Source organism: Pinus tabuliformis, chromosome 6 (genome assembly GCF_031772625.1).
Source record: "Pinus tabuliformis cultivar Carrire ecotype Pingquan chromosome 6, CPIR1, whole genome shotgun sequence".
NCBI classification, from domain to species: domain Eukaryota; kingdom Viridiplantae; phylum Streptophyta; class Pinopsida; order Pinales; family Pinaceae; genus Pinus; species Pinus tabuliformis.
The window spans coordinates 1021709177-1021781265 of NC_142292.1; positions in this window are offsets into that span (position 1 = coordinate 1021709177).

A 72089-nucleotide genomic window follows, 5' to 3' on the forward strand; every position below is an offset into this window, starting at 1 on the left:
TAGATTTTCATGAAATTCTCCCAAATTCGTAATAAATCAGAAAATTATGCTATTTTACCTCAAGTTTGACCTCCAAAAGAAAAGTGTGGAATGACATATATGTACTGGCAGTTGTTGAAGCTGATGTAGGCAGAGTTGGTGCTGAAAGTGATGCAAAAGGTGGAATCCAGGCAAGCACATCATGTCTGAACAATTGTTCACATTCGCGAGTTGCTCGAGCCTCTTCTGTTAGTTGCAATAGTGTGGTCATGCTGCGAATAGAGTTTCCTCCCCATACTTGTTGTTCTCCTGTAAACAAATCATTATTTTGCATACAATGTTCTTGAATCCACAGTGTTAGTTTTGAATAGCAACAGATAAGATGTATTCAAAAAATTTCAATCAGGAAAACTTTTGTATAGATGCAATACTAATATTTTGTCAAATCAACAAGTTATGGCAGAGTGCATGTTATCTCATAATGCATACATTCCCCCCTCCAATTGGAAAAGGAATTCAATGACCATAAAGTGTATGAGAGGTGTTATGCTGACGACAAGGCAAAGGAATGAACAATATAACAGTAAATGAAGGAGAGTACACATATCAATGATAGAACAGTGAGAGCTATGGTTATAATGAGAGCCGAGTGTATAAAGATAGTTATGAATAAGAGATAGGATGCTTTGGATTGATGATAGTTTATGCAAAACAAAAAAGGACAACAATATGATAAAAATATGCTTTGTTGATGGTATTCTAGCTGAAAATGATGCGATTGATCTGAAAACAATTTCTCATGCATAAAGGTTCAAAATAGGGAAAAAATTAAGGAAATAACTTCTCTGATAAAAAGAAAGAATAAGAAAAGGGTATTATAGTAATAATTGACGATAAGATATAACTTCAATACCATAAGCAGAGCCTCTGCTGCCAGCAGGCGTCCATAGCCTCGACAGGGTTTCTTTTTAACCCATATGAGCCAGGATCCTCAATTTATAAATGGAGAGTTCCGATGTTGTTCTATAGAAGAGATCAGTGTGTTGGCGTGGTAACCAGATAACCACACTGTCATTCACTGGGATGTAGCAAAAGTGATCAGGCCGGCTCGTGATGAAACTTCCTGTTCCAAGGATAATTTGGCTATCCAATGGATCATAACCTTGGTGTGGTGGCCATAATGGGAATGTCACTCTGTTACAGCCTTATGAACATGGTAGATTGGCTCGTAATGAGACCCCCTATCCTCCATCTGCGAACAAAATTTTGTTGTTATTACACATTTTTATGATAAAAAGAGGGAGGCTCAGTACTCCTTAAGAGCAGGGATGGTGGAAGAAGTTGAACATGTCAATAGAAAAAAATATACCCATAATCTCATTTATTATAGTTAGAGAAGATTATAACTAGGAAGTGTGGAACCAGCATGGTATTAAGATGATCAATCAGTATCATGTACAGTAGAAAACAATGCAGTAAAGTAGTATATAAATAATTGTGTCCATTTTGAAAATAAGCTATTATCAAGGAGCTGTCCTGTTAAAGATCATAACATGAATGATATTAACTCGCTTCAATAGAATCCATAATTCTCGTCCTCATAAAAATAGTGTACTTCATGCCATAAAAGGGAATCAGTAAAATGTGGTTGAGATGAACTAGGAATAATCCTACAAGAGGAAAGAAGGGTTGTTCTCGAAAATACTCCCAAAGTGTTGCTCTTTTGAAAGAACAGCAAAAACACTCAAAAAGTGGTGTTCTGTATAGGGAACAGCAAAGGAAATGCGCACCAGAAAGCAAAAATATACATAAAAAAGTGTGAAAACGCAAATGTCGTTCCTTTGGAAAAAGGAACAGCAAAAACTAAAAGTGTCGTTTCTTTAGAAAAGGAACAACAAAAATGAAAAGCGTCGTTGTTAAAAACGCAAGTGTCGTTCCTTTGGAAAAGGAACAGCAAAAATGAACAATGTCGTTCCTTTGGAAAAGGAACAGCAAAAACGCAAGTGCCGTTCCTTTGGAAAAGGAACAGCAAAAATGAAAACTGTCGTTCTTTTGGAAAAGGAACAACAAACACGCAAGTGTCATTCCTTTGGAAAAGGAACAGCAAAAATGAAAAGTGTCGTTCCTTTGAAAAAGGAACAGCAAAAATGAAAAGTGTCGTTCCTTTAGAAAAGGAACAGCAAAATGAAAGTGAAAAAGGAACGGCTGACACAAAAGGTGTTGTTCTTTTGAAAAAGGAACAGCAAAACGAAAATGCTATCCCTTTGGAAAAGGAACAACAGAAACAACAAAAGTGCACACAAATGTTGTCCCTTCAGAAAAGGAACAACAAAATGCACAAGCATAAAATGCAAGCACGCAAAGAATGAATTCGTTGTTCACTGTATTGATGCTGAGGATGGGTTACAGTTTGAATGAAGCAACACCTGAAACACAAAATATAAGAGAGATCAGAAAAGAAACAACATTTTATTTAAAAATAGTATGTAAATAACTAAATTAAGTTACAACAGCTATGATATTATGTAAAAAAATGATCTCTTCGAAAAATGTTTTGGCAGCAAAGACATGACATGAATCTTCAAATGGAAATCAATTCTTCATTTCTTCTATTATGAATCCGTTGGGTAATGAGTTGGATGAAATTCCTTTGTTTCATTAAAATTTCTTTCAAGAATCACTCATCCATAAATTGACCTTCTTTATTTTTCCAGGACCTGCAAAAAATGATTATCTACCTGCAATAAAACATTAAATCATGGAGAAAGAGAGGTGCACAGGCTCCCGTAATCCAAGAATTATGCAAAAAACTAACAAGTAGTTACTCTGTAGAACAAATCCACGGAGAGAATAACAAAGTAAAATTTATTTGTTACCTGCAGGAGAGCAGTGGCCAATCATGCTAACCTGCAGTGTTTTAATCACAACTTCTTTGTTTTTCGTCCAAATTGAGTGATTCCAAAGAAAAATGAGAGCTAATTCAAAGTTTAATCTCAAATAGCAACAAGTTTTAAAAATTCAATGATATGACATGTCAATTTCAGTTAGAACAACCTGCATAACAGAGTCATTTTCGATTACCCAGCTTAGACCAACAGTTGATATATCAAGCATAAATTTTTCGTTTGATGTCAGATTCAAATGATTTAAATTGGAAATGAAATTAGATTCATTTATTTATTTCCAATAGAAACAAGTTTTGAAGACAAGAAGAATTGATAGGTCAAATACTCTAAGGAACAACTGGAAAGACATAGTTTTAAGGGTGCTAATTTACGATAGACAGTCAGTATTTTGATCATAACTTCCCCATACGATATCTAAAATGAGTGATTCCAATTGCGCTGTAAACTATATTCATAGGGGAATCTACCATAGAAACAGGTTTTAAAAATTCATTCATTTATGCCTCCACAAACTGACTGTCCCAACTCTGTTCCTGAGCTGCCCACTAGACACCCTGTCAATGTTTTGGTTCTAACATTTTCGTTTCAAATCCAAATTGATTGATTCAAATTGGGTTGGAAAGTAGACATCAAGGGCTACTTAGCATAGAAATAGGTTTTAAAAATATTGTCATTTGGTCCCTCAAAACATGACTGTCCCGACTACTTTTTCAACAACATCATCAAGCCTGCAAGCCAAAAAAATGATATTCAAGCAATTTTTCATATTGATGATAAAAATAAATATAAGTGTTTGTAGAATTGTTATTTGAAATAAAATTCATCTACATTCACAAATAAATTGAAATATTTATCACCGATGTTGATTTCGATAGCGTGTTGCAACAAAGAAACAACTAGTTTTACATAAAAAAAACAAAATGCATTTATTTATTTCCTTTTTTATTTTATTTTCTACACTAACCTATTTTGATTTAAAAAATGAATATGACTACGTATATGAATACTTCCAGTGGAGCCATTCTCGAAATAAGGCTTCATGTATGCACATACCCAAATTTGAAAATTGCATATTAATGAATATTAGGGTATGAGAAGCCAACTTCCCTTGAAAATATGGTATCAAAAATTGTTGAAGCATAGAGTGATGTTGGAAAAAAATGATGGAGTGAAACCAATCTTCAATGTATGCGTTACTTTTTTGATTTCCCATAGCCATCATACCATGAAGTTCTTGAGCTTTTAAATTGGCTTGTTGATGCAAACTAAAAGAAACCTCATTTTCTTCCATAGCTTCTACAATTTTTGAATTTGAAACATTCTGAATCTCATTGTAATTTTTCTCTAATGGCGCATGTGAGATAGAATGGGTGGGAAGGGTGTGTAAATTTTGCAGTCCAACATTGTAAGCATGTTGTGCTGATTTATTGTGGTGAGGTTGTGGAATGGGTTGAGCAGGAAATTGTGTATGGAATGGAGCATTTTGATGATGTGGTTGATTGGATTGTATGAATGGTTTTGATGGGCAAGCAAGATGTTGTGGAAAAGCTAGTAAAGAATATGGAGAATATGTTTGTGCTACAAGATGAGGGAGAGTCGTCATGCAATCATAAGGTGAATCATGCCAGACTTGTAGACAAGATTGGTGGTTATATTGAAATTGACATGGTTGCCCTAACACATTAGTATTCCTTAATGGATTGTGCAAGTAAGAGAATGAAGAGGAAGTGTTTTGAACCATACTTATTGACCTTGTTGCAGCTTCCCCATCTCTTTGATATGCCACTTCCAAATTAGATAAGGAAGAACAACCATATATGGTATGCTCCTTTCGGTCATGAGTGAAAAACACTTCATCAAATTCTTGATTTTTATGAACCTGCAGAACATCCAATTTTGTATTTAGAGAGTTAATAAAATTAACTTTAAAATTTTCAAATAAAGCATTGATTTTAGCTCTTATATCTCCTATTCTTGTAGCAGATTTGGAAAACAAAGAACAAACATCTCTAGGATTCTTACCAGCCTTGGAGATTCCTATTGAATACCTTATGCACAACTCACAAACATCATCATATGATAACTGAAAAACATCACCTTTTCCTATCAAATTTAAGAGTTCTAAAAATTCATCTTTGATTCCTTTGAGTAGGAGTGTTTTTAAGATCTCTTTTTCCAAATGCTTATGTTTTGATTTTTGAAGGTTGTAATGAAATCGATCTACATAGTCCTCCAAACTTTCATCTTCCCCTTGTATCATACTGAAAATATCTTCATTGGATTTGCAATAGTCTTGGTACTTCTTCAAGAATATGTTCTTCATGTCCTCCCATGTTTGGATGCAATTCCCACCTAGGCTCATGAACCATCGAAGAGCTGCTCCTTTAAGAGTAAGAGGAAACACTTTCAATCTTTGATCGTTAGTGTAATAATCATATCCTCTACAAAGTATTTCGAACTCGAATAAGAATGTATCTGGATCTTCATTTGTCAAGCCATGAAAATTTGGTAGAGAAGGTGGGGGAATTATGTGCATTTGTGTCACTCCTCCTAGATCTTTGATAGGAAATTCAAAAGTAGAAATGAGAGTCATTTCTTACCATAATAAAAGATTTTCTTCATGTGTTTCTTTAAGACTCCTTCTTCAAATGTTCCTGCCAATCAGTTAGTGAAATGGGTGGTGCTTACATCACCACTTTGAGTGAAATCATGAGATTTGTTTTTCAAAGTTTCTATATTTATTTATTTTATTTTTTAATTTTTTTTAATCATTCACACAAAAATTCAAACATTTATTTCTACCCTAAGTTCTTTAACAATTCTGTTGGAAAGCGGGCAGGGGAGCAGGGCTTCTACATGCTCTGTACGCAGGTTCTTACCTTCCGTTTTTAATACCCAACTCTTTCCTAACAGGCACTCATCAAATACACACTACTCTTTAAAAATGGCTACACTCTCCCCGACAACGGCGCCAAAATGTCGAACGATAAAAAGGGTCTTTTTAACTCCTAATTACCTTCACATTAATTGTCAACCCAGGGACGACTTTTTATTTCAAGAGTGTACTCAGTCTGAGGCGGCTATTTACTCAAGAGTAATGTTTTGCAGTATAGTGCTTAAAATCCAAAAGTAAATGAAAGCTTGAAATAAAATCTAATTAAAACAACAAGAAACTCAAATGCTCTGTAATTAAATCATTCACTCAAACAACCATCAATCGAGGATACAGTAGCAATAACTCATTCCTCTAGAGATTGATACAATTGAAAAGGCACTCAAAAGAAAGATCATCAAACTGGGAACTAGACAGCATATGTCAATGTTCACTACAGTCTCAGACCTTCTGCACACCAAAGCAAAGATAATGCGAATAACAAGAAATGGAACAACAGCTAGGAAATGTAACGACAACTAATTCTTATAAACAACACCACCTTAATCTACAAAAATAAATGCAACAATCATGTCCTACAGAAATCAGATAGCAATCTTTACTCTAAGAATAAATCAGACAGCAAATGGAAATAGAATGGAAACTAATTAGAAATGAAATATAGAACAGCAATTAAGATCAAATATAAATGTACAGTTAACCAAAATACACATGGCACACCATGATCAGGTAATCCAATTATCAGTCTTAGTTATAAAGAATACGACTGTATTTTGTAATGGAACAGCAACGTCAATAGATTCAACAATCGCAAAGAAATATAATCTCTAAGATGAATTCAGTAATACCAATTAAAGAGTGTTACAACATGGTTACGTTGTAATTGAATAGCAATAACATTCTGTAAGGATCAGCAACGTTATATCAATGATTAAAAGAACAGCAATGCGTTACCAAGTCAAGATGAATCAATACAACATTCCTGTCATAGAGAACGATATTACTCAATTGAACATAAATCAAATATAACAGAACCGTGATGTAAAATAATAGAACATACCAGATTACCGAATAAAGCTGATAAGAAAAACCATGCATAAACCAAAAAGATAATATACAGCAGTAGCACAATCCACTAGAGGCTGGGCCCTTAGCTGCCAGCGGATGCTGCTGGGCTACTTCAGATGAAAGGAATGAACAGCAACTCCCAAATCATATATTAATCATCAAATTGTAAAATCATTACAACAGCAAAAGCTTGAGAATTACAACATGCAACAATCTCCTTTTTCTCCTATTTTTTCCTATCATGAATAATCCATCATCATTCTTGAATCTCTAATTCTGAATCCTTAATTCTCCATCTTCATTTTTCCATCATTTTTCCATCTTCATTTTTCCATCCCCCTCTCTGATCTCTGTTTTCATTTAAATAGAGAGAGATCAGAGAGAAGTTACAATAAATATAAGTACAACATGATTTCTATTACAAAATTGGATTGTTTCCAACCAATTGATCAACAAGAGCAAGGTGAATTTGGCTTTGCAGCTGAGATTTGGAGGACGACCGTGTTAGCACTTGAAATTTCACCTCAGGCTGAAGAAGGCAAACCTCAAAGCTACATCAAACCATTCAGCCTCGTAGCTAGCCCTACGGGGCAGGAGAAGGCTCTCTCCGGTCAATCTCGGTAGATTTTCAATAGGATGAGATGACTAACAAGGTAACACTGATATTAGGCTAGTAAACTGATTATAAAGGTTGATTTGGGGGTTTTTGGGGTTTTTGGTGGCAAATTGAGGAGCTGCAATTTAGGGTGCGGGGATTGGACACAGTTTCTGCAGGGGGGTCTTTGGGGCGAGGTAAGAGCCTGTATTGATGTCTTTAGCTGAAGTGGATGATTAGGAAAGAAAGAGGAGGAGCTAAAGAGAGCAAACAATGACTTTGAATTCTCTTTAGACAGCAGAAAACATAGAAATTAAACAAATTTAAAAGTAGAGCATGGCAAGCATGAATTCTAACTTTATCACTTCATTTGTTTAATATGCAGCAGTATAGAAAGGAAATGAATCACATAACAAAGCTTACAATAACATGAAGAAACACACCATCAACACCTGAGTCCACAAGAATCCCAAAGATGACTGCAAAACCCTGGTCTTCCTTAGCCAAAAATTGCAGAGATACAAGTGAAATATACAATGATAGCTTCTCCCTCAAGAGTCCAACCATGAAAATGAGCAAGAAAGTACATAATATAAATGATCTAACCTCTTTCCCTGCCTCCATGGGTCGAGCTCACTATCCTAGGAGCTGTCTGAACAACTTCTAAACTAAGCACTACAAAATAGGCAGTCAAAACAACTTGCCTCTATAAACTTGGAAACCCGTTCATACAGTCAATTTTTACTCTTTACATGAGAGAAACTTCTAGAAGAGTTAAACAAGAGTAAAAGTATCCAAAAAGTGTCATAATTATAGTCAAGAGGACCACCATCGACGTCAGAAAGTCAAACTGGAGCTAAACTGCAATTTCTGAGCTGAACTGGTCAAATCTGGCAAAGTTCCCTCAACGGGTCGCGCACTTTGGAGCCCTGTTTGGAGGCCTTCCCGGTGTCATAATGAGGTGCAGGATAGCTCGTTGGAAAGGTCCCTGAGTCTACTTTCCAACCCAATTGGAATTTTTTGATTTGGAGGTCCTTTTCCCAGTCAAAAGTCAATTCTCCCAAGACTACTTCTGCAGCTCAAAAAAGGGGCAGAAAGTCAAAATTTGGCTGTATTTTGACCTTTTGGAGGCCCAAAACTCCATGAAAACTCAATTCCATCCATAGGCATGTGTAAATTTTCATGAAAAATCCAAAAATGTTGAGTTTTTGCAAAACGGAGCTACGATGACAAAGGGTCTCACCGGGGGTGAGACCCGTTGAGAAGCCAAAACCTGTAAATTTCCCAAAAATACCAAAATTACCCAAAATTCTCCAAAATTTTTGGGATTTGTGCTGTAGATGATGATAGTGAGTGTCGTGATCCTTGAGGGATGCCTCAGCCAAGATACGGAGTGGATTTGGCCTTTTTTTCCGTTTTAGTGCCTCGGTCAACCTCCTTTGGAACATTTTCATTTTTGCCTTGCAAACATGCATCCTCGCCCAATAGTGATTCTTCATGTTCCTTAGCAGCTTTTTCTCTTGGTTGGCCTTAGCCAACAGCCTCTCCAAGTGAGCATTCTCCTGAATGAGCAATGACTCCCAGTCAGCAGGCAATGGATCACCGGGCCTCCTACGGTTTAGGACTCGGTCACTACGAATCCTCCAAAGCTCATCAAGTGCCTTCTCCTCCTCTAGCTGTGTGTTCCGCTGCTCTAGATAAGTGATGGTCCATTGGGCACCCTCGAGTCTCCGCTGCAAAACATCATTCTCGGCCCTGAGATGCTGAATGATCTCCTTTGCCTCTTGGCTAGGAGAACTGGCCTCGAGATCAATCACCGGATCCTCATGAATCATGGGCTCTTTGCCCCTCTGCAATACCTGTGCTGGTGAAGAAAGCGAGGCCCCTTCCACCTGATGTGGAGATAACACTCGCTGATCTGAAGATGAAGGCGAGACCCCTTCCACCTGCTGTGGAGATAGTACTCGCCTAGCTGCTGCAAATAAGGCCCTTGGGCCTTTCTGATAGGTGACCAAAGGAGTGGAGCTGACATGTCGGGTGATGGGAGCATCAGGCTGCTGAGATGGTCCTCCCTCCTCATGAATTGCCTCCTGATGTGGCTGAGGTGGCACTGTGAAAAACTCACGGGAGATGAACTCCTCCCATGAGATGCCCTGCTAAGTCAATTGATGTGAGACTATGAGCTGAATCAAACCATAATGGCAAAGGCTCCTGTACTGCTGAGCCAGGGTCTTCCTCTGCAACATGGGCACCATCCTCTGAATGTTATGAAACAAGAAGACCGGGAGGTTCATCATCCTCACCCGGGTGAAATGCATCAACAGGCGAATGTGATATGAATACACCTGTGAAAATCTGCCCTCACAGGTAAAGTAATGCATGATAAGTCTCATGAGGGGAGCATACTCGCTCCGGAGAAATCTGAATGGTAAAACACCCGTCAACAGTCTCACAAATGATGGCCGGACATAGGGCTCAAAGTGAACAAAATCAAGTAATCTGCGCTTAGGCCACACCTCACCCACATTTGGTATCCCTGTAGCCTCTGAGATCACCTCAGGTGTCAATATGAAGTTCACCCCTGCAAGAGTGACATGTCCATCATGGAGGTGTAAGACAAACAAGCGGGCCAACTCTCTATGATGTTGAATCTGAGAGATTCTCTCACAAAAATGGTAGCAAGACATGTACCGGAAGCAATTCACTGCCAAAGGACAAGCCTGTAATTCTGCCAAAGAAGTAGGCTCTTCCCGCTTATGATGTCTTCCCTTACCTCCTCTACGAGGCCTCCTCTGTTCCTCAACCTCTGTAGATGATGAACGGTCATCACTTTGCTCATAAGTTTCAGTTTCTGACATGGTTTTGGAGCAAAGTGGACAAAATGAACTGATGTCTCTGCCTGCAAAAGGTGCTGAAATCTATGCTGTTTCAAGGGAAACCAAACATGAGGGAAATGTTAGGGGAGGGAACTTCTTAACAAGGAATGGGAATACATGAAAATAACAGGGAATTTCAAGGGAAATTTTACAAATGATCATGCTTATAGGAACATGTATTTGAATTTAGGAAATCATTTGCAAAGATGTTTGTATATGGGACAAAAAACATGTGTGATAGTAAACATGGAAGGAGCATACATGTATCAATAGGGACATAGGGAAACCATACACCAAATTTACTTATAGGAGTTCATGTGTATCATAAGGCAAATTTTTTGATAAGGAGTACATGTACATTGTTTTAACATAGAGGGAAGGTTTTCATGTACAAGGGGATGTCAGGGGCATGTAGGGGTTATGTACATGACTTTAGATATACAGCAACATTTATTTTCACATGACTCTTTTCTTTATTTGCAAATGTATCTTTTCTTTTTGCCTTTATTTTTGCATGTGTATGGTAGAGGGAATTAGGGTTTTGTGTGCTTGGGAGAGGGGTAGGGTTTATAGATTAGGGATGGGAGAAAAGTTTACATTTTATGTACAAATAATATGGGACAGAGATGAAAGCATGACTGTGAATGAAAGGGGAAAAAAGGGAGGGAACCAAATGGGACAAAATCACTTGAAACAGTCACAAAACCCTAGCATTTTACAAACATTAACAAGCAGCCATTTATGTCCTTTCATTCGCATAATGTGAGGTTAAAATCATAGCATACAACCTTACATTCACCACACAATCTTGAAAACCATGCATAAGAGCCTACCTCGACCGATTGAGAAGATTTGAAGGGAGATGAAGAAGTTTGTTTGGAGTTTGATTGCAAACAGATGAACGGGTCGCGCAGGCTCCCCAACGGGTCGCGCACCGCCCAACGGGTCGCGCCCGTTGAAATTTTGAACTGCTGGAGTGCCCTGGACGGGTCGCGCACCTGCTAACTGCCCGAAATCACTGTGTTTTTGCCTCTTTCGCCTATCACTCTCTCACAACCTCTCTTGCAAGCTTTGAAATGCACAATGAGAGTGTTTAGAGGGAATATGACCTTTTATAATCTTCATTTGAAAAAATTTATCCATAAACCCACTTTATAAAGTCTATTTTGACACTTTTCTTTAAAACACTGATTTTTAGTTTCCTTTATCCTGAAGTTGACTTTTTGAGTGCTTTGACTTGATTCTTTTTGCAGGTAGATCATCTGAAGGACTGTGGCAAGGGGACCAGGGTTATTGCTGCCTTTTTGAAATCTTTTTGGAAATTTATTCTTTTTACAAAAAATTATCATGACCTTGGCTTTAAAAATAGAGTTTTTAAATCCAAGGTTAGAAATGAATTGTATATGATGGAAATATAAAAGGAACATGTTTACCATCCTCCCTCTGGCTTGCTGGGGACTCAAGGATTTTCAGAGACATGACCTTGCAGAGACAAATGACCAAAACCCTAGACCTAGAATTTTGACATTAAGACACATCAAGACAAGCTTGAAAAACTCAATGACTGATATGACCTGATCCAGCAAAGCCAAGAGGGGTATGAATTGACCATCTCCTGCATCAGGGTTATGGCATGCCTAACGGGATGCAAACTTTGACACTGATGAGACACCTACTAATGCAAATGCAAAGAGCTTTGATCACTGATGGAGGGCTTTCAAGACCGACACTAACAGGCCGCAACAACAAATCTGAGAAAATCGTGCTCAAAGAACCCTACATTTCTCTTAGTACAAGCCGAATTTGGGCAAACCATTCTTTAATAAAGTTAGTTGGGTCCATTCTAGACAAAACCCATGTTCCGGATTTTCCAAATTCTTCTTCATTTACTCAGAATCTCAACCGCAAAACTGTCACTTCTTATTCCAGCGAATTTCTGAGTTGGCACCTTTAATGATCGAATCTTCAATCTGGAAATTATCTTGGAGGCTAAAAATGGTGAATAATGTTACAACCAATTTATTAAAACTATCATTGATAAAATCATGCATAATCATCAATTTATTAGAAATAAAGGAGAATAAATAATATTTTTACATAAGAACATAAATCATTGTAAAATAGAATTATATGATAAATTATGATAAATGACGTGATGAAGAATGGTATAAATGGGTGGAATAAGCATTCAAAAGTGATAATAATAATGGCATATTAACGGCCCAACACCTTGCCTCTGCAATGACAAAATAAGATATGAAATGCGATAGAAGTTCATGATGAACCTCCTATAATAACCTAATAGCCCCATGAATGATATTATCTCATCCACATTACTATGAACTGCCCATTCCATGATAGCTCTTGTCTTCTCTGGATCCACTACTATCCCTTCCTTAGAAGCAACATGTCCCAAGTAATGTAAATTTGTCTAAAAGGAACTGCATTTACTAAGATTGGCATACAATTTATGCTCTCTCAGTAATATCAACATTGTTGCTAAGTGCTCGACATGCTCTTCCTCATTTTTAGAATATATGAAGATTTCATCAAAGAATACAATAACAAACTTGTCAAGATAAGGATGCAATAAACTATTCATCAAGCACATAAAGGTAGCTGGAGAATTAGTCAAACCAAATTGAACTACAACAAACTCATAATGCACCTACCTGGTCCGGAAAGCAGTCTTGTAGATGTCCTCTTCTTTAATGTGTACCTGATGATATCTAGATCTCATATCAATCTTTAAGAACATTGTTTCTCCCTTAAATTGGTCAAACAGGTCATGAATCCTCGGCAACAGATAATTGTTCTTGATGTTCATCTTGTTCAACTTCCTATAATCAATTAATAGCTTGAGAGTGTCATCCTCTTCCTCACAAACAACATCGGTGCACCACAAGGTGATACACTTGGCCTAATGTATCCCTTGTCAAGCATTTGCTTCAACTGCAACTTCAACTCTACTAACTCTAGTGTGCTCATCCTGTATGGTGCCTTCAATGTTGATGTTGCCCGTGGTACCAACTCAATAGAAAAATTCATTTCCCTATGAGGTGGAAACTTTGAAATCTCTACTGAGAACACATCTTGGAACTGATGTAAGATCAGGTACCATCTTAATACCTCTGTAGCCTCAACATCCTTACCTTTGTCACTAAAAATATGCACTACAAGCAACACACACCCTTTCCTACAACTGCGCTTCACCTACATAGTTGTCACCATTCTAACTTATGTTGCCTTCTTCTTACCCTACAAAACTCTTCATTCCCCATTGTCATCCAAACACTCAATAGCTTTGTCATAACAATCCACCTTGTTCCTATGAAGATACAACCAGTCCATACCCAAAATCATACTATATGATCCCAATGACAATACATTCAAATGTGCTGAGGTAAGCATACCATTCAACTCGAATGAAAAATGTCTTGCATAATGATGAACTCTCTTCTTTGTACCTATATCCAACTGCACTAACCAAGATTCTACATGCACTTATTTATTCAAACCACATTTATCCACCAAGAAAAGTATTAACATAACTATAATTAGATCTAAGTTCAATCAAAATAGAAACAACTTGATGACAAAGCTTACTGTCCATCTCAATAATATATGCCTGCTGATCTTCCTTCCTATTATCCAACGAGGTATAGATACAAAGAATGATCTTCTCAACATCCCCAATTGTCGGCACCTCCTGTGCATTGTATATCTAAGACCTACCACCCTGATTCTGCAGACAATACCTCTTAAGATTCTCCTTACCACATTTCCAACACTGCAACCATCCTATACCATCACCCTTATTTTGTTGCCCTCTAGGCTATGACCCATGTCCCTATCTAACTATGTTTAACTTCTTATTAGGTGCGACATTTTCATTCTCTTTTGCATCCTAAAGCCTTTTCCTCCTATTGTAGGTACTAAAAAACCCTCCAAAATTTTGTCTCACTCAATTTTGAAGCCTTCCTTGGTCTTGCATATTGTTGTCACAAACACTAAAACTCATTTCATGTACATTCTTGAAGTGCTTTTCTCCCCTTTGAAACTTGGCTTAAATGTCGTCTTTCAGCATGATTGGTTGTCGCACAATGTGTAGAATCTTGTTCTTGTGGTTTCAAGGGTCTATCTTTATGTATATTATTTGTTCTAACTATGTAAACATCTGTCGCACTCATTCACAAAGTTTTGAGCATTGTAGCACAAGTGTCATCACGGTCATCCCAAAGAGTATCTTAAGTGTCGCCCTCGTTGAACTGGTCGTAAAGTGGTCACACAAATGGAAATGTATTATTCATGTGTCCTAAGTGATCTATGTTGTTGTGTCTTTAAGTATTCTAAGTGTGAGATCACAGTCAAAGCCTTATCATTGTTCACATCAGTCTAGCCGGTCTTACACTTAGCCATTTCCGAGAAGGATTCCCGACTAAGAAACTTGGCTTCACCCAACCTCCCTGAATTGCTCCCTGCACAATTCCAGTCCTCTAGCTGAGACCTTTCCTCTTAACACTATGCAATGTTCAGTTCCTACCTCCTAGGACTTCTGCACTACGCAGTTTCTATACTCAAGCTCCTGCCTTGACCTCTAGAATTAAGAAATCATTCCTCCCAACCCAGCTTTCACCAAACGCTACACAATCACAATCCTCAAGCTCATCCCTTGAGCCTCTAAACTATGCAATTACGAAGTAGCCCTACCTTCCTTTTCTCCCAAACTTGCCCAATGTGTTCTCTTAGTGTACATCCCCTCAGCCTGTCCCACTAGCTCTCAGAACTGCACAATTTTTTCCCTCAGTCCTGCCTGAACAGTGCACTACATAGTCTTAGATCTCAAGCCTCACCTATGGCTATTGGAATTATGCATTGCACAGTCACTAACCCCTCTCCCCTAACCTTTTACCTGGTTTCATCTCATTAATAGATCAAAATGCACTCTCTTAGACTAGGGGGTTTTGAGACTAATGTCATCTCGTCATGAGTGAATTGAAAATGCAAGTACTCTATCACACCATGGAAAGATGATGAAGAAGGAGATGAAGGAGGGAAGCTTGATCAAAGACACACTTATCGCTGAATACACAAGATAATCAATCAAGAAAATCAAAAGGGACATCAGTTTGCGATCACAACTAAAGACTTAAGACCATTCAAGATTCCTTATCACCAAGTCATATGAATGTTAAAAGAAGAGCATTCTCAAGTAGACACTCAGCACACAACAGTAGCAGTGGCTTGACACTACCACATCATCAAGCAGTCCATGTCAACAGTGTCAAGTCATGTCATGGCATGAGTTGCTATATACCAAATCGTCATTATGGATGATGTAAATGGCATTCAGAATGTATTGTAAAGTGGAAGTCCAAAGGACACACATGGAATATGAAGAGTCATGTAAGTTGAAAAGTCATAGGAATTCAAACAGTCATGAGGGTAGTCAAAGAGTCGCAAGGAAGGGAAAGCATCACTTCTTGGTTATATATACTCCCTCATTGTATGTGCAAAGGAATTTTCACCTTGGCTCCTGTCGCAAGGAATTAGAGAGACAAATAAGTACTTTTAAGGAGCAAAGAGTGCCTCGAATGCTCCACTATTGGAGCTAGTGATGTTCATTATATACATGTGTCTTGGAACTCTTACTTAATAAGAGAAGCCTTTAAGGTTGGAATGTTCTTCACACATGGATTATGGATATTTGTAAGAATATTTTGTGAATGTTCGCAATTCATGTTTGCTTTCATCTATGCTAACGTAGTTGAACTATATTGGTTATTTTGGAACTTATCATATTGAGAATGTGCTTTAATTACTATTATCAATGTCGCATCCTCATAGACTATTCCACTGGATATTAGAAAGATCTTCCTCGTTATATTTTTGTCAATGATTGTCGCATCTCTATGGATTATTCTACTTGATGTCGCATGTATATTTCTTATTCATGTGTGTCTCTAATAGGGTGGTACTACTACCTCTCTCTTAGACGCTCACTTCTCCTCCCCTTTGCGGTGAAATAAATTTGACACACATACAATCAAACACTCAACGAGCTCATCCCCATTTCTTTTCGAAGGCGCATGCGCACTCCTCTCTCTTACTGACAGTTAGAGCCAAGGCATAGATTTAAGATATATTCCAACCTGGCCAATATTTCGAATGGGGCTCCTACTCCAATTGGTGTGAGTTCTAATTGGGATTTCACATCAGGGAGACCCCTTGGTTGATGGATTTCCAGAACCGTCAACACTGGTGCTATTAGGAGGGCCAAATGGAAAGCTGATCCCATTGAATCTGGTTTGAATCTCTTATCTAAAATGGCTCATAATCAAATATTACTCCCATGGTGTTTCTATAATTTTTCCCTTTATCAATTGCCAATCCCCGATGAGCCTCTTTATCACTAGTACCAGTTAAATTTTGATAGTGAGGATGGAACATCCATAACCAAGCACATTTTTTATATTCTTAAATTTTGTGAATCCTACGAAATCAATGATGAAGAGTTTGCGTGTGTGATTTTCTTCCTCACCCTTGAATTTCGTGTTAATTTATCGTGCCATACCTTTCCACTTGCTTCCATCCATTCCCTTCATCATTTCCTTAGGGAGATTCATCAAGCCTCTGATAGGTATAATTACTGAAATGTTTGTAAAAGAATCAATATCTTAATAATGAAGCCTAATGAATCAGTTGAGGATTTTTCTGGTCGATTCCTTCACAATTGCTGTGAAATTTCTGCAGAAGACATGAATCAGGATTTCTTGAAACAAGATTTTTTGCATTTGGTTCTTATCTCTTTACAAGGTGAACCCGAACCCCTTGATTTTCCTAGTTCCCTAACTCTTGTCAACCATGAGATACCTCCAATTCTAGAGGAGGAATTTACTTCTCCTTCTGTTGTTTATCCTCTTCGTTTTCCAATTCTGATGAAGGTGCCTCTGTGAGATGGTAATAAAGTTGAAAAATCTGAAAATAAAATTCCTAATCCATCTTCTCATTCTCCTTTTGTTTCTCATGACTCAGATTCAATGAAGGAAATCCCATAATGGCTCATGAAGCCCATGGGGAAGACTAACTTCCCCATTCTGCAACATGATGTTATCATAGATAACTCTAGCCTCCAATCTTATATAGATTTATGTGATCCTCTATCATCTACATGCCATGACTCTTTGTACTATGATCCACTCGATCAATCTGCTCCACTAGCTAGTCTTTCACACTTTATTTTCACCTTGTTGGTTCAAACTGAAATCAGGGACAAGGCAATCACTTTTCACATCAATAGGAGCAGGAAGGTGAAGATTCTTTCAATATTTCTTCTCTTTTCAAAAGCCCTCCCTATGAAGATGATGTGCTTCCATTCTTGGATGGTTTTCAATCCACTAATCTCGGTAGTGAATCAAATGTAAGAAATTCTTTCGATCAATATGTAGCCTCGAGAAATAATCATTCAAATGATGATGAGTTTGTTGATGTATGTGATCACAATTGACCAGGTGCATCAACTGATCTTTTGGTTTCTCATGAAGATTTTACTTTAGAATTAGAATCTGATTCGGTGAAAGAAGATGTGCTTATTGAAACTTCCTCTTCATCTCATTATCCCTTGTGTTCTACCATATTTGATGCATCTACTTGCGACATAGATACTCCATACTTGTTAATTTATTCATCCAATGAGTTATCTTCTCAATTAACACAAGGCAGTGAGATTATCCATGATGCAAATGAAAAAAATCGAATCATTGAGTAATATTTCCACCCCTCATGATCGCTTCTCTTGCATGAAGACAACTCTTCAAATCATCTTGCTCATGAAATTTCCTCGATTCATTCATCTTCAAATTTGCGATCAGAAGAACCTTTCGACTTGAGTAATATGGTTGTTGAAGTTGAAAAATCCGGTGAAATCAGTGACAAAGATGGCTGCCATCTGGTGAGCAGTGGATTTATTGAAACTAGTGGAAGGAGCTATCCTCAAACCACACATGATCTGGTTCAATCTTCAAAATGTTATTTTACACTTCTAGAAAGTTATGGGACCTGATAGTGAGTCGAGGCACTTCAACTTTCGTTGATGGTTATGTTAGGATTTCGCGACTCTGGTATGCCCCTCGAACTAAGCCAGATCTAGCTTCTCCCACACAACCCTTCTCTCTGCATGGTTTCACTCAATGTAAATTTCTTTTTGAAAAATGTTTGGTTTTCGATTATGATCTTTTAAATTTTCAAGATTTTACTTCTGACCAGATTCAAGAATCTTTTTCAGTTTATTCATTGTCATGCAAATCTCTCACATCAAACTCAGGTTTGGAATGTGTATCTCTCATAATGTCATGAATTGTGAAGTTGATCATTCCAAATACTATCTTTGGCCAAAGGAATCATGCCTATCAGATTCATCTCTTAATAGTCAGCTGCCATTTTTTCTTGCGAATGTTATATTGCAAATCTTCCCCTTCATCGCACCTAAAATACTCTTAGAGTAATAATGAACACATGAGTTATCACATGAATCAAGTTATTCTCCATTCACCATGTCTTGAATGGTATCATATATTTTTGGTGTTGAAATCCCTTTTAAATTCTTTTCATGATTACGATGCTTGCACAGTTTATGACTAGTTACAGGAAAACGATTTGTCACATTTGGCTTGCAAGGAACTCAGTTTGATTGATCAGAGCATTCGTAGAACTATTCAAATTGATTTATCTTCATTTATTACAAAATTGGAAACAAATGCTTTAATCAACTCATTTAATCATTATTCTATCTTGTATGAATGTCATTCATGTTATCATTTTCCCACCAGTATATCCAATGTCAGTTGTTTTACATCCTTCGATCTTCATCATTCAACATATCACTATTCAGATTTTTATCGAGTGGTTCAGGAACTTCAGTCTACTAATGGTTATGTTAGGTCCTCACTCTCTTGACATGACTACTAAATATGATCAAATGTATTTTCCCTCACAAGATTCTTGTTATAATCCTATGCCTCTAATTGAAAATCCATTTTTTCAAATATTTCGGGGTTTTCAAGAGGATCGGCATGAATTTTATGATACAACCACTGAATTGTGGGAGAAATCTTACTCGGCAAGCTCCATTGCGATAAACAATTTTCATCCTTTTCTCATGCTTGCTAAGTAAGAGGACATATAAGAAGGTGCATTCACAAGAATTCTTCGATATTTGTCTGATTCTATTTTCCGTCGGGGAGGTAAGAATGTGAATTGGATGAAAGTAGTGGTTGTGACACATCTTTCTGCCCATAGGAAAGACCTTCAAATTTCTTTGCAACTTATTCAAGTTTTTATCTTTTCTGTTACACATTACTTTATATCTTTTTTAATTGTTTGTATCTTTGTGGATGCAGGTCAGGAAGGATTACGGTGTCTACATTGGAAATTCCATTATACGTGACCTCGACCTTCTAGTTGTTAGGTTAGGATTAGGATTAGTTGCATCTTAGTTTTCCTTCTCTTGCATCGATCCCTTGTTGTTCACTTTAGTCTCTCTTGTCTTCTCTTGTGTTATGCTTTGGCTTAGTTTCTTTTTCTTGGCTTCTAATTTTGTTTCCTTAAGGTGTGTTATATTTCCTTTCATTTTGTTTCTTTTGTTTTTCTTTCTTGATGATTGTCTCCTTTTGTTTTCATCATGTCAATAACTGTTGTTCCTGGACCTATTTTAGCTTCTTAGTATGTGTGTGGATGAATTCTAAAGAGTCTTGTGACACTTCAACATTTGGCTAACCTTTAGCCCACCTTCCTTGTGTCGATTATATCTTTTGGTCAATGAAGATCCCACAGAAAATAAGATTCATTCTTAAGGAGATTTTTTGTCCAACCATGAACCTATGTCTACTCAAGAAACATTATGCCTACAGTCGGTTTTGTGTTTCATTATTTTCATGCTTATCCAATCATTAGAAGAGGAAAAGGGGAAAAATATAAAGGAGAAAAACTAAATCAGAGGGCTTTGTATGCTTCTCTGAAGGACCAACCTCTTCTTCTCTCAATAATTCATGATCCCTCTTCTGCCCAAAAATGAATAAGTGTTGATGCACGGTCCTCTTTAAAATAAATAAATAAAGGCGAAATAAGAGAAAGGCTTCCTATGGAGAGAGGTGAAGCAAGAAAATCCGTCGGGGTACTGTTCAGGCTCATTGGCAATGAAGCAATGCTTGCGTTTCTACGTGACTCCACCAAGGTGCTTTCCAGGCCTACTCGCAGTGGAGCAACACCAGAGATGAAAAATTATACTATGAAAATATTAAGCTTGTGAGCTACACTACCCTTCCCAACTCAAAACATTATGATATTGTTGAATATTATGTTGTGTTCAACCGAGAAGGCATAAAGGGGACTGTGTCTATTCATGGGGTAAGTGGGAATACCAAAGTAATTTGTACAAAGAATCAATACTCCCTAAAGTACCAAGGCCCTGTATAGAAGAAGTTAACCAAGGTAGAAAAGTTGGAATTCTACCAATGTGTCTCCAAGTATTGTAGCTGCTACAACACCCTCCAAAATTTTGTCTTACACACAATTTCGAAGCCTTCCTTGGTCTTGCATATTGTTTTCACAAACACCAAAACTCATTTCATGTACTTTATTGAAGTGCTTTTCTCCCCTTTTCAAGTTGGGTTAACTGTCGTCTTTTGGCATGATTGAATGTTGCAAAATGTGTAGAAGCATGTTTTGATGGTTTCAATGGTCTATCTTTGTGTATATGATTTTTTCTAACTATGTAAACATTTTTCACACCCATTCACAAAATTTTGAGCCTTGTCGCACAAGTGTCGTCATGCTCGTCCCAAATTCTATCTTAAGTGTTGCACTTGTCGTAACTGGTCATAAAATGGTCACACGGAGGGAAATATATTGTTCATGTGTCCTAGGTGATCTATATTGTTGTGTCATCAAGTATTCTAAGTGTGAGATCACAGTTGAAGCCTTATCATTGTTCACATCAATCTAACCAGTCTTACACTTAGCCATTTTCGAGAAGGATTACCGGCTAAGCAACTTGGCTTCACCCAACCTCCTTGAACTGCACACTGCGTAGTTCTAGTCCTCTAGTTGATACCTTACCCTTAACGTGGCGCAATGTGTAGTTCCTACCTCCCAGGATTGTTGCAATGCACAGTTTGTGTGCTCAAGCTCCGACCTTGACCTCCAGAATTGTGCAATCATTCCTCCCATCCCGACCTTAATTGCACACTGTGCAATCATAATCCTCAATATCATCCCCTGAGCCTTTCAACTATGCAATTGTGTACTATCCATGCCGCCCTTGTCTTCCAAAACTACGCAATGTGTCCTCTGAGTGTTCATCCTCTTAGCCTGTCCCACTACCTCTCAGAACTGCACAATTTTCTTCGTTAGTCCTACTTGAACTACGCATTGCGCAATCTCAGAGCTCAAGCCTCACCCCTGGCTGTTGGAACTACGCACTACCCATTCACTGAGCCCTCTCTCCCAATCTTTCACCTGGTTTCTTCTCAGTAATAGATCAAAATGCACTATCTTAGACTAGGGAGTTTTTAGATTGACGTCATCTCATCATGAGTGAATTGTAGATGCAGGTACTCTATCACACCATGGAAAGATGATGAAGGAGGGAAGCTTGCTGAATGACACACTTTTATTTGAATACATAGCTAGTCAATCAAGAGAAGAAAAAGGGATATCAATTTGCAATCACAACTCAAGACTTAATACCATTCAAGATTCCTTATAACCAAGTCATAAAGAGGTGAAAAGAATAGCATTCTCAAGCAGACAATCAGCACATAGAAACAACAATGGCTTGACACTGCCACATCATCAAGCAGTCCATGTTAGCAGTTTCATGTCACGTCATGTCATGAGTTTTTATATGCCACATCATCTTTGTGGATCATGTAAATGGTATTCAAAATGTATTGTAAAGTGGAAGTCCAAAGGACACACATGGAATATAAAAAGTCATGTAAGTTGAAAAGTCATAAGAAGTCAAATGGTCATGAGGGTAGTCAAAGGGTCACAAGGAATGGAAAGCATCACCCCTTGTTTATATATACTCCCTCATTGTATGAGCAAATGACTTTTCACCTTGGCTCCTCCCACAAGCCATTAGAGAGACAAATCGGTTTTTTTGAGGAGCAAGGTGTGGCTCCAACGCTCCACTATTGGAGCTAGTGATGTTCATTGTATACATGTGTCTTGGAAATTTTACTTAAAAACATAAGCCTTCAAGGCCAACACGTTCTTCATGCATGGATTATGGATATTTGTAAGACTATTATGTGAATGCTTGTAATTCATTTTTGCTTTCATTTGTGCTAAAGTAGTTGAACTATTTTGGTTATTTTGGTTCTTATCGTATTGAGAATGTGTTGTAATTGTTATTATCGTTGTCACATCCTCGTGGAATATTCCAGTGGATATTAGACATATATTCTCGTATATTGGTTTCAATGACCGTCAAATCTTCGTGGAATATTCCGCTTGATGTTGCATGAACCCTTCTTATTCATGTGTGTCTCTACTAGGGTGGTACTACTACCTCTCTCTTAGAGACTCACTTCTCCTCCCCTTCACAGTGAAAGAATTTTGAAACACATATGATCAAACACTCACGAGGCACACCCACCTTGCTTTTCGAAGGCACATGTGCACTCCTCTCTCTTGCTGACAGTTGAACCAAGGCATATCTTTAAGATATATGGAAACTGTTTCGATATTCTGAATGGGGATCCCACTCCAAATGGTGTGAGGTCCAATTGGGAATTCACATCGGGGAGACCCCTTGGTTGATTGATTTCTATCACTGTCAACACCTCTTCAACTGCCATTTACCTTTAGCTTTGTCTTTCCCTTTCCAAACTTGCTACAATTTTGTCTTACACTTTAATTATTCATAACAATGCTTCAATTTCCAAATAACTTCCTCAAGTGATTGAGGCTCATCATACTCAATCCAATCTCTAAATCCTAATGGCAGTCCACTGACAAATATCTGAATTTTGGCCTTCCCATCCTTAAGATATGATACATACCACAATAACTCCAGGAACTTAGTCGTGTACTCCTTATTTGTGATTGATCCCATATTTAGCTCATATAATTCCTTGGCTTTGTTGTCAAAGTACCTATCCGACAAATATTTCTTCCTAGAAATTCTACTGAATTCATGCCAAGTCAACTCTTCCATCTTAATGTCTCTAACCTGTTTCACATCTTCCCACCAAATATCTTCCTTCCCTTTGAGGTTGAACATAGTTATTATGGCCTTCATTTTCTCTATGTACTCATGCAACTCAAAGAACTTATTCATCCCAAGTAGCCATTCCTTTGTATCCTTCGGCTTCTTCAAATCCCCATCAAAGGTAGGTGGATTTTCTCTGTTGAACTCATATGGAAAATATCCCCTATCACTCCTCTTATAAGGATGATAATGATGACGATCATAGTTCTGATTAGAACCATATCTATAATATAACTTGTGTCCATCACCTCTCCTATCCAGAGTGTCCAAGAACCTACCATCTTTGATCGTTTCATCCTATTTGACCTGTTCCCACCATGATATCTACTACCATATGCCCCATTTTTCTTATTCTCCTATCCATGGCTGATTCGAAGCAGTCCCTGTCTCTATAATTCTGACAAACTATGAAGGATTACTGCATTGACTCTGCTTTTTTCTCATGTGCCTGCATGATTTTGTCATTATCTTCTTTTCAACTTCTTATTTATTCCTTCAAGCTTCTCAATGTATTTTCTAAGTCAAAAGAGTGTCAAACACCATGTTTTTCATCTAGTCCATAGGGAGAATCTCATGAACTGTAGTCTACCATCTTTCTAATTATCTTTAAGCTTCTTCCTACAAGTATAGCATGTCAGCTAAACCAAAAAATAAACATAATCAACATACCTAAGTATAGTTCGAGGAGGATATCTAATCTGCAAGATCAACCAAATTAGCACAATACATGTATAAACATAATCATATCAGCATTCAATCATATTTTCAACTATTATCCAATCATCAATTCATGACCATACCAACCACATACCATGACCTCATGCATGACAACTACAATCATAACAATGTATTCATAACAATATATAAGCACTCACATGCATATCCAATGCACCATTGACATACACTCATGACGACAACATCCAAAACCAACACCATCCACTTTCACATGGTGAAATCACTGTAACCATGACCACACCATGCATACCCAACAAGAATATGGATGACAAGCATAAAATACAGACATGCAAACGACATGAATGCATGACCAGCACACACCACACATCCAATCCAATGGGTGAACCATGCTCTGATACCACTCTCTAATACCCTCCTCCCACATTTACCCAAGTTAATCGGCCCGTAAGGGTAAACATGTGACGAGAGGCTACTATGATGTGATTCAACTCTCCCATGTATTGTTAAGGAAGTGGAACTGAAAACACACAACCAATTTGACCTTCTACACAAGCTACATAACCTTCAAGATCCAACCAACCCTTCTAGGTGACCATCCCCTGAGACAACTTGATATTTGACTACCCTATAGCCTTATTTGATCCCATGATATGAGAATGCATGCATCTAGGATCATCCTATTGCTCCTAGAGCAAGGGCATGTCAGCGACTGGGGACTTTTTCAGCTAGTTCTGAGCCAACAACCCCTGATTCTATGCCACTTTTACAGGGCTAGGTCTCAGGCCACTTCCCATAACTTCATGAAACTTCTAAAATGAAAAATAAAATCAAAACAATGATACTAATGAAAATACTTAAACTGAACCCTATTAGCCATGATAGGAATTTTTTCCAACATGTCACAAATATGAAATCTACAGGTCATATTAATATATCTGAGCATAGGGGTCTCATACTTATCTAAGAATCACTAAGAAGCATTGATGCATTATCACAATGGTTGCATTATCATATATTAGGTCATATATTCATTGTAAATTCATTTACTACTCGAAACATGGTGAGAGCCATACATCATTAATGTCATAATATATACTCATAACCATCATATAACCAATAGAAATAACAAGGGTATAAGCCATCGGAAATGCAATTGGGAAATTTTACTGCAGGTGCCCAGAAACAGAGGAATATGCCAGAACCACCTATGCACGCATCTGTGTGGAAATGGATTTCAGCGCCGGATTCCGAGCTGAAATAAACCTAACAAGTAAAGACTATTTGTGGAACCAGAAGCTTGATTATGAAAGTGTCCTCTTCAGATGTCGATCGTGCTTTGAGACGGGGCATCTAGCCAAAAATTGCCCAAAAGCCTCTGAGAAAAATTTTGCTAGAAAAAACCACCACAGATCTACATGGTGGGAAGGAGCACAAAAAGAACACTACACTGTCATCAAAGAAGAATATTCTAGAGAAAACTCTGAGTCACAAGAAATCAAGGAAGAAGGAAACAACTCTCAAAGCAAGCAAGGAGAAAGCCTGCCCCAACAAATCAACATTTATGAGGATTTGAATACCGCAGAAAATAAATCTTCATTTAACAGCAAAGCAGATCTCCTAAACCAAACTTCTCCGACTATAGATCGTGAAGCTAAGACACCAATGTCCCAAGAACCAGAAGAGATGAAGGAGATGCAAGACAAAGGAAGTTGGAAGACCGTAGAGAAAAGAAAGAAAGCTACAACACCAATCTCGCCAAGAAAGACGAGCAGCCAGACAAGTAAAAATTAAGAAAATTGTAGGTCCGATAGACCAATTTGGTCTCAGTGGACGTTAACCATCATCATCATCATCAAAAACCATAAAACCCACATATGAACCAGTACATTTACACATGAAATACGAAAGAGAAGAATCTCTTATTAACGAATGCATAAGACAACTAGGTATGGTACTTCCACGAACCTCCCAACCATAGATTGGTTGAACCAAATATTTCTTTCATCCAGTCACCCCCATACCATATTCCAAGCATGAATGTGGGACTTATAACCAAAATCAACCACGACTTCCCATGGCTACACCACCTCACCCTCATCAATAAAACTAGGCTTTACCGCAATCCCCACCAGATCACTAGGCTCTAAATAAGCATGGATGCCACCAAATTTCTCCACCTACACCACGAGGAATTTTCCTGTCTCCTAGTCTCTAGACTTTACCATACATCTCTCCATACAATGTTCGAGGATCCCTAGGCCTGATCAAGACTCCACCTTCCAGGATTTACCATATCTCCCACCATTCACTGACCGAGGATTCCTAGGACTGATCGAGGACCCACACCTCTAGGCTTTACCGTATGTCCTACCATTCATCGGTCAAGGATTCCTAGGCCCACTGAGGCACACATTGTCCATATTTACCGAAATTCGAGTCTGGTTACGGTATTACTAGGCCATGTGTTCTTTCTTTCGGAGACCACCTCACTCATTTTCGAAACCATCCAGAAATCCAACTCAAACAAATACAAGAGACTCCATCACACCTTGGCTATCTGGAAATGGAAAGGCAAGGCTGAGTAACACTGTCACACTTGGAAAATCCCATGCCAATGATATAAATAGAACCAAATAAACACATTCATGTACCATGCATGCCAAATCTAGCAAGGAAATCACACATGCAAATCGATACCTACAAATAATCTCGTTTTAACTTCTTGATCCTGCTCTTCCTTGCTTGATATTTGCTTTCCTTTTACTTCTTGTTCCTTCCTTTTCTTTCCTTGATAGTGCTCCAAGAATTCTCTAAGTGCCCAGGAGTGTGTGAGAGAGAGCTCCAAAACTGAATTGACAAAAAGGTTACAAACTGATCCTTAGAAGCCCTTTTATTAATGAGGCCTCTATTTTCCTTCATTTTCCTCCTCACATGCAACCTATGACATTTCACCTTCCTTTTTTCCTAATTTACATTATTTTCATAAATAAAATTCCAATTATTGTCTCATGACTTTCCAAATCCTTTGTCATTGCCTTTGCCAATTTCCTTAGCCATAATAAACTAAATGAACACCCACACTGGGATGTCTTTTCCCAACATTTTTCTTGGAATACGTGTCCCATGACTGTGGTTATTTTTTTCCTTTCGTAACTTTCTTTAAAAGGAATTTTCACCAGGGTTGTTACAAAATGAATTTCAAGAACCTATGTGGAAAAGTTGCGGGACCTGATTTGGTGAATCCATCCAAGTATAGATAGTTGATTGGGGTTTTGATGTTTCTTTTGAATATTTATCCAAACATATGCTTTTCAATGAACACCTTGAGTCAATTTATGACTAAGTCCCTCCATTCACATTGGGTTTTTGTCGAACACATTCTAAGATATTTGCATGGGACCATTATCCTTGGTTTGAGATATATTTCCAGAAATGTCAGAATTTAGGGGTATGTCGATGTTGACTGGGCAGGAAACATTGTTGATAGGAAGAGAAATTCAGGATGTTTTTTTAACCTTGGATCCACCATTATATCTGGATGATTGGGAAACATAAGTCTATAGCTTTGAGTACAGCCGAGGAAAAATATATTACTACTAGCATGGCTAGTTGTGAAGCAATTTGTTTGATAAAGCTCTTTGGAGAGATTTATTAACAAGTCTTGGATGCTATGGTGATATATTGTGACATCAAAAGTGGGATCTAATTAGAAAAGAATCTCATATTTCATGAAAAGTCTGGGCTTACAGAGATCAGGTATCATTACATTCAAAAAATGGTGCAGAGAGGAGTCGTGAGACTCCATCACATATTGACAGACGAGCAAATTGCATATATTCTCACCAAGGATTTTCCAAAAGGAAAGTTCATGGTATTTAGAGACTAGCTTGGTATGATGGACATGACTGCTCCAGATAAGGGTCTTCAATGATTTAGAACACTGATAATAGCTCTTTCCCCTTGGTAGAGCTCTTTAGGTGGGAATGGAGCATTGAGGGCTTTGGGGTTGAGGGAACTTTTGATAATAGGTCTGTGTAATCCCTACTCTTGTAGTAGGTTGGGTATCTCACTTATTGTCACCCATAGGGTCTGCGTGATCCTTGCCCTTTATGACAAGTTGGGTATCTACCCCTATCTTGGTCTAGTAGAGTATACCCCAGTTGGAATCATACCCACAAGCTGGGCTTGTTGGGATTCTCCCTCCCCATATAGCCAATGGATTGAGGAGGCTTGGGGCATGTGTCCTTACCTTTGGTAAGTCAGGTATATCACCCAAGCTCGAATTATGATGTAGGTGTTGTACCACATGACTCTTAAGGATCATTGTTGGGAAGATCGTTACGAAATAGGATGGATGTGATCCTTACCTCTTATTGCAAGTGGTATCTCGCTCATTGATTCCATAATGGGATTGTTGTGATCCTTTCTTGGTAAGTTGTATCTCACTTATTGTTTGATATAGGGTGATATTTGTAGTTCCCCTATGATTCTTCTTCTTTAGATTCGATAATGTTCCAGTAGATAGAGTTCAGTCAAAATGAGACGTGATTTGATGACAAGATATTTGTGTTGATCACATGATGGAGTTGGAATTTATCCCTAGCTGAGAGGGAGTGTTAATTTGGTAACTCAATGACAAATTCCAATTATTGGACTAGATTCCTCTTTCCGAGAGGACCAAAATCGACCTTTGGAACACTAAATTTGGATAAGGAAAAGTGTTTTTTTGAAGTCAAGCCACAAGTAACAAAATTGTCAAGGTCGGCTTAAGGAAAAATTTCCCCTCCAAAGTTGCATATAAATAAAAGTGACCTCAAGCTCATTTGGACATCATCACAACTCAAAATCTCTTCTTCCTTAGTTCATACAATCTGAAATTTCAGAGTCTCTCTTCACACGTGAGAGTAGGAAGAAGGTCAATTTTAGGAGGATGAAAATATGAAGTTCATCTACACTTTGACCAACGTTGAACTTCCTGTTTTGGGCTAAATTTGAGTTCAATTTCTTGGGCATATATCTATTTGGGAAGGCCACATTATTTGGCACATAAATTGAGGCATTTGGAGCAGATTGACTTATGTTGACCATAGGGATAAATTACAGACTTTGACCTCAAAAAATATCTCTCCTTTGAACGAGCTTGACTGTACATTCTTGGATTGTTTTGAGTTGACTTTGGCCAACATTTGAGGCCAAGTTTGTGGGTTTTTGACTAATCTCTTGAAAGAAATATTTGAATATTTACTTAGGACTAGTTAGGGCATGTTGCCTGCTATTGAATTTTCATAATTTCAGTGATCCAGATTTAAATAGGAATGCAACAAATTACAAAGATAACCATAAACATAGAGATGCAATGGAAATAATACTTCATTTCATTAATGTAAAATACTGAAATATGCTTACAAACAGAAATGGAAATAAACCAGCTAGAGCGATGGTAGCTTATCTCTGAGAAGAGATATGGCGGCTACATGCCTCTGAACTGCCTTACAATGAGACTCAAGGGCCTTTTTATTATTGAAAAATAAGAGAAAACCCTAAACAACCAAAACCCTAGTCTGGGTAGATGTAACACCAAGAATTTATGGGCCCTGTTGGGGTGAGTTGGACAGCCAACTTCCCGGGGTCACGACTTGGTATATTTCCAAAAAATAGCTGGCGGTATATTTCTAAAAAAACGTCATTTAGGGCATCAAAATGGCTCGAGAAGTTTAGGACCCGAAAAAATGCTAAAAATAGTAAATTGTGCTACAATTAAGGAAACTAAAAAACTGAATGAAGCAATGGTGGGGGTCCAAGTGGAATTGGCGGTTGGCCACCAATATCCACCTGGATCATTCCTCCCCCTTAGGAAGCAATGGTCCCCATTGCATTGAGCTCCTTCATGAGATGAGGAAACTTCTGCTGAACTTGGTCCCTGGTGAGCCACTTTCCCTGGTGAAGGAGTTGGCCTGCTTTGACAACTAGGTACAATTGGATATTCTGCTAGCAAGTGTGCTTGATCTGTGTGTCCATGATCCAATCAGTTGTAGCTTGTTCCATGCAATCTGGATTTAACTCTGTGGATGTGAGTTGTTCTGCAATGTTGGATGTGTCTAGTAATGGTGGAAAGTATGGCCGAAGGCGGTCCACATTGAACACTGGGTGTAGGCCAAGGAATGGGGGAATGCTGAGCTCAAATGCATTGTCTCCCACAGCCTTGGTAATGGTGTAAGGACCATATCAGAGTGGTCTGAGTTTCCGATAGGCTCCAGTAAGGCGTTCCTTTTGCAAATGCAACCAGACTTTGTCACCCACCTGAAACTTGTGTGGCACCCAATGTTGATCATGTCGCTGCTTGTACTTGGCATTTGATTTCTGGAGAATGTCATGGAACTGCTGGCGAATATGTTGGATGTGCTCAATGAAGTTGTTTGCCTTATCTGTTTCGGACTAAACATGAGTTGAATCTGCGTGAGTAGCTGCAAACGGCATGGCTACATCAATGGGACATAGTTGCTGGAATCCCAAGCCCACATGAAAAGGGATGTGGCCAGTTGAGTTGTGGAGAGCCCGGTTGTAGTTGTGCTGAACATAGGGGAGGCTCTCATCCCATGTGCGTGGATGCTTTGAGTTGTACATGCACAAAATGTGTACGATCATCCTGTTGACAACCTCTGTCTGGTCATCAGTTTGAGGATGGAAGGCAGTGGACTTAGTGAGTTTGGTGTCCAGCATCGACTAGTGACTTGACCAAAATGCACTGAGGAACCTGCTATCCTGATTTGAGATGATAAACTGTGGGATCCCAAAGTGTACCCACACTCATTCAAAGAAGATTTTAGTAGTGGCTTTTGTTGTGATATTCTTCTTGCAGGCTGCCATAATGGCCATCTTCGAGAACCTGTTGATGACCACAAAAACACAATCGTTTCCATGCTTAGTGGAAGGAAGGCCTGACATGTAATCCATGGAGATGGATTCCCAAGGTCGACTAGGGGTAGGAAGCGGGGTATAGAGGCCTTGCTTCTTGATGGTCGGTTTGGCAATGGTGCAGGTAGTGCATGATCTAATGTACTTCCCGACATCTTGTCGAAGATTCGTCCAATAGAAATACTTCTGCAGTACTTCCAACATTTTCTCGACCCTGAAATGCCCATCAGCCTGACTGTAGTGTGCTTCCCAAATCATCTTGGCACGCTCGCTTGAAGGAACAAAAAGGTGACCTAGGTGGCATAAGAGGGCATCCTGGAGGTGAAAATCTGGAACATGCTGACCCTCCAAGAGTGTCTGGTATGTGTGGTTGAATTCTGGGTCGCTTTTGTAGAGAAGTGGCCAATTAGAAGTCTCGTGCCCACAAGAGTTGAGCATGGTGGTTAACGCCATGATCGGTGGTCGACTGAGGCAATCTGTAACATTATTGGTGTTGCCCATCTTATACTTGATATTCAAATGGAACTGTGCAGGTATGTGGACAAGTTCTTATGGTGATCATTCTACAATTTCCCTTGGGTCTGCATTAACTGCAGGGGTCGGTGGTCTGTGTGGATGACCGTTACCTTCCCCAAAATGTAATACTTCCATTTTTAGTAGGCCTGCACAATGGAATACATATCTTTGTCATAAGTGGGATACTTCCGGACTGTGTCTGAAAGTATCTCACTATGATATGCCACTGGATGCCCCTGTTGAGTAAGGACTGCCCCAATAGCATTAGTCAGAGGCATCTGTCTCGACTTCAAATGGTTGTTGCAAGTCTGGTAATGTGAGCACGGGTGTTGAGCAGAGGCGATCTTTCAACTCTAAGAATGCCTTCTGTTGAGATTCAGGCCAAAAGAATTTTACTTTCACTCCTCCCTTGGTGACTTCACTCAAGGGCTAAGTGATATGAGAAAATCCCAACATGAACCTACGATAGAAGTTGGCAAGACCTAGAAAGCTATGAAGCTCTGTTAGAGTGGTTGGAGATGGCCAATCCCGAATGACTTGGATCTTGGCTGGATCCACATGCACCCCCTGTTCATCAATAATGTATCCCAGATATTGAACCTGGGTCATGCCAAAAGTGCATTTATCCAAATTGGAAAATAACTTATGTTGCCGCAGTGTTTGGAGAACCTGTCGGATGTGGTGGAGGTGCTATTCCCAACTCTAGCTAAAGATCAGGATGTCATCCAAGTATACCACTACAAATGTGTTGGTGAATGGCCACAAGATGTCATCCATTAGCCTCATGAAGGTGCAGGATCATTCGTCAATCCGAAATGCATAACCAATCATTCGAAAAGACCTTCCTTGGCTTTGAAGGTAGTGGTCTACACATCGGAGGGTTCAATTGGTACTTGGTGATATCCTGACTTCAAATCGATCTTGCTGAAATATTTTCCCCCATTCAATTGGTCCAGGAGGTCATCAATCCATGGGATTGGATACCTATTACATACAGTGATCTTGTTCAGCGCCCGATAGTCAATACAGAGTCTCCAAGTCCCATCCTTCTTTTGTACCAACGCGATCGGGCTCCCACAGTGTGATCTCGGACGGATGTGACCTTTCTGCAGCAGCTCCTGAATTTGCCTCTTGATTTCATCGTTCTCCAGAATGGAGCGGCGATAGATTGGTCCATTTGATAGCGGCGCATCTGGGGTCATATCGATGGATTGCTTGACTTGACATTGCAGATCAACCCTTGCGAGGGAGGTGAAGATGTCCTCATACTCCTCCATGACCTTGTCCATCTGTAGTTGTCATGCGGAGGGGCCCTGTCTAGCGGTCGTGGCCACTGTCTTCTTCTTTCTTTGAGGGCGTATCATCAGGAAAATGAATTTCCCTATTTTGGAAATGAGCTTACTACATTGTTTTGCAATAACCAAAGAGATGGCGGTAGGCAGTGCTACCTTTGGTATCCTGTAAAACTTATTTCCCAAAGTAACAATAATAGCACAGGACCTTGATTCATACCTAGCATGTCGCTTCCACAAGTATGGTTGTCCTAATAATACATCACAAACTTCAAGGGGAGAAATGTCACACAATACCTCATTCGTGAAGGGCTTGATGTTGTATGGAAGGCGACACTGTTGTCTCACACAAAGATCCCGTCCTTGGTGAAGCCACCCGATGGTGTACGGTTGTGGATGTGTTGTGGTCGGTAAGCCAGCCACTTCACGACCTCTACCGAAATGAGGTTCTTTTGGCTCCCACTGTCGACAATGAAATAAAGCGGGGAGCCCTTTACCCACATCCGAGAGTGGAAGAGATGCTCCTCCTCCTTTGGATCTTCGGGTTCCTCCTTCTAGATCTTTGTGGTGGCAAGGGTGGCGTTGGGCTCTGCATCGATAATCTGCTTCCCTTTGTCATTCCCCTTGCCAGGTTCTGACTCAGAGTCAGAACATGCATTTAATTCTAAAACCTTTAGCTCGATCACCAGTGACTGCTTGGCCCGAACTCACACCACTTTCTCGTGTCCTTTTTCAGCATCATGGCGTTGTTCTCTGCTTGCAGCTCTAGCGAGCTGTATTGGGCCACCTTGCCTTGGCTTTGTCCTTTGTTCTACAGTTTGGGGGCACCTCTCCCTTGCTTCAGATTCACAAATCCAAAGTCTCTCTTCTTCTGTTTAAACTTTTGCTCGACCTTGACAGCATATTGGTATGTCGTGCCGAGCGAGGAGATGTTCAGGAATTCTATTTCTTCCTGGATGTACTTTTGCAGGAAGCTACGGTATTTGAGTATCAAATTCTCCCCTGAATCCTTGATACCCAACTTTGTGTGAAGGGTATGGAAAATATTGGTAAACTCCGGCATGTCTTAGTCCCTTCCCTACCACAACGTGGTCCACTTTATGTATTGATCCTCATAGCTTCTGACAGGGTAGTACTGCTCCTTGATGGCATCCCAGAATTAATTCCAAGTGGGTGCGACTGAAAATAGTGAGCCTGTACTTTCATCCTTCTGCTCGCAGTAGGTTTCCACCAGTCCTTGACATGGGGAGCTGCTTTGAGAAGAGCGAAAATAATCTTTTCCCGACTGGAAAAATCATGAACATAAAAATAACCCTCTAGCAGATTTAACCATTTAGCGACGGCATCTGCATCTATCTGACCCTCGAATATGGGGATTTCAAAATTAACTTGTACCTTAAACGGTGTGGAATTTCCAAAGTAGTTGTTGGAAGCGGATGCGTCGCCCCTGGGTAGCCGCTGAAGGATCTGGGCAAATTTGTCCATCATCGCGTTCCTTTGTCGCTTAAGGGCTTCTTCGAGCAAGATTTCGATAGGTCTCCTACCCCCTAGTCTTTCTTTTCATCCGCCATGGGAGGCCATCGGGATTTGCGAGGCAGGTCTTGCAAAGGTTCGACCAGTTCAAGCCCTAACTCCTTATATCCCAACCTCATTGGGGACATGCAAAGAAAAACAGAGAGAAGAGCAGACCGCTCTAATACCACTGATCCAGATTTAAACAAGAACACAACAAATTATAGAGATAACCATAAACAGAGAGATGCAGCGGAAATAATACTTCGTTTCATTAATGTAAAATACTGAAATATGCTTACAAACAAAAATGGAAATAAACCAGCTAGGGCGATGGTAGCTTATCTCTGAGAAGAGATGTGGCGGCTACATGCCTATGAACTACCTTACAATGAGGCTCAAGGACCTTTGTATTATTGAAAAATAAGAGCAAACCCTAAAAAACCAAAACTCTAACCCGAGGAGATGTAACACCAAGAGTTTATGGGCCCTGTTGGGGTGAGTTGGACAGCCAACTTCCCGGGGTCACGATTTGGTCATATTATCTCTATTTGACATGCATGATAACCCGTTGGAAAGATCTCTCGGAGGACTACAACGAAAAAATGATTTTAGACAAAAAATTGATAGCGGTAGATTTCTAAAAAAAAGTCGTTTAGGGCCTAAAAACGGCTCCAGAAGTTTAGGACCCAAAAAACTGCTAAAAATAGTAAATTGTGCTACAATTAAGAAAATTGAAAAACTGAAAGAAGCAATGGTGGGGGTCCAAGTGGAATTGGCGAGTGGCCACCAATAACCACCTGAATCATTCAGACCTTGACCGTTGACCATATTTGACTACTTATTCATCATTGACATATTGGATCTTGGCTGGTTGATTTGTTTAGATAAGTCAAAGCTTTGACTTTGACTCTTGTTTATTGATTTCGCTCATTGTACTCTCTGCTAAACATTTTAATATAATCTAATCGAAGAAGAATTTTCAAATGGTTTTCCCCCTTGTGGGATTTTCCCTGGCCTTTGACCAAATTAGTGTCTCTTGTTGACACTCTTGATTGTCTCTTATTGTCATTGCATTTACTGTTCTATCTTCAATTATTGTTGATTATTAAAAGAAGTAATTTTTATTGAAAATATTGCTTATTGAAAAATTGGATTGGGCTAAAGAAATTGACATAACATAGAACAATGGAAAAATTAACATATCTAACCTAGGAGGGATGAAATCCAAAGTCTAAAAGAAGATGGAAAATGTATTTCTAGCTCAATGTTTCAAAAGGTTTTGACATGTCAAGATTAATCAACATTCCCAAGGTCTTAGCTGATGTTAGAGAATAAACCATTTCATGAGTCAGAACTATGAGGTTGAGGTTTTGAGGGTTTTGATGACCCTCAACATAACCAACTTTCTTAGGGAAAGTGAGAAGGGGAATTAAGGGTTTGAGGTAAGAAGAATTTTTTTTTGGTGATTATTTATAAATGACATTACAAAGAGCTATAGATATGAATTTACTAGGAAATATTACTTTATCTTCTTTAAGAATGAGGGTGATGAAGGTAACATTTAGAGTTAGTGGAAATTTTGAAATTTTTTGAGACTCTTCAACTAGGGCCCATCTTTAATTCTTGATAGTGGACCAATAATGGTGAAAAAGATATGTGGTGAATTCATTAGGACCTATGGATTTTCTAGTAGACATTTCCATAATTGTTGGATCGACTTCTACACGTGTGATGAAAATTATCTATGGGGTTCTAAGTATTCATCTTCCTATTAGTCTCAATTATGGACCTATGGGTTATGGCCCAACTTTGTTTAGCTTTGTCAGAGTTTAAACGAATTCATCAACTTCAAGCCACATTAAATGTCGACTCACTCCTCCAGCCTGATGGAATTTAAATGGTTCAAGGAATTGTTGTTTCTTGTCTACGTCAACCTCTCATTATTCAAGGTTCCACCACGTCCCATTCCTCCTCACGTTGAGCTCATACAAATCCATTGCATGTAACATCTATTTCTCAATCACTCTATTTAATACCATGTACAACTCAACTGAAAGTCAACACCACAAGTTAACAATTCTCTGGCATCATATCCACATCCTCCAACACACCACCAAAATGAACCTCATATTCGTCCACTCAAATGATCGAGGTTTCACTTAGTCATAGTCCATTCTATAGTCATAAGGGTCAACGGATACATTCTTTAACTCTTATTTTGGTGGATATATGCCCTCCACAAACCGACCTTCATCTCCAACTTTGTTGGCTTACTTTTTAATGGACATATTGCCATAATTTTACCACACACAAGTTAATAAAAAATTAAACAAAGGCACATTACATAATGCAGTATTAAACCACACTGTTGGGAACGGGATCCCCCAAGGATAGTTTTGGGGCTAAAAGCCCATGTTTTGGGTCAAGTTTTGTAATAAAGTGTAAATTCAACTGTAAAGATCTACCCATGGTCCGTGGACCATGGGATTGTATAAAACGAGCTAAGTAAGTAAGCTCTAAGAAGTATAAGACATAAGTTGTGAAAGAAGTCTTGAGCATTAAGGAGAGAAGTCTAAGTTTCAGTTCTTAGTGTAGGTAGAGGCTTTGCAACTAAGTGCACAGAGGCCTAGGGTGGAAGACTGCAGCTGAGTGCATAGACCCCTGTAGCTATGTGCACAGGGCGAATAGAGTCTGTAATCATATGAAGATATCAATAAAGAGAAGTATTCTACAAATTCTGTGTCTTTGTTTCCTGTTAATGCATCTTGTCCTATTATGTATAAATTTCATTTATAATGCTTATGTGGTTTACGAATGTAAGTAATTAGGTTAGTTAATTGAACGCAAGTAAGGATATCTGTTTACACGACGCTAACTGTGATTGTTTAATAAGATAAGTAAGACACTTAAGCTAGTTTGGGAATCTACATGATACGCTTCCCTAGCAGTGCGAAAGTACCTAAACCACAGGTTAGGGCTGCGCAAAGGTCAATTGTACCCCTTCGCAGAGGTACTAAAGGAAGGAATAAAGGGCTAGATAGATAGAGCCCTAAGCTTAACGACCTACGTGAAAGCAAGAATAGAAGGAATAAACCGACATCACAACCATCTCAGGGTGCAGAAACTTGGTTCCAACATCCCCCCATACTGCTTCGAGTGAGACTTCGATCCATGTTCTGCGGGCTATTTCCGAAAGGGCTAGTAGTGTAGGGATTTGTTTGGCTAACTAACGTTGAACCTGGGTCAAGCCCCACGCAACCAACACACACAGATAATTTTATTAAAATAATATGATTACATTCGATGGCCTATCGAGGCCTAGAAGGCCTGATCTCAATTCTAATGGTCGCCCTTTTACACGCCCACATGATACATTTATAACAACAACACAATGAGGATCAAATCACTGGAAGGATCCGATATAATCCCTAAAATCTCTCATGATCTCTAAAAACTAGGAAAAATTAATCCTTTCAAGAAAACTTTATCCTCTTGGCCACATCTTCTTTCTAAAAGCTCGTCTTTTTGTTGATTTTCTGGAGGATGGGTTGATGCACCTGCATTATAATCCTAAGGTACAAAAATATATGACCTCCTGGCCATATGCTTTCTAGTCTTCTCGTAACAACTTCAACTCTCGAGTTGCAATGCACCTTTGCAGTAACAAGTCTCAACCTTTCTACATGATACCTCACCAAAATTTCTCTTGGATTTGGGATTTTGAAATCTTCATGGTTATCTTCTCTAGAACCCTACGAACACTCCTTTCTCTAGGCTACTACAAATCTTCTCACCTTCCTTTGTTGTCACTTGCATATAGAAAACAAATCTCTTACCATATCTTTAATCACTTCTACCTTCTTCCACTACTTATCCTCCACACTATGCACAGAAACCTTATGCTCTTTGATACCACTTGATGAAAACGATTTATGGGGTTATAAGTTTTCCATTCTCCTGTTGGTCTCGATTGTGGACATGTGGGTTATGACCCCACTTTATTTATTTCTGTGAGCTCTAAATGAATTCATCAAATTCAAGCCACATTCAATGTCGACTCACTCCACAAGCATGATGACACTTAACTCGTTCAAGGAATTTGGTTTCTTGTCTACGTGAACCTCTCATTCTTCAAGGTTCCACCATGCCCTATTCCTCCTCATGCTAGGCTCATGTAGATCCATTACATGAAATGTCTATTTCTCAGTCACTCTATTCAATACCATGTACAACTCATCTGAAATTCAACACCACACGCTGACACCTCTCTCGAAATATATCCACATCCTCCAACACGCAATCAAAATGAACCTTATATTCGTACACTTAGCTGATCAAGGTTTCACTTAGTCAGAGTTTGTTCTACAGACCTGACGGTAAAAGATCCATGCTTTTAATTGTTATGCCAGTGGATCTATTCCCTCCACAAACCTATGTTCATCTCTAGTTTTATTGGCCTACTTATTAATGGACATAGTGATAGGATTTGACCACACACGGGTTAATACAAAATTAAACAAGGGCACATTACATAATGTAGGATCAAACCACACAAATGATTTTATTAAAAATAATATTATTACATTTGATGGCCTCCCGAGGCCTGGTAGACCTCATCTCATTTCTAATTGTCACCCTTTTACATGCATGTAGGCTACATTTATAACAAAAAATAATGAGGATCAAATCATTGAAAGGATTTGATCTAATCCCTAAACTTTCTCATGATCCCTATAAACTAGGAAAAATCAATCCATTCGAGGAAACTTTATCCCCATGGCCACATCTACTTTCTAGAAGCTTGTCTTTTTGTTGATTTTCCAGAGGATGGGTTGATGCTCCTGCATCAAAGTGTTATAAGTTGCATGACACTAACATTTTTATCTTTAGATACTAATTTAGTAATATGTCTCATGATGTTGTGAATGACAATAGAACGATCCACTTCGGGTTAAGAGAGTGGGGTTTGAAAAAAATTGTTAATACTTGATTAATATCTTGATGAGAGGTTAGCTTAATACCTTGAATATTCTTGGGATGAATATTTCTATTGGAATGTCACTACTAGATCATAGAGTACTAGACTAATTATGAGTTGTGCCCCTCTTTAAGTCATCAAACTCTTAATTTTTACCTCATAGCACCTTTACCTATTGGTAGCACTCCTCTAGTTGAGTTGAAATATGATGCTCTTGGTTAGGGATGGCTTGAAATCTCTTGTGAGGTGATAATTTTTTGCTAGATGTCATCCATTCCAGATTTCAAATCCTTTTGTATCTTGAAAAATATCCCTAAACACTATTTTATTCCAAATCTTGAGATGTTGTTTGACGTTTTTGAGCCTTTTTTCGGAAATAATAAATTAAATCCCCCTTTTCAATATCCACTTCATTCCAACATCAACTAATGTTCTCTTTAAAATCTAGGTGAGAAAGACAAAAAAATTCAAACCCTAAATGGTTCTTAATGGGGATGCTTGGGATGTTTAGAGTGAGGCAAATGGGATAATGATTAGATCTAGTTAAGCGAATAATATTGGTCTCCAATCCTTCTCCTAATATCATTAAGGATTTTGATATAAAATATTGATTTAGTCAGTAGGAAATGTGTTAGGTGCCTCTACATTGTTTGTTGTAAGTATCGAACCCATTGATAGTTGCCATGTCATTCAACCTTAAATCATGAATGGTGTTGAAAGCTTCATTATTTGGATCCAACTTATGGATCCTTCCCTTTTTCTCAAATAATAAGGAGATAAGGGTTAAATCCCCTCCTAAAATCCAATATTTATTTCTGCTAAAATTTGCTAAGTTTTGCATATCTGTAGGAATTAGTATTTCTCAGCAATATTTTATAGTCAATATCCATTGGTGATATTGCCTATTTATAAAGATCCTGTTGGGTCCCTATAATACTAGTGATTACCCCATTACTATTGTAGTTATACCCCTTATTTATATTGTTGTGCCCCTATTACCCCCATATTGTTATTTCTGTGCCCCATAGAATCCCTCTATTGTTATTTTTGTGGCTTTATATTATTATTGTTAGGTCGGCTGGATTATATTGTGACTCCTTAGACTCCTATATATAGAAAGGAGGTTTTGTCATTTGTATCATCCAAGAATTGTTCATTTATGTAATGTAAAGGAGGTTTCCCCCTCGAAGAGGCTGAATTCTAAGGCGTTGATCTTTCTTTTCTATCTTTTCTTGAGCTGGTTTCATAACATTTGGTATCAGAGCTTTGGATTCTAGGGTTTCGCTGCTCCAAACAGGTCATCGTGGCATTTTCGCTATAACTTTTTTTTGTGACGTTTCAGAAGTTGAAAAAAAAACCCATTTGAGAAGAATTGGCGCTGAACCTTGGGTCCAAATTTCAGAGCTTTTCGCGTGATATTTTCGGAGATATGATCTGAGGAAGTTGGCCTTTTTGCAGACTCCTGAATTACATTCAAAACAGGTGACCTGGGGAAAATCGTCATAACTTTCTCTCTGAGGATCGGATTGAAATTTCGTAAAAAGGTACAGAAAGAGGACGGACTTTAGTTTCTTTTATGTGTGATTTAGATTCAAAGGTTGAAACAGTGACTCGTGGCACGTCGTACAAGTTTTCTCTACTGAACCAGTCTAAAAGCAAGTCACTGTGGGAGATTTCACATAACTCTTCCTTGGAGAATCCAATTGGGCTCAGACTTGTGGCATTGGAAAGAGGACACAGAAGGCTACTACAAGTTGCAACTTCAGAATTGGATGATCTGAAATTACAGAGATACATCAGATTCAATATCAGGCTTCTATAAAGTGAAAAAAGGTGTGTAGTTTTTTTTTAATTTTTGTGTAAGCTTGGTTTAACGGAATTCAAAGGGCATAGTAAAGCATTATTATCGGTAACTGATGCCCCGAGGAAAGAAAATGCAAACACCTAGTAAGGAACCTGAAAGCTCTAGCATGACTCATGAAGAAGAGGAAGAAATGCTACATGATATATCAAAATTACAAGAACAAGTGCAACAAATGTCACGCTCACAAAAGCTAACAGAAGCTAAGATAAATGGTGTGGAATCTAAGATAAATGGCATGGAGTCTAAGATAAAGGGAATGGAAGCTAAGATGGATGATTTGAAGACAGATTTGAAGACAAACATGGCAGATTTGAAGACAAACATGGCAGATTTGAAGACAGACATGGCAGATTTGAAGACATATTTGACAAATTTTCTACAAGAAATACTTACTAATGGTGAAAAGGTAGTAAAGGAAACTCATGATGAGAACAAAAGAAATGTTAATCATGATTCCATAGACTCTAATGTTGGATCGAAGACCCACCATATTCCAAAAATCGATATGAGGAAGTTTGATGGCAAGGATCCCGCCACATGGATATTACAGATGGAGCAATTCTTCGATCTCAATAATGTGCAAAACACACAAAAGGTACGTATGGCAACTGTATATTTGGAACCAAATCAGTTTGTATGGTATCAATGGCTTTGCTCTCGTAAAAAATTTATCACTTGGGCAATTTTTACGGAAGAATTGATAGCACATTATGAGGATACAAAAAGCAACACTTTTTTTAGCCAATTGATAAGTCTCAAACAAAAGGGTTCAATAATGGAGCACATTGAGGAGTTCCAAAAATTGAACATAAGGGTAAAAGATATTCCAGAGGAGCATAGGATTGATGTGTTCATAGGGTCTTTAAAGGATAATATCCAACATGATGTTCGCCTTTGGGAACCTGATTCATTAGAGAAGGCATTCAGGTTAGCAAGAAAAATGGAAAGCAAAATTATGGCAACTAGGAAGCATACCACTCACAACTATAAAGACGGAAGTGTTGTTGCCCCTAGTCTTCCACAACCTATAAGGTTGACACCACAACAATTGGAAGAAAAAAGAGCAAAAGGGCTTTGTTACAGTTGTGATAGCAAATACACTAAAGGTCATAAGTGTGCTGAGAAGAAATTATTCTACATAGATTGTGAAGAGGAAGAAGAAAAGGAGCAAGAAAGGTCAAAAGAAGAGGATATACTCCAGGAACAAAGCCTAGATGAAGAACAAATAAATCCGACCATATCTTGTAATGCATTGGCGGGAATTACCACTCCTCAAACCATCAAGATAGAAGGACAAATCAAGAAGAAAAAGGTAATAGTGTTGATTGATTCAGGAAGCACCCACAATTTTATTCATTGTAGGGTAGCAAAAGAATTGAATTGCTTCCTATATCCAGCACCAGAGTGTCAAGTGATGATTGCAAATGGAGGAACAATAAATTGCTCTGGAAAGTGCCATAATATCAAGCTATCCATGGGAGAATATGTATTGACTAGCCCAATGCTTTCCATTCCAATGGGAGGTGTGATGTTGTACTAGGAGTCCAATGGCTACAATCCTTGGGTACAATAGCTTTTAATTTTCAAGAACTTTTCATCAAATTTTCTACGGAAGGAAAGGAAGTTGAATTAAGGGGTATTGCAGGGAAACCAGGAAAGATAATCAGCTCTAATGGTATGACAAAGCTTCTAAAAAAGGAGCAAAGAGGTGTAATTGCACAATTATGTTCGCTAGATGTTTCCACATTGGAATCATCTATTTCTCCAGATCTCCAAAAAGTCTTGGACAATCATTCCAAGGTATTTGAGACTCCCAAAGGTCTCCCACCTATGCGTGATCATGATCATGCTATTCATCTGATTCCAGGAAGTGTTCCTCCAAACATCAGGCCGTACAGATATCCCTATGTCCAAAAAAGTGAAATTGAACGTATGGTTGCAGAAATGCTAGAGGCTGGTATAATTCAACCGAGTCAAAGTTCTTTCTCAGCTCCAGTAGTATTGGTGCACAAGAAGGATGGATCATGGCGCATGTGTCCAGATTATAGGGAGCTCAACAAGCTCACTATTAAAGATAAGTTCCCCATTCCTGTTATTGATGAATTGCATGGATCAATTTACTTCACCAAGTTGGATCTTCGTTCGGGATATCATCAAATCAGAATGAAGATTGAAGACATTCCGAAAACGGCATTTAGAACTCATGAGGGTCATTATGAATTTTTGGTCATGCCTTTTGGCCTTACCAATGCACCTTCAACATTTCAAGGTTTGATGAATTCAATTTTCAAACCATTCCTTAGAAAATTTGTGTTAGTATTTTTTGATGATATACTAATCTACAGCAAGTCTTGGAAGGATCATGTTGAACATGTTGACAGGGTGCTACAACTATTGGAGGAGAAACAATTATATGCAAAAAGATCCAAATGTTTCTTTGGAGTCCAGGAGGTGGAATATTTGGGTCATATTGTATCTCATGAAGGAGTTAAGGTAGACCCTAGCAAAATTAAAGCCATTAAGGAATGGAAAATCCCCACATCCATAAAGCATCTGCGAGGATTTCTTGGGTTGACAGGGTATTATCGCAAGTTTGTTAAGAATTATGGGAGAATAGCAGCACCTCTAACAACATTATTGAAGAAAGATTCATTTTCATGGACTCCGGAAGCAACAAAGGCCTTTGAACATCTTAAAGAGGCAATGTGCCAAGCACCGGTCTTAGCTACACCGGACTTCACAAAAACCTTTATTGTGGAATGTGATGCTTCAGGAAATGGAATTGGTGCTGTTCTAATGCAAGATGAAAGACCCATTGCTTTTGAAAGTCGTCCAATCAAGGGAAAGTTTTTAAGCAAAGCTATTTATGAGAAGGAAATGTTGGCAATACTCCATGCACTTAAGAAATGGCGACCCTACCTAATGGGAAGACACTTCAAGGTAAAAACGGATCATGATAGCCTTAAATACTTTTTAGAACAAAGATTATCCTCTGAAGAGCAACAAAAGTGGGTCACAAAGATGTTGGGTTATGACTTTGAAATCATCTACAAAAAAGGGAAGCAAAATGTGGTGGCAGATGCACTCTCAAGAAAGGATGAGGATGTGGAAGCATTGTTGTGTGCCATTTCTATTATCCAACCAGATTGGATAAACGAAGCAAGGGAGGAATGGAAGAATGACGAAGAAGTGTGGGCACTTATTCGAAAGCTACAACAAGATTCCAGTACTTCTGATACATTTAGCTGGCAAAATGATTCGTTATGGTACAAAGATCGCTTATACCTCTGTAAGAATTCCCAGCTAAAACAAAAGATTCTTATGGAATTGCACACTTCTCCCTTAGGAGGGCACTCAGGATTTTTAAAAACTTACCACAGGGTTAAGAAGGAATTTTTTTGGGATGGCCTTAAATCAGATATTCAAAAGTTTGTGGCGGAATGTTTGGTTTGCCAACAAAATAAAGTTGAAACAATTAAGACACCGGGTCTATTACAACCTTTATCCATTCCAAGCCAACGTTGGGAGGAGGTTTCAATGGATTTTATCACAGGTTTACCCAAGTCTGAGGGAAAGAGTGTCATCATGGTGGTAGTTGACAGACTTACCAAGTATGCACACTTTTGTGCATTATCACATCCATTTAAAGCCAGTACAGTTTCTACTGCATTTATGGAAACAGTTCAAAAGCTACATGGAAACCCAAAGATTATTGTAAGTGACAGAGATCCCATTTTCACTGGAAATTTTTGGACAGAATTATTTTCTTGTCTTGGTACTCAGTTAGCTCATAGCTCATCTTATCATCCTCAATCTGATGGGCAAACTGAGATAGTAAACAAATGTTTGGAAGGATATCTTCGTTGCTTTGTATCTGATAAACAGACACAATGGGTCAAATGGTTGCCTCTGGCTGAATGGTGGTATAACACTTCCTTCCATACAGCAACAAAAATGACCCCATTTATGGCACTTTATGGGTATCAACCACCATCCATCACATCATATTTAAGAGAAAATTCTAAGGTTCAGGCAGTGGAACATCACATCGAACATCAACAACAAGTCCTCCAACTCTTAAAGGATAACCTCGTGTTGGCACAAAATAGAATGAAACAACAGGCAGATCAACATCGCAGTGAAAGAAGTTTTGATGTAGGTGATTGGGTATTCCTACGGCTACAACCATATAAGCAAATGTCCCTAAAGCAAGCTAAGAAGGATAATAAATTATCACCAAAGTATTATGGTCCGTACAAGGTGTTGCAAAAGATTGGTACTATGGCATACAAATTGGAGCTTCCTGCAGCTTCTCGATTGCACCCAGTTTTCCATGTTTCATGTTTAAAGAAGGTTATAGGTGACAAGCTCCCAATTCAAACAATATTGCCAGAACTTGACGAGGAAGGAAAAATTATATTGGAACCGGAAGCAGTCACAGAAACAAGAACTCGACAGCTACGAAATCGATCAATTTCAGAGTATCTTATCAAGTGGAAGAACTTATCCGCTGAAGATTCCACATGGGAGGATGAGAATTTTATGCAGAAGTATCCAGAACTACTCAAGCGTTGAGGACAACACTTTTTTGAAGGAGAGGGGCATGTTGGGTCCCTATAATACTAGTGATTACCCCATTACTATTGTAGTTATACCCCTTATTTATATTGTTGTGCCCCTATTACCCCCATATTGTTATTTCTGTGCCCCATAGAATCCCTCTATTGTTATTTTTGTGGCTTTATATTATTATTGTTAGGTCGGCTGGATTATATTGTGACTCCTTAGACTCCTATATATAGAAAGGAGGTTTTGTCATTTGTATCATCCAAGAATTGTTCATTTATGTAATGTAAAGGAGGTTGCCCCCTCGAAGAGGCTGAATTCTAAGGCATTGATCTTTCTTTTCTATCTTCTCTTGAGCTGGTTTCATAACAGATCCTATAACGAAAAAGTGAGCATTTAAACTTCTATTTGTAGCGACGAAATCATCTAAAATGATTGTATTTTGATTCCAAAGTACAACTATGCCACTAGTCACACCCATGCCATTTAGGGCCATTGATTTGTCCTTTTCCTATAATTTATTGAGAAGTAAATCTACCATAATGCTATCAATTTTAGTTTCTTGTAACATAAGGATATTAGGTGATTCTTTACATACCTTACTATGTAAGAGTCGTTGCTTTCTCTTACCATTAATGCCTCTTATTTTTTAAGAGATGACCTTCATTGATGATTTTAGGATAGGGAGCGTTAGAAGAAATCTATTATTAGTGCGTTTTGACTAAAGTTTACCAAGATGCCCCTTATCTCTTGAAGCAATTGTAGGTTGGTTTTTCATCCACTACGCTTGTCACCACGAGTGTTTCCTTTTGTGGTTTTCATATTGTTAGTGTTGATTCCCAAGATTGTGGCCAAGTTCAGACACGTGCTATCAACAAAATAAGCCTTATTGTTTCATTTAATGGCTTGTTGGACTCATAGAATGTGTTTGCTATTGCTCAAATCTGCATATATTATTCCTTGGAGATCTATATCATCTAAATCCATGCATTCCATGCCCAAGTCATTTCAATCTTTTTATTTTGTTCCCATGATTGTGACCTCCACTTAATCATGGTTTGTGGAGTTTTTTGTTGTCTTCTTTTGCATGGGCTCTTCTTAATCCTTCTCTTGTTCCATATTCCTTGTGAGAGATGGATTTTCTTCCTGAATCATAGGACAATTGTTATTAGTCAACTCCTATAGATAAGGTGTGATGGTTTCAAGGATATACATGTTGGGTATTTTTTGTAGGGCCTACTTGAGTTAGTGTTTTGCTTGATCTACATTTACTCACCACTTTCATAAAATCCCTCTTCATATTTCTTTTCCTCTTTAGTGGCTTGAGGAAATTGTTTAGCAGGAATTCTCTTAACAAATTCCCATGCTCATGACATTTTCTAGATCCATTCTGATTTTTCATAACTTATACAAATTGACTTTGGAATGGCAATAGAGACATTAATGTAGACACAAGTTCAGGCATACGTTGTGTATCCACCCTATTTAGTAACTTCTAGGACCATAACAAAAGTGTCGAGAGCATCATTGATGCCTTCTAGAAATTCCTCATCCTAGTACTCCTAAGGAAGTGATTATAAACAAATTTAGGGTAGGGCATAAGAGAAATATTCCTTTCACGTGCTACATTTCTTTGTCTAGTAGCAGAGATGAGGGCCACTTGAGTGAAAAAAGTAAGGCTCGAGTTCAAAGACTCTCTACCTGTCCTCTTAGTTTTGGAAGGTGGTGGTGAAAAATCACTAAAACCCTAGTTTGAGCTAGGTATATCCCTTGGGATTCCATTGAGAATTAATCTATCCAAAAAAAATTCCTTTTATCCATCAAATGCCCAAAACATTTCCTACTAATGCATAGCCTTTCATGAATTTTACATAAATTTTGATAAGCCCTTCATGTATTTTACATAAAATTTGATAAGGACTTCACGTATTTTAGATACATAAAATTTGATAAGCATTATGTTTATCTTGGAAATGAATTAGCTAACTTTCCATGCACTCATTTCTCATATATTGTCACATATCCTCAAAGAAACTGGATCTTTCTAGGTCATTCTCCATTTTGCGGTTCCCTCTCCATTAACTTAGTTGAATTCGCTAGGTGAACTCACTATTCAAGCCTCTCTACGAAGCTTTGTTACCAAACCCCACACCCTTCTTAGCTAGAATACCCTTGAAGGGAAGTGAGGCATCACTAAACTCGTTCCTACAGCTAAACTCCTACAAAACCGTAGTGCGGATCCAATGGCTCTACAATTTTAAAAAATAATTAACATGAAAAAATAGAACCTTTTTATTAAAGATACTACGAGAACCTTCTATTCTGGATTTTTGTGCTGGCGATGGAATTCCCTTAGGGTTCCTTTCTTCGCAAGGAAGTACCAATGGTGTGGAACCTCGGTCTCCCTTAACTGACGAATTCCCTTACGCAAGCAGCCCAATTCTTCGTCTCCCCTACCTGACGAAATAGCTTATGCAAGCAGTGAAATAAGGAAGTGCCAATGGTGTCGGACCTTGGTCTCCCTTACCTGATGAATTCCCTTAAACAAGCAGTGCAATTCTCCGTCTCCACTACCTGACGAAATAGCTTATGCAAGCAGTGAAATAGTATGGTTCGTCGTGGAATTCATCTCTAAAATCTTGTTGATCTGCCCAATGGAAAGTGATGCAAATCTCATTAGCCCACTTCACATATGTACAGGCAGGCCATTGTAATTATTGAACACAATATCTGGACCTATATACCATTCAAAGATGGGAAGCTCTCTATCTCGCCGATCAGCTGATCTTCCTACTGCCAAACTAGTGGTTACTGACAAGGAGGTAGGTTGGTTGATTATAGAGTTTCCAAAGCATGTGAAGGTAGTAGAAATATTAAGAGAGAGGCCCGGCTTCTTCATCTGCCATGTCGATTCGATGTGTTAAGATGAGTATGTTTCTTCCCTTTCTGCAAAGCAAGAACTGCAAGCGAAGAACATTTATTTTCTACTTCCTCTAACCAGATTGCGCCTTCCTCCGTCCGCCACTTACATGGTCTTGTTGTCGGGTATTAATCACGAACGATGTCGCTCACTGTTCAGATGACACCGATCATTGTTCAACCCTCAGCGTAGTCAACTAGTTTCAGTAGATAATAAGTATCATTCAGAACTCACTATTCAAACAACGTTGATCACTGTTCAGCCATCAGCGTAGTCGGCTAGTGTCAGTAGATAATAAATATAATTCGGCGCAGTTATTACTCATCTTGTAGCTGGAGATGTGTATAAATTTCAATGTTTAATAATAAAAGGGAAAATCTTCGAGTGTCGACTCTATTCTCTGATATGGTATCAGAGCTCAGGTGAGCTGAGCTGTGGGAGAGGCCGCCTTGTGTACTGGAGTGTGATCTTGCTGTTGTGAACGTTGAGTAGTTGCAAGCCTGTTGGAGTGGGGATGAGTTGTGTGTTCAAGCATGTAAAGAGCGTTGTTTGTTTTGTTGTGTGTTCGCTGATTGTGAAGAGTAAGAACTTGAAATCGTGTTGCTGTGTGACCGCTAGTGAGTGACGTTGTTGTGAAACTGTGCTACTGCAAGTTTGAGTTGCTGTAAAATGGAGCCACTATTCTCATTTTCAGTTTGCTCCACCTCTGCCCTTCAGTCGTGGTAAAATATTTTAAAATTAAAGTCGGGTGTTTAATGAATATATGTTTTTTATTATTAAAAAAAGGGGCAGGCCATTTTTATTTTGGGGATTGTTGTTATAAAGTGTAATAACAACAAGTTTATAAGAAAAAAGAGATTAATGTTCAAGTGTGTTATGCGGTGGCATTTTAATGGTGAGAAGGAATATACATTTTTTATAACATGCTTTGAAATGATATTGGGAAGAGGAGAGTAAAACTATTGTGTGGTTTGAGGAGTGATAAGGTTTTAAAAAATAATAATAATAATAATTAATTAATGGTGAGAAGATTATTAAAAGGAAAAAAGAGTTTTCTTTTTAAAGTGAAATTTAATATAAAGAGGTTTTATTCTCTTTATGGTGAAAAATTATGAGATTTTATGATGATTTTTACTTCATGAGATCACTTTGGATGTGGTGAATTTGGGTGCATTTGGATTTAGATTTGGTGGCATTTTGTTGATTGGAGAAAGGTTTTTTTTTCATCATGTCAAATTTGTTGACTAATACTTATTTGAATGAATCCACCAAACTTGATGGAGGAAATTATGTGAATTGGAAATTCAAGTTGCTGACTATTTTAGAAGGTTATAATTTGTGGTCCTGTTGTAGTGGCTACAACCACCCTCCAAAATTTTGGCCTGCATAAATTGACCCTCCCTTGAAGAGTTTCACTTGATGACTGCACACAATCGGGTTCACTCCGTGAGCTCGTGTGATTCTTTACATTCACCTTGCTTATTTATTGCACTCAAGTCTATGCATGTTGATGACTAAGTCATGCTTGCGACCGTTTTCTGATTATGCTCAAAGTCTTTGCTTCATATGTGTTTGATGTGTTCGTCATGAAAGCATATGTCGCACTCACACACAGAGTCACATTCATTGTTACGCGAGCGTCATCTCAATCATTAACAATCAATCACGAGTGTCTCGCTTGTCGCTTGCACCGGTCAATCATGTTTAACATGTGTATCCGGATGGTTTGGTCATTTCGTCGTCAAGTCGTTTGAGTGTGTGTCTGTATGATCATCTATGCATATTTCGATTGTTCACATACTTAGTCATTTTTTCTGAAGTTCTAACGACTAAACACTTCACTGACAGCCGAACCATCACCCTGCTTTCGACTTGATCGACTATCAACCAAAACAACGCGGAAGCACCGAGCTAGTTATTTCAAGCAATGTTGCCTGCAAGCATTTTAATAAGCACTCATGTTGGCCACCCGGACAGTCGACTGGTTATTCATCTTCGAAATTACGTAGTGCTCATGAGCAAGCCTCTCACTGCCCATCATTCATCTCAACTCAGAAATTGCACAGAGATGATCAGCAGGCCTTCCTCCCTGCCTTAATGCAATTTTCCTAGCCAGTAGCTCCCAGTAGCAGACTGCCTGTTCCCTCCAGGAATTGCGTAGTTTCTGCTACCAATGACTCAGCAGCCAAATGGAAGTTCCCTCTGGTAATTGCACAAGTCTGGCTGCCAGTGACCCCAGCAGCCAACTGGCAATTCCCTCTGGGACTTGCACAAGTCTGGCTACTAATGACCCCAGCATCCAACTGGAAATTCCCTCTAGGAATTGCGCAGATCCCCGAGTAGCCAACTAGAAGTTCCCTCTGGGAATTGCGCAGATCTGGCTGACAATGACCCCAGTAGCCAACTAGCAATTCCCTCTGAGAATTGTGCAAATCTGGCTATTAGTCTCCCGGGAAGTTCCCCATAAAAATTGTGCAATCTCTACCTACTGACCCCTCATGCAGCCCTGCCCGTTCCTCTGGAAAATTGTGCAAGTTTGGCTGTCTAGCCCCTGCTGACTATTTGTTTTGGAAAATGTGCAGAGCATGCTTGCCTTGCCTTCCAGCAGCCCAGACTATTCCTCCCAAAATTTGAGCAATCTTTCCTCCCAGTCAAGCTAGACCTTGCAGTCAGTCATTGTCGACTCAGATCGCATGTCTCCATCTCTTAGTGACTCTTGCGCAGTTTTCATCAGCAGTTTCTTGGAGCCATCATCCCACATCATAGCCCTGCTTCCTCTCCTGGTCACTTGCATCCAAACGATCATGTGTCATGGTAGACTAGGAGGTTTTGGATTTGATGTCGTCTCGTCATGAGCCACTACAAGTACAGGTACACCCACAAACATGTCAAGACGGCGAACGGGATGAACAAAGGGAGCACATGTAGATGGACAAGTTCACCAACAGAGGAACGAATGAAACATGTGAAGTGGACAAACAAACAAAGCATGCGAAGTGGACGAACGTGACGAACAGGCACCTTTGTGAACAAGTGAGCCTGTCAAGCCTTCCAACATGAAAGTGAGGAACAGCATGCTAGAGCTTCATCAAGTGAACCAAGGACCATTGAACACTCCACGCACTTTGCCATGTGGAGGTGAAGCTATGATACACCATGAAGACATCCATCACTTAACAACACTATAGCTCGACATGCACTCTAGCAGTAGCATGAATGTACCAACATTATCTTGTTAAGTCATGTCGAGTCAATTCATGAGTCATGTTGCCCACATATCCACTATGGGCTTGTTGTCAATCAATGTGATGTAATGAGGAAGTCCAAGAGACCTACTTTTTGAACATAGAGTCATGTAAGTCGGAAAGTCATGGAAGTCGAATGGTCATGAGGGTAGTCGAACAACCACAAGGGTCAGTTTCACCCTTGGATATAAATACCCCCCTCATTTGTACGTGAAAGGAATTCTCACCTCAGCTCCTCCCCCATAGCCAAGAGAGTCTGTAATCTTTTCTTTGAGGAGTAAGTAGTGGCTCCAACGCCCCGCTAACAGGGTTAGTGATGTATGGTGTAATGATGTGTCTTGGAACTTTCACTTAATTCAGAAGCCTGTCAACAGGCTAGCTCGTTTTCACACATGTATTGTATTTATTGTAAGACTGATAGTTAACAATTGTAATGCATGTTGCTTTAACCATGTGTTCTACATCCGAACTGATTCATTTGTTGTAATGCATAATATATTAATGGAAATGTGTTGTATATTTTGTAAATGTTGTCCCTTCCATGTCGATTTCTTTGTTGGACATTAAACAGACCTTTCACATGAACCTTGTTGTAACAACTTTTGCACTCGTCTCGGACTGATCCGTGAGTTTTGTACATGTTATCTTACCTTATATGTTGTGACTGTCGCTTCTGAGTGGACTGCTCCGCCGAAAGCTGTGTATTTCCTTTGTGTTGTGTGTTCCTAGCCGAGTTGGGACTAATCCCTTTCAACCTGGAACTCACCTTCACCTTTTCCCTTCACAGTGAAAGAACCATTGACACAAGTACACTTACACTCCACAGGCACGTGAACCTCACTTCTCGAACCTGTGCCAACAAGCAAGAGTTGAGGCAAATCCTAAAGACAATGGCAATCAAGCCATCATTCTAGATGGGACTCCCACACCAAACAGTGTGAGGTCTAGTTGGGACTTCATACCAAGGTGATCCCTTGAATGTTGGCGGGTCTAGCACCATCAACATTTCTGGCGCTAGAAGGAGGGCAGGCAGTTGTACATGGCTAAAATTCCCCTCACACTTATTCGACAAACATCTAGTCAAGGCAGTAACTCACACTCTCTCTCACCTACACGAAACTCAGCATTTGGTTACTCCTCACCTCCCAGTGTTGAGCACGAGACTTCATATCAACACCTCTGCTTCATTTGTCCCATCACTCTCCAGCATGCGAAAGCACTCAGACTAATCCCAGACAAACAACATCTTCCACTCGTAGTGAGGAAGCCAGAGGCCAGTCCCACAAAAGTTCTAGTACCATCAGTGGAGGAAGCAACCCTTGCCACACTTGAAGGTCCAGGAGGAGATATCGAAGATGGAAAGAAATCTCCAATCCTCTGAGAAGGTGAACAAGGCATTAATGTGATCTCGGGATCAGACTTTGGTGTAGGAGGCGGAGGAGAAGGAAGCGGAGGAGGAGGAGGCAAAGATGAACCAACAGACTCAAAGTCAGATACATCAAACTCTGAAGAAGAGGAAGAGCATGAAGAAGATGAACAGATGGTTGACCCAAATCTTGAATAGATGACTCAGGGACCATTGGCTCTCCTGACCGTCTTGCATAAGATGCCGAAGCGAGCGAAGAGAATGAACGTCAAGTTCAACCATGACACAAAGGTAAAGGCGAAAGACCACCTAGACAACTTCTACCTACAGCTACAGACCGTTGAGGAACATTCTGATGATGTTGCATGTATATTGTTCCCATGTACCTTGGTCGGTCACGCAACTCCTTGGTATCACGGCCTTCCACTGAACTCTATACGCAACTACGTCACATTCAAATGCATGTTCCTTCAAAAGTTTGTTGATGACAAGACCCCAACCATGCTACTCAAAGAGTCGGGAAGCCTCAAGATGGAAGGAAAAGTGAAAGTGAAAGATTTCAATCATAGGTTTACGCATATACTGAACAAGTTCCCAATGGAAACTAAGCCTCATGACTCCATCACCATTGATTACTACACGTTCGCACTGCAAACAAGCATTACGCAGTTCGTCAAGCAAGCTGCGAGACCAACACTTTTGGAAAACTATGAAAAGGCTATCATTGTTGAGGACCTGTGCACAGTTGGAGTCATCAGGTATGATGAACCGATGAAGGAATCCAATGATGTGAGCAAGAAGTCCCAAGAAGTGATGAGCAAGGGTAGAGACAAGGAAGAAACCGACATTGAGACCCTCACTCGTCTTGTCAAGAGCTTGTCCACTGAAATTTCCAAACTCAAACAACACAGATCAGACACATTCACAAGTAGTCACCCGCCCAGACAGAGACAGGCAAGCAGTTCATCAAATGCGTCATCAAGCAAAAAACAGTTCATTCCAAAAATTACGCAGAAGCCTGTGTTCCAGCTCGAACAGTGTGCAAATCCGAAATTATGTTCTTTCCACGAAGAACATCATCCTGGGAACTTTTGCCTAGGCTAGAAGCGAGTCACAAATAATTTTTATAGCTTTACACTAAAGGTGGGAAGCGATATGTAGGAGCAACCCAGAAGACACGTATAATGATGCAGAGGCTGCACCTGATGAGCTATCAAGCTCTGAGCATGTGGTGAACACGTATCAATACTAGCAAACAATGGCAAAGACGAACAATGAGAAGTAGCCCCGGAAGAAAACTAACCATTACAGCCTTAGAAGTAAAGGGGCTCCCCCCACACTTGAGGAGATGAAACAAAAGGTCAAATTGTTGATAAGGAAGACCGATCCACCATTTGCCTCAAAGCAACAAATAAAAAATAAGTCTGGAAATACTGTGGTGGGTCAGAGTATGTCCATGAGCAGCAAGTTGCAGAACACTCCGTCGAATAGCACGAACACCTGTTCCACCCTGGACACCTTGGTGAGTCTAGCACCTATGGATTATAACATTGTTGATGACATGAATAAAACTTGAGCAAACATCATTTTGTTCAAGTTGGCTAAGATCTAGAGTCAGCGAGATATCCTGCTGCATGCTTTGGGACAGACAGCGACGGACAACGCAACCTCTACTAGCAAGGAAGCAAGCACACTTCCCGGGCCACTTTCAATTGTGCCTAATACACTCCAAATGGAAGAAGAAAACTCAGGTTTCCCTCCAATCCTGCTATCTTTTGAAGTCCTCAACTACAATGTTCACAACTATTTGGTTGATTCTGGCATGGCAGCCAATGTCATGCTGCTCTCCATTGATAAGAGGATGAATGCACGCTGGATCAAAACATCCACGAGAATCATCCAACTTGACAGAAAATCTGTACCAGCCATTGGTGAACTACGAGACGTGATCATCCAACTATCCCATGACTGTCGAGTCCACCAATGCATCAATATAGTGGTCGTGGACATTCCGGAAGCATATGGTCTATTACTCAGTAGGGACTGGTCCAGCAAGTTGGATGGATATTTTTCTACAGACTGGTCCCACATGTGGCTTCCATACAAGGGCAAGTGCAACCAAATCTGGGTAGAATCCAAGAGGTACATGAAGCATAATGTCACTCCCATCAATGGCGAGAATGAATCGTTGGCTCTTACAGAACTCATGTTTGGCAACTGCCTCCTTGAAACAATGTTGGGGTGTTATCTTGCATGGCCAACTCCAACCCCACCAAACACACAGTTGGGACTCCTTCCTTTCCCAACTGATGGTAATGAAACTTGTACAGCACATTGTACCAATAGCAGCAGTACTAGCACATCAAGAGGTTCGTGTATAAATGAGTTGTGGACTTTGTACTTCGATGGATCAAAGACACAGGACAACTCAGGAGTTGGGTGTGTTCTAATCGACCCTTGCAATAGGAAGCATCTGGTGTCAAGCCACTTGGAATTTGAGTGCATGATCAATGTAGCAGAATATGAAGCACTCATATTGGGCTTGTAGAAGGCCATCAACCTCAATGTGGTCATGCTTAAAATGGTAGGTGATTCAGAGATAGTGGTACTGCCGTATGTGACACCATTCACTGTTTATAACCACATCTAAAAAACTACCAAGAATAGGTATGGCGACTAATCTCAAACTTCCAATCGTTTAATATCATTGTTATGCCACGTACGCGTAATGTAGTTGCAAATGCATTAGCAAATGCAGCCTCAAGAATGTCACCGATTAGGGATAGATTTACTATTGAAATTTTGAACAAGCCATCTATCCCGGATAACATAACTAACTTACGTGTGTTTAATGATGATCAACAGATACTACATTTTATGGTCAATGCTGACATTTTCAAAGATGCAGTAATATATGACGACGAGCATGAGTGCACTCTACAAGGAGTTGATGACATGAAAGGCCACATTATCACAAAAGGTGTGGTATCACTGGAAAAGTTATATGACTTGCAAGAGTGGTTCCAAGGGCCAAGGAATAGCAAGACCCATAGTTCCACCATGAAGCACGAACTGATAAACTTGGGAACAGAAAAGGATCTGAAATTTGTCAACCTTGGTACATGTTGTACACAGCAAGAATCACAAGCCTTCATCCGCTTGTTCAAATAGTACCAATATGTGTTCGCATGGATGTATGATGATTTGAAAACTTATGACACACAGATCATCCAACATATCATCCCAATCAAGGAAGGGGTCAAGCCATATCAACAAAAACTGAGAAAAGTACATCCGTCACTTGAACCCCTCATACAGAAAGAACTTACTAAATTGTTGGATGCATGGATCATATACAAAGTTCATCATTCCACTTGGGTCTCCAACCTTGTGCCTATATGAAAGAAGTCTGGGGAAATCCGCTTGTGTGTCGATTTCTGGAACATTAACCATGCCTCAGACAAAGATAACTACCCCGTGCCATCTATGGACCATATCTTGGAAACAATATCTGGGCCACAGATGTTCTCTCTCCTTGACAATTTTTCAAGATACAATCAAGTTCTGGTAGTAGAACCTGATAGACTCAAAACTACTTTCTATCCCAAGTGGGGTACGTTAGCTTATATATGGATGCCATTTGGGCTTGTAAAAGCAGGTGCAACATTTCATCACGCTATGGAAATCTCCTTTCATGGACTCATTGAGCAAAGCATGGTGGTATACCTTGATGATGTGACTGTGTTCTCCAGAAGACGAGAAGACCACATACGCCATCTTAAGAAATTTTGAGCGATGCATAAGATATGGGATTTCCTTGAACCCCAAAAAGAGTGTAATTACCATGTCGGAGGGGAACCTCCTTGGACACATTGTTGCCAAGAGCAGTATCAAGGTGTATCCAGACCGGGTCCCAGCTATCACACGCATTCCTCACCCTGTCAACCATGCAGTCCTTCTTGGGAAAGATAAACTTTCTCCAGAAATTCATCTCGGATTATGCACAAATAGTCAAGCCCATGCAAGACATGATCAAGAAATATGTATTATACACCTGGGGAAAGAAAGAAAAGCATGCATTCACCCAGATTAAGCAAGCCATTGCCGAAGTGCCCGCACTACACAACCCAGATTTCAAAAAGGATTTCCTTCAATACAACTTCGCTTCCGACAACTCGCTAGCTGCAATCCTCACTCAGAAATATGAAGCTAATGATGAACGTCCCATCTCTTTCATGAGTGCAAGCATGCAAGGACCGAAACTTAACTACCCCACCATTGACAAAAAAGCTTATGCAGTTTACAAGGCAGTGGAACACTTCAAGCCCTACTTGCTAAAAAACCACAACATAGTCTTTGTTCCCCACCCAGCAGTGCGTACATTATTGGTACAACAAGAGCTGGGAGAACGACTTGCGAACTGGATGACAGGTTTGCAAGAATGTGATCTTGAAATCAAGCCAGTACACACAATCAAAGGACATGGGCTCTGCAGGATTGTAGCTGAATAAGTACAGGCCTAGGAGAGCAAAGAAGAGCTCACCGGTTGGAAGCAGGAGATTGAAATGTACGAAATAAGGTGAGCAACCCCCACGGAAAACGAAACCTCTTGGTACACAGATATATGCCAATACCTTGAGCATGGAACCATACCCTCTCACTTTTCTATCAAACATAAGAGGGCATTATGCTTGAAAGCCTTAGCATACCAATCGGTGCATGGAGTGCTTTACAGAAAGCACAGTAATGGAGTTTTGCTCATGTTCTTAGAGGCACAGGAATCAAAGATGGTACTTCAAGATCTGCATGACGAACCCTTCGGGGGTCACTTTGCGGGGAATACCACGACACACAAGGTTATCGAGCCGGTTTTTACTAGCCCATATTATTCAAGGATGCGCATTCCTATGCCCGCAAATTCCTGGTCTATCAATGGTGTGCCGGCAGAACATAAAGATCAACAACCCCAATACACCCTATTGTAGTGACTGATCCATTCCAACAGTGGGGCCTGGAAATTATTGGGGAAATTTTCTCTCATTCATCAAAGAAACACCACTATATCCTAACAGCGATTGACTACTTTACGCAGTGGAAAGAGGTAGTTCCACTCAAACAAGTGAACAACCAAGAGGTCATCAGCTTCCTCTAGCAGAATATCATCTCATGCTTCGGCGTTCCGGTATCACTAACTTTTTATAATGCAAATTATTTTTCATCTTTGAAACTATATGACTTTGAATTACAAAATGGTATTGTGTTAAAGCATTCGTCGAATTACTATCCGCAAGGAAACGGTCTAACACAGTCTACAAATAAGAACCTCATCCGTATAATCAAGAAGACCATTTTCTCTTAATAGCGTAACTGGCATACTACCCTAACGAATGCACTATGGGCTGACTGTGTAACACCTAAGCCCTCTTTGAACACCTCATCATACTTCCTGGTCTACGGTAAAGAAGCCATCATCCTGCCAAATATCTACCTACCCACTCTTCAGCTTTCCCAGGAATCCCAAGGCAAGCCTTACCAACTAGTTCGACATAGGATGGATGCTCTCCATAAGCTCCAAGAAGAAAGGATGAAAGAAAAATAAAAATTCATGCTCCACCAGAACCATATCAAGAGGTGGTTCGATAAGAAGTGTACAGGGAAAGCTAACTTCGATGTAGATGGCTTAGTTCTGAAATGGGATAAACCCCATGAAGACAAAGGCAAACATACGAAGTTCTAGTCCCTCTAGATTGGCTCATACACAGTTCACTAGAAGCTTGGGCCATACATGTATCGTTTTCGATCACTCGACTGGAGGATTGAAAACCTTCCCATCAACGGCCAAGATCTCAAGCATTATTTCCAATAGGTCGGGTTGCGCCCGTGCCATGTACATAGTTTGCTTGCTTCTTGTTGTTTCATTTGATTTTTTTTTCTTATTATCTTTGCTTTTGCTTTGTTTTATTCTGATTACTAATTTTTTTCATGTACATTTTGTTTGTTTGATATATTACTATTTTGTTTTCAGAAATAAGTGCTGCCAACTACTACATTTTGGCTTTTGAATAGAGTATGTGGCTGAAATTTGAAGAGACTTGTGACACTGCAACACTTGGTCAGTCTTGTGTCCATTTTCTCTGTGCTTGGTTACAACCTTCGGCTGATGAATTCCTAACGGAAAATATGAACCGTCTGTAAGGGAAGCTTTGGTCCAACCGTGAACCTGTGTCCACATTGGGAAGCCCCATGCCTATACTTAGCCTTTTGCTTTATGTGTCAAAGCTAATCCAATTAGTACAAACGAAGAAGGGGAAAAATATAAACAAGCAAACCTATGTCAAAGGTCTTACATGCTTCTCTAAAGGAGCAATCTCTTCTTATCTCAATAAGTCGAGATCCTTCTTTTTCCCCAAAAATAAATAAGTGCCTATGCACAACTCTCTTAAAAAATACAAAGGCGAAAGAAGAGAAAGGCTTCCTGCGCAGAGAGGTGAAGCATGCAACTCCACCAGGGTACTGACCAAGCTCACTGGTAGTGGAGCAATGTGTCGGTTCCTGCGTGACTCCACCGGGGTATTGTCCAGGCCTTCTGGCAGCGGAGGAACACAAGAGATGAAAACTTATACTCTGAAAATCTTCAACTCACGAAATAAACTACCCTTCCCGGATTTGAAACACTGAGATCTAAGTTGAACATTTAATTGTGTTTGACTGAGTTGCAAAAGGGTGAACCATGTATGTCCATGGGATAAATGGGGAAACTAAAGTAACCCGCACAACGATTCAATACTTCCCGAAAGAACAAGGCCATGTGCTAGCAATGAACCGAAACAAAGAAGCTGGAGTCCTACCAGTGTGTCGCGATGTGTTGTAGCGGCTGCAATCACCCTCGAGAATTTAGGCCTGCATCAATTTCAGAGCCTCCCTTGAATAGTTTCACTTGATGACTACACACATTTGGATTCACTCTGTGAGCTTGTGTGAGTCTTTACATTCGCCTTGGTTGTTTATTACACTCAAGTCTCTGCATGTTGATGTCTAAGTCATGCTTGCAACTGTTTTCTGGTTATGCTCAAAGTATTTTCTTTATATGTGTTTGATTTGTTCACCATGAAAGCATCTATCGCACTCACACACAGAGTCACATTCATTGTTGTGCGAGCATCGTCTCGATCATGAACGATCAATCACGAGTGTCTCGCTTGTCGCTTGCACCATTGATCAGTCATGTTTAACATGTGTATCCGAATGGTTTGGCTGTTTCATCGTCAAGTCGTGCGAGTGTGTTCGTATGATCACCTATGCATCTTTTGACTGTTCACACACTTAGTCATTTTTGCCAAAGTTATGACAACCAAACTCTTCACTTACAGCCGGACCATCACCCTGCTTTCGACTGAATCGACTGTCAACTAGAACAACGCGGAAGCACCAATCTAGTTCTTTCAAGCAGTGTTGCCCGCAATCATTTTAATCAATACTCATGCAGGCCACCCGGACAGTCGATCGATTGTTCATCTCAAAAATTACGCAGTGCTCATGAGCAAGCCTCCCAATGTTCATCAGTTAGCTCAGCTCAAAAATTGCGCAGATATGATCAACAGGTTGGCCTCCCAGCCTTAATGCAATTTTCCCAGCCACCAACTCCCAGTAGCAGATTGCCTGTTCCCTCCAGGAATTGCACAGTTTCTGCTGCCAGTGACAAAGGATCCAACTAGCAGTTCCCTCTGGGAATTTTGAAAGTCTGGCTGCCAGTGACCCCAGCAGTCAACTCGAAGTTCCCTGCAGGAATTGTGTAGTTTCTGTTGCCAGTGACCCCAACAACCAACTGGTAGTTCCCTCTAGGAATTGCATAGATTTGGCTACCAGTGACCCCAGCCGCCAACTGGCAGTTCCCTCTGGGCATTGCACAAATCTGGTTGCCAGTGACCCTAGTAGCCAACTGGAGGTTCCCTCTAGCAATTGCATAGATATGGCTGCTAGTGACCCCATTAGCCAACTGGCATTTCCCTCTAGGAATTACGCACATCTGGCTGCCAATCTCCTGGGCAATTCCCCATAAAAATTGCATAATCCCTACTTGCTGACCCCTCATGCAGCCCGGCCTGTTCCTATGGAAAATTGCACAAATTTGGTTGTCTAGCCCTAGCTCCTGTTGACTGTTCATTCCAGAAAATTCACAGAGCATGCATGCCTTGCCTTCCAGCAGCCCGCACTGTTCCTCCCAAAATGTGTGCAATCTTGCCTCCCAGCTAAGCTAGACCTTGCAATCAGTCACTGTCGACTCATATCGCCTATCTACATCTCTAAGTGACTCTTGCATAGTTTTCATCAGCAGTTTCCCGAAGCCATCATCTCGCATCACACCCCTACTGCCTCTCCCGGTCACCCATATCTGAATGATCATGTGTCATGGTAGACTAGGAGGTTTTCGATTTGATGTTGTCTCGTCATGAGTGACTGCAGGTACAAGTACACCCACAAACATGTCAAGAAGATGAACGGGATGAATGAAGGGAGCACATGTAGATGGACAGGTTCACCAACAGAAGAACAAACGAAGCATGCAAAGCGGACGAACGAATGAAGCATGAGAATTGGATGAACGCGACGAATAGGGACCTTCATGAACAAGTGAGCCTGTCAAGCCTTCCAACATGAAAGAAAGGAAAGACATGTTAGATCTTCATCAAGTGAACCAAGGACCATTGAAAACTCCGCGCACTTCGCCATGTGGAGGTGAAGCTATGATACACCATGAAGACATCCATCACTTAGCAGCACTATAGCTCGACATGCACTCCAGCAGCAGCATGAATGTACCAGCATTGTCTTGTCAAGTCATGTCGAGTCAAGTCATGAGTCATGTTGCCCACATCTCCACTATGGGCTTGTTTTCAATCAATGTGATGTAACTTGGAAGTCCAAGAGACCCACTTATTGAACATAAAGTCATGTAAATAGAAAAGTCATGGAAGTCAAACGGTCATGAGGGTAGTCGAATACCCACAAGGGTCAGTTTCACCCTTGGCTATAAGTACCCCCCTCACTTTTACATGAAAGGACTTTTCACCTTAGCTCCTCCCACATAGCCAAGAGAGTCTGTAATATTTTCTTTGAGGAGTAAGTAGTGGCTCCAATGCCCAGCTGACAGGGTTAGTTATGTATGGTATAATGATGTGTCTTGGAACTTTCACTTAATTCAGAAGCCTCTCAATAGGCCAACACGTTTTCACACATGTATTGTATTTATTGTAACACTGATCTTTAACACTTGTAATGCATGTTGCTTTAACCATGTGTTCTACATCTGAACTGATTCATTTGTTGTAATCTATTAATGGAAATGTGTTGTATATGTTGTTAACGTTGTCTCGTCCGTGTCGACTGCTCTGCCGGACATCAAACAAACCTTTCACATGAACCTTTCTGTAACAACCGTTGCACTCGTCTCGGACTGATCCATGAGCGATGTACATGTTATCTTACCTTGTATGTTGTGACTGCCGCATTCGAGTGGACTACTACATTGGAGGTTGTGTATGTCCTTTGAGTTGTGTGTTCCTAGCCGAGCTGGGACTGATCCCTTTCAACCTGGAAATCACCTTCACCTTGTCCACTCACAGTGAAAGAACCATTGACACAAGTACACTTACACTCAACAGGTACTCGAATCTCACTTCTCGAAGACAAAGCAAACCACTCTCCTATGCTGACAAGCAAGCATTGAGGCAAATCCTTAAGACAATGGAAACTAGACCATCATACCGGATGGGACTCCCATACCAAACAATGTGAGGTCTAGTTGGGACTTCATACCGGGGTGATCCCCTAAATGTTGGTGGGTCTAGCACCATCAATAGATCCATTGTGAGTGGGGATGAGCCCAAACCCACTGTTGTAGCTTCTATTCCAAATTGGGAGAAAAGGGAGACAAAAGAAAAGGTGTTATCGCATATGTCCGTAAAGAACAACATTATCCCTCACATCAGAGATTGGAAGACATCAAAGGAAGCATGGGATATGCTGAAGGGTTTGTATGAAACAACAAATAAAAACATGATCTTGTTTTTGAAGACTAAGCTTTTATCTCTAAAAATGGAAGCAAATGAAAATATAAGCAATTTCATATCTCGTGTCAAAGATTTAAGTGATAAGTTAGGAGATATTGGTGAAACGATTCAAGTAGTGACTTAGTCACCATCACATTAAATGGCTTAGTGCAATATTATCAAATTTTTGTTTCAAGTCTTTCAGCTAGAGAGAAGCCCCCTACATTTGATGAATTGATAGGAATTCTTGTACAAGAGGAGGAGAGGATGAACAACTTTAATTTGGGCTCCAGTAGTTTAAAATTGGCGTTGGTAGCCAAGGGAAAACATCCATACAGAGGAAAGCCATGGGACAAGAACAGAGGCAAGTTTCAAGAAAAAAGAAAGGTATGACACAATCTAAATTTCCAATCCATGATAAGAGAAATGATGATTGTTATTATTGTGAAAAACATGGGCATCATTCTAAAGATTTCTATAAAAGGAAATATAATGAGTCTAAGCAAAGAAACAAAAGGCATAATGGAAATTTTGTGGACAAAGACACCTCAATCAGTGATGGATTTAAAAATCTTAAATTGTTTGTTTCTGATGCTGCATTGTCAGTGGAAAATGATGATTTGAATGCTTGGTCATTGATTCTGGTGCATCACTCCATATGTCTTGTAATAAGGAGTGGTTTGATAAATATTATGAAAACATTGATGGAACATATGTTTATCTAGGAGACAACAGAACAATTAAAGTTCAAGGTTATGGAGTAATAGGTGTGAATTTTCCTAATGGACAAGAGAGACAGATCCATAATGTGATGTATGTTCCTGGCATCAAAAAGAATTTAATTTTTGTTTCTACTATTGTTGACCAAGATTTGAAGGTGGAATTTTTTAAATCATAGTATGTAGTGAACGACATTCAAGATCACTACAAGGTTATTGCCACAGCTACCAAAGTCAGAGGCTTGTATAAGTTGGATGTGACCAAGAAAATTCATCAAGCTTTGGCATGTACAACAATATCAATAGTAGATTTATGGCATCAAAGTTTTGCACATCTAAATCACAATTATTTAATGCTACTTGAAACGAACACAATGGTTGAAGGTCTTCCTATCTTGAAGAATGATCATGTTGAATGTGAAGCATGTGTACTTGGTGTTATCACAAAATCAGACCCCTGATAGGCTGCTGATCAAGAAGACTTTGAGTAACTATTTCAAACCAACTTTTGGCTGAGGCCTAGCCTCCTCAACCTGAGAGTGCTCTCTCACTAGGTTAAAGATTTTGATAAAGATTAGATGGCTAACTCTATGAAACAAGAGAAAAATATGAATTGTTGAACATGATCAGTAAACATCTATTGGGCTTATGGAGTCAAGAAATGCTTCAGTATGACAATAATATTAACTTTACATGGAAGTCAAGGCATCTGGAGTTCAACATATCAGTAACACATCAGAAATATGTAGGAAGACACAGTCTACAAATACATGAAGGAAGTTAGAGCATAGCCAATGAGTTCTAAGTAATCATGCATTCATACTACTGCAAGCAATGAAATGAAAGCAACCATATGGACAATTTAAACATTGAACTCTTTTTGAATCCTAAGGAGCAAAGCCAAATCACTGTATTACATTAAAACACAGTCTTACACAAAAGCACAGTATGAGTGTTCTTTGAAAAATTTCCAACCTTTAGTGAATTACATCTCTTGTCATATATAGAGTTCATTACAAGCTTGGATTCCTTCCTCCATCATGAGGGGAATTTTAATTTCACTTGACCTGACACCTATTGATACTTAAACAAACTATTAATTACAACTAGTTGTTAACTAACAGTCCTAGAGACCTAATACAACTAGGAGTGTAACTCCTTATTATGACTAAACCACCTTAACTAAACATTAAATGTATTATTTGATAGCTGCAACCTCATGAGGTCAAATTTGATGAAGCCTCCCACGTTTTCACCTTACTACTGATGATAAACCCTAGAAATTAGGGAACATGTTTCCCTGTTTTTAGGTTTAGGATCCTTGAAAATTGGCACGTGGGACAGAGCCTTTATCTTCTCATCCATGACATATTTTATGAAACTGAAGGAGTTTTTTGTAGTCCATGCATTCTAGGACAAAAACCTCTCTTGTTTTTTTAAAACACTTCTCCAGCTGTCCAGAATCTGTCCTTGAAAAACACATGTAAAACAGGAAAAATTCGTTCTCTGAAATTAGGGTTTCAAAGAAAGCTTAGTATCTCCAACTGAAAACACTTATGAAGAAAGTGAGATAGGTTATTGTATCTGGAGATTTAATGAAGAGAAAACTCCTTCAAAATTCCAAAATACCTTTTCCTGTGACCAGAAACTGATCTTGAAAAAGATTGTTAAAACCAGAAGACAAAGCTTGACTTTCAGCAGTTTCGTAGCGCAAGTTTAACAATAAATTCCTCCCACCTCAGAACGACTTTGAAGAAACTGAAAGAGGTTTTTGTATTTCAATATGTTAGGAAGAAAAGCCTCTTTCATTTTTCAAAATTGAGTTCTCGGCGGGTCAGGAACCCTTCTGTAGGTTGACTAGTAAAAGCAGAAAACAAAGTCTTTTATGCTGAAACAGGGTTTTTCAGGGGTTTTGTAGCACGCTACGAAAACTCCTAGTTTAGTGCAAATTCTGGGTTTTGCGCTACGAAAACTCCTAAGCAGTTTCGTAGTGCATCAAAACCTTGACACAAGTTTGACATATGGAAATTTATGTGTGATGTGGGACCAGTGATAGGCAAAACCAAAGTGTTGACCTTATTTGACAATACCAACAAGACTCCCTTCTAGGTCTTAGACTCTAAGTCAAACCATGGAAAGACTAGACCAAGACTAACACCAAACCTTTGGAATCCAACTGATGTTCAAAATTTAGGAATTTTTTTTTGAGTGATAACAGTGGCTCCACTTGGGATAGTGTGCCCTTGTGGTACACTAAGAACTCGCAGGTCCAGTGCTTCATCTTCTTATGATAAACAGAAATTTATTTGACAAACATCCCCTTTAAGCTACTTGGGCCTTCACCTCAGGCTTAAGCTTGATGATCACTGTAGGAGAAAGAAATCTATATCTACTGAAAAATGCTCAGTCAACCTTGAGCTTATTTTCATTTTCCTACCTACCTACCCTATCAATTGCAAACTTCTTTCAGCTCAATCAATGTGAAATTTCCAATGTAGCCAATCATTTATCTTATCTGATATTTGAGTTTTTTTACTGCATCGGAGTTCAGAGCAACTATGATATTGTGATGACCACTGCCACTAGAAATGCCTCTGATCTTCATAGAAAAATTGAAACACTAGAGAGTAAAACTCTTCCATGTATCTAGCTATAGGATCCCAGAATACATGATCAGCTTGATGATCCTCATAACATCTTGTTACTTCTAACAACTGATCTTTAGTCACACAACATTTATTTGATAAGTTATCCAACTGCTTTTCTGAATGATTCCCACAAACAATGTAATTTTCTTCATTATTGAGATCATTCTTTGATGTAAGCTGCTGCAAGGAATTACAAAAATGAACAACCTTTTCCTCTGCCTGAGGGTTATAAAAAATTTCTTCCAGTATTTCTTCTTGGTGTTTGTAATCATTTTCATACTCTTTATGATCAAAAGACTGGCAAGTTTGCTGCATCTTCACATTAATCTCAGAGGATGTAACATGGTTTTCATAAGTAAACCCCTTCTGATTTTCATGCTACATTTCATGGGATGTTATCCTTTCTTCTAGTTGTTGAAATGTATTGTTATGAAGAGCCTCTAAAATTTCTTCATCCATAAATTCATCATCATCATAACAATCCTCCAAATACTGAATAAGACTCAAAGAATGTTTACAACAATCTTTGACCAGCAATAAGGAAGGATGACATTCTTTATACATCTCATAGAATTCATCATGGAAATTAGCAAGAGAATATAATGAACCATTTTCCAAGCTTTTATACCAAGACCATGCTTTTCCTTCTAAAGTGGTCATAAACATCTTCATGAGACAATCTTCAGGGAAATGAACCTTAAGACTGCATACATGCATATGGAACCTAACCAAATGAAGAGCAGCATTGTCTTTCTTTTCATCTTTGAATATTGGAAGATCCTCTAACCAATCAACCTTTGGCATAGGATTTGGAAAACCAGGGATGTGAGACCGATTCATAGGGGCATACCTGGCATTCATTCTTGCAATAGAACTCATCTTGAAACTTCATCAAGCTACTAATCTTCTAGCAGTGGAGTCACCTTCCAATTTGTTATTTGATGTGTGGAGTTACCAAGGTATTTTTGCAGCCTCGAAAAGATGTCTGAGCTCCTACTACCTTCAGAAGTTCAGCTTCCTTATTTCAGGAATGAATAGAGTTCAGGCTCCCAGCAGACGCACCAAAATGTTATCACAAAATTAGACCCCTGATAAGCTGCTGATCAGGAAGACTTTGAGTAACTATTTCAAACCAACTTTTGGCTGAGGCTTAGCCTCCTCAACCTGAGAGGGCTCTCTCACTAGGTTAAAGATTTTGATAAAGATTAGATGGCTAACTCTATGAAACAAGAGAAAAATATGAATGGTTGAACATGATCAGTAAACATCCATTGGGCTTATGGAGTCAAGAAATGCTTCAGTATGACAATAATATTAACTGTACAGGGAAGTCAGGGCATCTGGAGTTCAACATATCATTAACACATCAGAAATATGTAGGAAGACATAGTCTACAAATACATGAAGGAAGTTAGAGCATAGCCAATGAGTTCTAAGTAATCATGCATTCATACTACTACAAGCAATGAAATGAAGGCAGCCATATGGACAATTTAAACATTGAACTCTTTCTGAATCCTGAAGAGCAAAGCCAAATCACTGTATTACATTAAAACACAGTCTTACACAAAAGCACAATATGAGTGTTCTTTGAAAAATTTCCAACCTTTAGTGCATTACATCTCTTGTCATATATAGAGTTCATTACAAGCTTGGTTTCCTTCCTCCATCATGAGGGGAATTCGAATTTCACTTGACCTGACACCTATTGATACTTAAACAAATTATTAATTACAACTCGCTGTTAACTAACAGTCCTAGAGACCTAATACAACTAGGAGTGTAACTCCTTATTATGACTAAACCACCTTAAATAAACATCAAATGTATTCTTTGATAGCTGCAACCTCATGAGGTCGAATTTAATGAAGCCTCCCACGTTGTCACCTTACCACTGATGATAAACCCTAGAAATTAGGGAACATGTTTCCCTGTTTTTAGGTTTAAGATCCTTGAAAATTGGCACGTGGGACAGAGCCTTTATCTTCTCATCCATGACATATTTTACGAAATCGAAGGAGGTTTTTGTATTCCATGCTGTCTAGAACAAACACATCTCTTGGATTTTTAAAACACTTCTCCAGCTGTCCAGAATCTGTCCTTGAAAAACACATGTAAAACAAGAAAAATTCGTTCTCTGAAATTAGGGTTTCAAATAAAGCTTAGTATATCCCAACTGAAAACACTTATAAAGAAAGTGAAATAGGTTATTGTATCTAGAGAGTTAATGAAGAGAAACCTCCTTCAAAAGTCGAAAATACCTTTTCCTGTGACCAAAAACTGATCTTGAAAAAGACTGCTAAAACTAGAAGACAAAGCTTGACTTTCAGCAATTTCGTAGCGCAAGTTCAACCATAAATTCCTCCCACCTCAAAATGAATTTGAAAAAACTGAAAGAGGTTGTTTTAGCTCAGTATGTTAGAAAGAAAAGCCTCTTTCAGTTTTCAAAATTGAGTTCTCGGCTACTGAGAAACCATTCTAGAAGTTGACTAGTAAAAGCAGAAAACAGAGTCTTTATGCTGAAACATGCTTTTTCAGGGGTTTCGTAGCGCGCTACGAAAACTCCTAGTTTAGTGCAAATTCTGGGTTTTGAACTACAAAAACTCCTAGGCAGTTTCGCAGTGCATGAAAACCTTGACACAAGTTTGACATATGAAAATTTATGTGTGATGCGGGACTAGTGATAGGCAAAACCAAAGTGTTGACCTTATTTGACAATACCAACAAGGCTCCCTTCTAGGTCCTAGACTCTAAGTCAAACCATGGAAAGACTAGACCAAGACTAACACCAAACCTTTGGAATCCAACTAATGTTTAAAATTTAGGAATTTTTTTTTTGAGTGATAACACTTGGCAAGCAACATAGGGAGGAATTTCCTATACATTAAAAAAAAAAAAAAAGGCAAAGGGAAATACTTGAATTAATTCATATTGATGTATGTGGACCTATGAAAACTAGATCTATTGGTGGAGCATGGTATTTTCTTATTTTTGTGGATGATAGATCTAGGTATACATGGGTTTATTTCATAAGAAAGAAGATTGATTTTTTTGAGTACTTTAAAGAGTTTAAGAGTAATGTGGAAAAACAAACTTGTAATTGCATCAAAATTTTGAGATCTAATCAGGGGGAAGAATACAATTCAAGAGAATTTAATCAATATTGTAAAAGAAATGGGATTCTACAGCAATTTACAGTGCCACATACACCTCAGCAAAATGGAGTTGCTGAGAGGAAAAATAGAACACTAGTTGACTTTGCATGTAGTATGCTTCAAAGTAAAAATATTTCTAATGGTTTTTGGGCTGAAGCTATTAATACTGTTGTTTATTTGAAAAATATGAGTCCAACCAAAATTTTAGAGCTTAAAACACCTTTTGAAGCATTTTATGGGTACAAACCAAAAGTGAGTCATTTAAGAATTTTTGGTTGCAAGGCATTTGCTCATATTCCAAAAGATGAAAGAAGAAAACTTGATGCAAAGTCAATTAAGCGCATATTTGTTGGTTATTGTGATGATCAGAAAGCATACAAGTTGTTTGATCCCAGTACTCATAGACTGCTTGCAAGTAGGAATGTGGTGTTTCATGAGAATGAAAATGAAGGTGATAAAATGAATAACACTGGTGTATGGCATAATACTGATGATAATGTCAAATTAGATAAAAGTGTTGAACAGGAACAAGAACAAGCACAGGAACAAGTACAAGTTCAAGAGAAAGGAGCATCAAGTAGTCATGACACTCCAAGAAGAGAAGAGGAGACTCCGCAAAGAAGAAAGAAAGATGAAAGCAATAAAACTCCAAGAAGGTCATCACGTTGAAGTCAGGTATCTATAAGGTATAAAGATTATGCAATAATGTCTCTTGTTATGAATGTTATAGAACCTTCAAGCTATGAGGAAGCTAAAGAATATGAAGAATGGAAAGATGCAATGAATGAAGAATATAACTCTATAATGAAGAATGAAACGTGGGAATTAACATAATTGCCTAAAAACAAAGTTCTCATAGGATGCAAATGGTTGTATAAATCCAAGTTTAATGTTGATGGAAGTATTGATAAGAATAAAGCTAGATTGGTTGCAAAAGGATATTCACAAAAGGAGGGAATTGATTATGAAGATACTTTTGCACCTGTAGCTAAGTTGAACACAATTAGAATCATGATTGCATTAGCTACAAAATATAATTGGAAAATGCATCAGTCAGATGTCAAATCTGCATTTTTGAATGGTGAGTTAAAGGAAGAAGTTTATTTGGTTCAGCCTGAAGGGTTTGTAAAACAGGGACAGGAGTATCTGGTTTGCAAGTTAAAGAAAGCTTTATATGGTTTGAAACAAGCACCAAGATCTTGGTATGTGAAAATTGATTCTTTCTTTTATGAGAAAGGTTTTATGAGAAGCAAAAATGATCCTAACTTGTACATCAAGGAAGGTGAAGGTGGGAATGTTGCTTCAATATTTATATATGTTGATGATCTTATCATAACAGGGAATGCATGCAAGTTGATTGAAGAAATTAAAATTCATTTGTTGCATGTATTTGAAATGAAGGATCTTGGTGAATTGCATTATTGTTTAGGTCTTGAAGTTTGGAGGGAATCTGGCACGACACTAATCACACAGAGAAAATATACAAGGGAAATCCTTAAAAAGTTCAATATGATTGAATGCAAGGCAACACTTACTCCTTTAGAATAGAATGTCAAATTGCGCAGTGATGATGGAACCAAAGAAGTGAACGGAACCTTGTATCGTCAACTGGTGGGAAGTATGAACTATCTCACCACTACCAAGCCAGATATAGCATATTCTATCAGCATACTTAGTCAGGTCATAGCTAAGCCTTGTGAAAGCCACTGGAAAGCAGCAAAGAAAGTCCTTCGATATCTTAAAGGAACACTTAATTTTGATATTATGTATACTGATGAATTTGATGTTGAGTTGGCAGGGTATTCTGATTCTGACTGGGCTGGAAATCTAGATGATAGGAAATCTACTTCTGGATGCATGTTTAATATCGGTTCAGGACCAATATCATGGAGCAGTAAGAAACAACCAATTGTTTCCTTGTCATCCACTAAGGCTGAGTATAAAGCATTATGCAGTACTACCTGTGAAGAAATATGGTTTGGAAGGATATTTGAAGATGTTGGAGAAACACAACAAGCGCCTACAGTGACCAGATGTGACAATCAAAGCACTATC